Source organism: Hypomesus nipponensis, chromosome 3 (genome assembly GCF_054491055.1).
Source record: "Hypomesus nipponensis isolate SF chromosome 3, ASM5449105v1, whole genome shotgun sequence".
Lineage (NCBI taxonomy): Eukaryota > Metazoa > Chordata > Actinopteri > Osmeriformes > Osmeridae > Hypomesus > Hypomesus nipponensis.
Genome location: NC_140363.1, coordinates 12,775,577 through 12,845,000, shown reverse-complemented (window position 1 = coordinate 12,845,000; position 69,424 = coordinate 12,775,577). Strand labels below are relative to the sequence as shown.

At 47.3% G+C, this 69,424-nt stretch overlaps 3 protein-coding genes across 3 annotated transcripts; 2 read left to right on the top strand and 1 right to left on the bottom strand.

Annotated features, from left to right (window-relative positions):
• Nucleotides 1-17,530: 17,530 nt before the first annotated feature.
• cmpk2 (cytidine monophosphate (UMP-CMP) kinase 2, mitochondrial) lies at nt 17,531-21,426 on the bottom strand. The gene is made up of 5 exons (XM_084676796.1): nt 20,546-21,426; nt 20,239-20,353; nt 19,770-19,971; nt 19,261-19,494; nt 17,531-18,231 (listed from the first exon to the last, which is right to left on the bottom strand). The coding sequence occupies exons 1-5, from the start codon at nt 21,212-21,214 to the stop codon at nt 18,111-18,113; spliced, it is 1,341 nt and encodes a 446-aa protein (XP_084532922.1). The 5' UTR covers nt 21,215-21,426; the 3' UTR covers nt 17,531-18,110.
• Nucleotides 21,426-24,092, top strand: rsad2 (radical S-adenosyl methionine domain containing 2). The gene is made up of 6 exons (XM_084676806.1): nt 21,426-21,892; nt 21,985-22,146; nt 22,628-22,857; nt 23,025-23,174; nt 23,369-23,401; nt 23,527-24,092. Exons 1-6 carry the CDS (start codon nt 21,553-21,555, stop codon nt 23,689-23,691), a joined length of 1,080 nt encoding a protein of 359 aa, XP_084532932.1. The 5' UTR covers nt 21,426-21,552; the 3' UTR covers nt 23,692-24,092.
• Nucleotides 24,093-24,233: 141 nt separating this feature from the next.
• Nucleotides 24,234-50,374, top strand: rnf144aa (ring finger protein 144aa). The gene is made up of 9 exons (XM_084676786.1): nt 24,234-24,356; nt 24,622-24,898; nt 38,456-38,612; nt 39,633-39,737; nt 40,860-40,920; nt 43,098-43,338; nt 45,405-45,552; nt 46,034-46,123; nt 47,485-50,374. The coding sequence occupies exons 3-9, from the start codon at nt 38,460-38,462 to the stop codon at nt 47,614-47,616; spliced, it is 930 nt and encodes a 309-aa protein (XP_084532912.1). The 5' UTR covers nt 24,234-24,356; nt 24,622-24,898; nt 38,456-38,459; the 3' UTR covers nt 47,617-50,374.
• The last annotated feature ends 19,050 nt before the right edge of the window (nt 50,375-69,424 follow it).

The following is a 69,424-nucleotide window of genomic DNA, read 5'->3' as shown; positions in this document are numbered from 1 at the left end:
ATAGACTTTTAATATACTGTACAATGAAATCACTTGTATCTATCACTATTTGTTAATCTTTTTTAATATTCCCATCATGTGACTTTGTGTGTCATTCAGTGTGTATTTGGGGTGTGTGTGTGCTAATGAAGCTTGGTGAAGACCCTAAGGCCAGCAGCATGACAGTGTGTCTGGGCCTCACTGCACAGCTCTCCTATTCATCCTGAAACAATGAGCTGTGCTCAGAAGAGAATACATAATCAGTTTACTGAGAGTGCCAGATGCTGGAAGCCGGCTGGCTGGCTGGCTGGTCTAACTAAATGGCTGGCTGACTGGCTGGTGTGGCTAGATGGCTGACTGACGGACTGGTGTATCTAGATTGCTGGCTGAATGGCTATTTTGTGTAGTTTGTTGTCTTGTCTACGTGGCTGGCTGGCTGAGCATCTTTCTGGCTAAATAACTTGTGTGGCTGGCTAGCTGGCTTACAAGAGGCTTTCGTTTCTCTGCTTAACAGCAACTCCTCCCAATGTCTCAACAACAACAGGAAGTGGACACAGATTAGAGAAATCAGTTGCCAGTTTTTGATACTTATTCTGCGTGGTGGTTGTCCTATGTTGACATGTTTTTGGTGGAAGCTTCAAATATAACCGTATTCTGTTTGGATTTTTTTCTAGAAGATTTGTAATAAAAAAAAAAAAAAAATACGTCTACACATTCATTTCAGGCCATTTAAAACATTAAAGGCTGTAAAATGCCACACACATTTGGAACATCATTTGAAGAATTCGTAGCGGCAAGAGTTTTGTAATTGGCTAGATTAATAATATTTACAGCGAGCGATGCAAATCTGCTTTCGCGGGGCTCTATGAATAATTGAGAGCGAGCAATCACTTTGAATAATTTATTTCTAAATATTCTTCAGTGCCTTTTCTTTATGACCACAGGGCAGGCAGAGTTGTGCGACAGCAGAGGGGAGCAGAGCAGTGGTAATTACGAGTCGCGTCTGCGCCCTGGCTTAATTGCTGGGAGAAGTTCCTCAACGCCGCCAGCTTTCTGTTTCTAGAGAGAGAGAGAGAAGGAGAGAGAGAGAGAGAGAGAGAGAGAGAGGAGAGAGAGAGAGAGAGAGAGAGAGAGAGAGAGAGAGAGAGAGAGAGAGAGAGTAGAAGGAGAGAGGAAGATAACATTAGCACTGAGGACAGATGACCCGCAGCTCTCTCTCTCCTCTACTACAACTGTCCTCTCTCTCTCATTTAGTACTCTCTCCACTCCATCTCCAGTCGGATTTCCTGTACCAGCTCTCTCTCTCTCCCCGTGTTGACAACTCATGAGCAGAATATTGATGATGAACGAATTAATTACTTGTTTTCTGTAGGTCCGTAAAGGCTCGGGACTGCAGAGGGGGGGGGAGGGAGGAGAGATGGAGGGAAAGTAGGGGGAGGAGGGGTGGAGGGGAGGGAGGGGGAGGAGAGGTGGAATGGTGGAGGGGAGGGAGGGGGAGGGGCGGAGGAGGGTTGGGGTGGGTGCGCTGGGGAGTCGGGCCAGACTTTGACGGAGGTGTGAAATGAGAAAGCGGGGCTTTAAGAGATAAGTTGATGCGTGCATTGGGCCCCAGCCTCAGCCCAGCCCTCCAGGACAGGGGAATAGTTGTGATTAAAATCACAGTAACTATTAAAGCAGCCGTGCTCCAAAAGGTTTTAATTGAGGGTCTTTAAACAGACCGGAGTGACTTGACTACTAAACTAAACTTGAAAAGCTGAAAGTGTTGATTGCGCTGTGAATGTGTTTCATCTGGATGCAGCTATACAGTTTCTCAGAAATTTCAAAGTCGCATTGAGATAGACGCATTGAGTTATCACCTCTATGGTATGTTCTGCTCACAAAAAAATATGCTTACCGTCATCTAATGTGGTTCCCTATGCAGAGCACAGTAATCCTAGGGACAGTGACTCTCCATAATGGGTCATGGAAAATAAGACGTTCATATAAACAGATTGTCAGGAATGTAGAGGAACGAAAAAGCACTGTGGAATTTCATTACGCTCTGATAAATGTTCTCATTGGTTTTAAACATAGCTCATGTTTCCATCTCCTTTTCCCAAACCCTGCTTTCTGCGGGCTGTACTCCAGCATCGCTCGTGTCGAGATTCAATGTTCCTGGTCCTAGAATATTGTACATCTCATTTAGAGTCAAGCTGTAGATGAGAAGTTTAGGGATCTTGTTTCCTAATGGGTTGATGTCTGCTTAATCAGCTCTTACAACAGTCTAGATCCTCTGAAGGGTCTTTTTCTCTCCACACCTCTGTTGTCCTCTCCTTCCCGGTTCTCTCCTCTCCCCCAGTCCTGCCTGTTCTGTCTGTCTGGTGAGGATCGATCTGATCTTGTCGTAATGATGGCTGAGAGATAGCCTGCATCAGGGAGTGATCTGGGAGCTACAGTGGGATTAAGGAAGGCATGGATTGCTATCGATTTCTATCTGATACAATCATTTCATTTGGGCTCAAATGTCCTTCCTGGTGCATGGAGGCAATCCAGAGCACAGATCTTTTAATACCCCCCCCCCCCCCCCCCAGCCTCAGTCCCCTCCCCTCCGATAGCACTAACACAGCTACACGCCACTCAGCTAACAGGGTTAAAACCTTGTGTTGTTCTGGCCAATACTACAAAACTTATTAATTAAACCAGAGCAGAAGACTAAGACTCTGATGCTCAGGGGCCTCTCACTTCCCCCTTGAGACTGCAGATGGAATGAACTCTCTGGGAACATCCGGCCCAACCGATAGCCCTGCCTGGTTGCTGGCTAGTGACAGATTTGTGAATAGCCGGGGTCATTTACTTTGATAGATTGTTTTGGCTGGAGAATGTCCCATTTTCCCCTGAAAATAAGGCCAATGTATTGAGCGCTGGTGTCTCATGGGTGAGTGTTTTTAATTTGTTGCCTGTGTTGATGAGATGTATCACTGTCACCCTGCTGTCTTTTTCACTTCAGCGCGTAAGTGGCCCATTTAATGCTCCTGCAGAGCATGAGTGCAAGCCCAACGTCTACACTATACCCCTGAATGCATGCTGGTGTTTGTGCAACAGTGGCAGTGCAGTTGACACTACATAACATGATATTAATATAATTATGTTAGGATATAATTATCTTAATTATCAGCTGCACAGTATGTAATTAGTGTAGATACTAAAGTTCAGCTGTGAGGTACGAGGGCATGTCAATTTTCCACAACACAACAAAGGGTCATTAAAGATAACCTTCCAATTATCCATTTGTATGTTGTGGGATTCACCTGGAGAGCCCTATGCTGATTGGCTAACCACTTCCTTGTTGTTGCGGTGTTCCTGGGTGTTCCCAGGGTGATGAGCTTCTCAAAGAGGTGCCACACTGACATCGGTGTGTTTTTTAGGGGCTTGTTTCCAAGCGTGCTCTTCAATTAGTCCAATTTAATGTAGCGAGGTCTGGATCCACTTTCAAAGAAGAGAAGCAAATCAGCCTGCCTGCTATTGATCTGGCTCTGCTTTTCCTGGAGCAATTGATTAGATCTGCGGCATTATCAGCTGCTGCACTGGGCAGGTGGCGTTATTGCTCTCTGACGTCGCTTGTCTGTTTCCAACAACCTCCCACACACACACACACACACACACAGACACACACAGACACACACACAGACACACACACAGACACACACATACATAGCCACAACAGTAAAACCACTAACAGCAGAAAGTGTGGATGGACCCTAGCCCCTCAATCCCCCTTCTCATCCCTGGAACAGATTTGGCCCCTAATGAAGGTCTCACCGTGGAAACGAGAGTGGCCTGTGGGTCATGGGGGTCTTGAGAACACCCCCTCGGCTGGCGGCTGGCTGCTGGCTTGGCAGGGAGCCGTTAGAGATGACACTGCCCCAACCGAGGTGTTTGACCCCCTACAATTGATTTATCCTAATCAAGTGTGGGCCAGCAGGAATTCTGGGATGTCTGTGTGAAGGGGGAAGGCACCTTGGGACCAAACAGACAATCACTACACCCACCATCAATTTCCACATGACAGGAACGGGTGAAACACCGGTGGAGGAAGAGAAGAGAGGGTGAGAGTGAGGGAGGGAGGAGGGGGGAGTGAAGGGGGGTAGGAGGAGAGAGAGAGAGGAGGGGGTGGTTCTAGGAAATGAAGAGGGTCCCTAAGGCTGAGACAGTTAATTAGCTTTGTGAGGAAACAATCAGACTAACAAGCTAAACAAAGTTATTAGGCTGCTCCCATTATCCTGGCGTGCCGCTCAGGTGCTGCCCCCCTGGCAGGTCAAGGAAGAGGGGGGATGGGGGGGTTGCAGGAGAGAGCCTCCCTAGCCAAGCTTCATACCTTCTCTCCCTCAGTCTGTCACCAGGTTGAGTTAGCTGGCTCAGGGGTGGAACTCACATCGCTCATGCAGCTAGATTACCTTTCATTTATGATGACATCATTGCTCTCCCCATTCACCATTTTTTAATGAGCTACCTCGGAAACTGCGGCGGCCATATTTGGTTTTGGACTGAAATCAACATTGGTTGTTTGATGTGAGGCAGTTATGGCGACATGACTTCACAGACATCCTCCCCTTTGTGCTCCTCCTCCAGGCCTGACTGCACTGCTAGCTTTAATGCAATTGGAGGAAACTAGGAGCTGATGATAAAAATGAGTTGAGGACATAAAACAGCATCTGCCCACACAGCCTCCAACACACTGACTGGCCAGCTTAGAGCGAACTCGGAGCTAACGCTTCACTATACGCACGCACGCACACATAAACACACACTCACACACACACACAGGCATTCGTACACACGGCCAAATAAAAGGTACACACACACAAACACAGGCTCACACAGATATCCACAGACGTAGCCATATAAAAGGAACCTAACCACAAACATTCGCACACACATCCACATGCTTACACCCACACACATACACACACACACACACACACACACACAGGCATCTACACACCCAATAAAAAGGCACACACACAAAACAGCCTTATACTTGGGAAGTAATGTCCGACATAAATTCAAAGAGATGGGAGGAAATCTCCAATTTGGAATCAAATCTAAGCAAACAATGCTGCATGAACCTCTATCTACGGGGCCATAACTCAGTCTGTAAGGTCCCTCTACAGCACACTGATGCATGTAATAAGAGCTGTACTTAGTTAACTTTAATGGCGCTACTGAAGAGAGACGGCCAGAGCTCTGTGGTAAAGCACACAACCCTCACCCTGGAAGTGAAAGGGGTGTAGGGGGGCAGGCGTGGGGCGGCATCTGTCACATCACCCTGGCGAGGCCTCGTCGAGGAGCCGGGACAGAGGCAGTCCTCCAGGGGCGTGGCTGGCACATGGCTGCTTGGCTTGGCCCTTCTCCACGCACTCCCCTGCTGCTGAGGGGCTGCAGGAGATGTCTTTAATATGGCTTTAAGTCCCATTGAACAGTGGGGAACCCAGGGATCCAATTTAATACCGGCCAGCTGCCCAGCCTGCACGCTCAGTCTGCCATATGTATGTGTTAGTGGATGCGTGTGTTTGCGTGAGTGCGCGTGTGTATGGATGTGAGTGTGTGTGTGTATGTGTGTGTTTATGAGAGAGTGAGGGTGAAAGACAGCGTGTGAGCTGGCATGTGCTGTAGGTGTCTGCCGGAGTGTGTGAACGCATGACTGCTCACCGCCGAGGTTTACACGACGATAGGAAAACTCGAATTGGACGATGGGGGAATAAAACATAAAAGATGAGGTCACTCCCCAGCTATGCCCATTTCATCCGCTGCAGTCCTCGCTGTGGTGGGTGGGGTGTACTCTGTGGGTAAAAAAAAGGGGCATTCCAGGAAATGGAGGGCCCCTCTGTGGAGCTCTGTTTCTGGGCAGGAGCCAAACCGAACTCCCCTGCCTGCCTGGGTCTCTGGAGCAAAGGCCTGTGCTGAACAGCCTGGAGAACCTCCAGGCAGCAGCAAGCCCAGCACCAACCTCAGCCTTGACCCCAGGACCCCCAGGACGGGCTGCTGAAGCCCAGTCCAGTGCATGACGTGCAGGTGGTGCAGCACACAGGAGCTGCTCCCATCCCACTGATCCAGTGGCTCACGTCTCGTAGGTTCTGACACATGGTTCTGATCCATGTTTCTGAGCCACGGTTTTTAGTGATTGTTCTCCATAAAGTCCTGGGACGGTAGGTTGAAAGTAACCAGGGATGGGTTCCAAGTGTCTCAGGGATGATGTAAAGGCAATAGTCTTCTCCCCACAAGTAAGTAAAAAAAAAAACAATTCCATTTTTCAACACTGATGCACTGCAACAATTGCCTCGATTGACTTGTGGTGTGCCAGTGCTTAAATTGTCCACATATCATTCCGGAGAGGAAATCTTCATTGGCAACTTCATCTTCCACTCAGTTATGCCATCGTTCAAGTTAGCTTTAAACCAGACTTTCCAAACTTTCTGGTTTTATATCCCTCTGATGGCTACACATACACAATATGAGGGAGAGGGATAAAAGAAAGAAAATGATTGGAGATATATGAAGTATTTTGGGTTTCCACAGACAGAGGCACGAGTGTGTGTGTGTGTGTGGGTACAGAGTAATGATGCCGGGGCGATGACAGAAGAGTCACATCGTGATGATGGATGGAGAATTAGAGAGAGATCTTTCTTTCGTCCCAGACCCAACTGTCTCCATTATTAACATGTAGATAAATGCATCACACTGAGACACAGTTTCACTCTCACTCTCCAACACCATCCCTTACACAGGCTTGGCTCTCTCCATCAATAAGGCACAGTCATCTCTCAGGATGTGTACGTCTGTCTGTGTGTCTATGGTTGTGATGGGTGTGTGTGTGTCTGTGGGGGGGGGGGGGGGGTTGTGTGTGTGTGTGTGTGTGTATGTACTCTTTCCATCAATAAAGCACTGTCATCTCAAAAAATGTGTGTGGTTGAGGTGAATGTGTATGTGTGTGGTTGGGATGTGTGTGTGTGTGTGGTTGGGATGTGTGTGTGTCTGCATGTATGTACGTGAGTTCTTGTACTCGTGAGTAAGTGTGTGTGAGATAACAACAGTGAAAGTGCATTAGCTCCTAACCCCCTGGCCTGTTCCAGTGTCATCGACCTCAGGTTTCAGGTGACAGAGACCTGTCATTCATGGCTCCTTTTCCCAGGATCAAGTCAGTAAGCACTTCTCCAGGTTGAGAACTCGATGCCAAATTCAGTGACGTAAGGGGTTGTTAAAAGAGTAAAGCTTGCATTGTGAAAAGGACGGTGATCTTGATTCACAGGTCCACCCACATGAGAGAGAATACTGTGGTCGTCCAGTGTGAGAGAATGGGTTTCTGTATCTATTATGCGTGTGTGTCTGTGTGTGTACCCAGATTGAGCATGCTTCCAAGTGTCTCTGTGTGTGTGTGTGTGTGTGTATGTGTGTGTGTGTGTGCATATGGCAGGGGGTACAATCTTTGCCAAAAGGCATTGCTTTAATTTACTACCTGGCAATATTCAGAATGTAGAGTGTGGGAAAGACGAGGTGACATAAATCTACGTAACACACAGGTTATTGCTGTTTTTATGTCGAAATTCTGCTTGCCTCCGAGTGTTACAAACAACGTTTGGTTTAACAACACAATCTGTGCTTCACAACAGCCATTTGTTTTATGGACTATATACATTTGAGAGTTATGTTCAAGAACAACACACAGACACACACGAAAGCAAGGACTAAGCACAATTAACTACCTCCTCTTCTAGAGACATCAATACCATCTTTAAGGAACAGATTATGAATTATGCAAGATGTCTGGTAATATTTCCCACCTCATATTGCTGTAGTAAATCATTAGCCCACATCATGGAGTTTTTCTGTGGAGGGATGTTTCAAATATTGGTTCTGTGCACGTGTGTGCGTGTGTGTGTGTGTCATCATTAGAGGTCTAGTCTCCGGTACATCTCTTTAATGACACTGATGTTTTCTTCGTTTTGGACGAGTGCTTGTCATTTTGGGAACCGGAGAAAGCCACACACACAGTCAGTAACCCGTGCCCTAGTCAAGTCATTAAAGTCTCTCTTTATTCAGAAAGCCTGTGACTTATCGTTTGCTTTGCAAGAATAAGCAGCCATTCCTTCTTATTAGTGTGAAATGAGCATATCTGTACAAAGATAACTGTGTCCCTTTTGTCTGAAAGTGCTCAAATGTGCAACCAAGGTCTAAGACAAATATAATGTATTCTATGTGAGGAAAACTAATATTAACAGAGTGGCAGTGACTTGAACTTCTCTTCAACCTTGTGATATTTCACCACTGAGGGGTATATCTGGGGGCCCTATCTGGAGTGCTCATGACGTGTGAGTGAAATGGGGTGACAAGTGGTTTGAACTTTAACACGGACCACGGCCGCAGTGCCTCTCATTATCAGACAGATATGTGTCAGAGGAGACAGGGAGACGTCTAGCTAATGCACACTTTGTTTTCCCTGCTCGGACCTATCAGGAAATGTCCCCACATAAATCTCAAGCTCCCTGGATTTAGTGTTGCAAGGCCACCAGAGAGGAGGCAGACCACTGTTCAGCATGCCTGTCATGTTCAATCAGCCCCCTCATATGGACAACACCCCCCTCCACCACCAACCCCCACCCCGTCCTGCCCAGCCTCAAGGGGTCCGGCACAGGTTAGGGCCAGTTTCGGTCTTTGTGTGGACAAGTTGAGGGGGGGTTTGGGGGGTTGAGAAGTGTAAGGTCAGGGTTTGAAGGAGGGTGAGGTGGAAGGAAGGGGTGAAGTGGGGGTTTGAAGGAGGGGGTGAGGTGGGGCTTGAAGGAGGGGGTGAGGTGGGGCTTGAAGGAGGGGGTGAGGTGGGGTTTGAAGGAGGGGGTGAAGTGGGAGGTGGAAAGAGGGCTGAGACAGTAATGGGGTCAGCTTCAGAGGTGAGGTCTGTAATCCATCAGTACCTCCTGTCTGCCTCCCACACACACACACACACACACATACAACCACACACACACACCATCACCATTTGAGAAAACCCAGAATGTCCATCCCAATCCCAAATCCCCCTTTAACTCTACAAAGGCATGGGCATTATGAGCCAAACTGTATCTTCTGTTGACAATATTTAATGCCAGAGCTTATCCTCCAGGTTCACCCATGATTTTAGACCCTGGCTGTCTCGGTAAGGGTTTACACAACCTTTTGATGGATACCTCTGATTCTATTAGCCAGCTGTGTGGGCCTCTCTAGACTTGTGTATCCCTTTTCAGGGCTCCTTAGTCTACACATCACAGCTACGCTGCATTATCTAACTGTACAAGTTGGCCTGGGAAAGGCTGGAATGTTCCAGAAGAGCTGCGTGTCATCTCCGTTGCTTCCTGCTAAGCCAAGAACCTGAGGCGGTTGATGTGAAGGCGGTTCTGTGGTGTTACTGCGAACATGCTGCTGCCTTCCCCAAGATAACTCAGATATATCAGTCCTCAACACTCCTGCTTGTGCTGAACTCTTCTTAAGAACAAGAACTGAGGTAATCCATGCTCGTTTGTTAACGGATGAGACAAAATACTTAAACAACTACAAGGCATTTTGCAGCAATAGTTCCTCCAACACTGTCCACCCATGGCGAGGGGGAATTTGGCAATTGTCAGTTTGCCAGGAGGGAGGGAGGGAAGGAGGGAGAGGAGGATGGAGGGATGGATGGCGGGATGGATGGAGGACATGTTTTTTCTCCAGAGCAAGAATGAAAGCTTTGGACCGGCGTCCAGGTTCAGTCTGGTCTGGGCCAGGGAGCCTCAGTCTGCCTGCATTTTTTATGAGAACAGCTGCTCCTCTGGTGCTCTGGAGGAGGCAGCCTTGCTCAATCACACCACTGATCCCTCCAGTCCCTTCGACAAGGACAAGGACAGGCAGGGGAATCCGCTACCTGCTCTGAGAGGAGCACTTCGCACAGGAACACTTTTGATAAAAATTTAAAAAGGAACGAGAGAGAGAGAATGAGAGAGAGAGAGAGAGAGAGAGAGAGAGAGAGAGAGAGAGAGAGATAAAGAGAAGGAGAGAGCAAAAGAAAGAAAGAAAAACATTTGAAAAATAACCATGTGTCCCTGGGCTGGGGGGGCGGAGAGGAGGGTCAGACATGGTTTTGCTCCTTGTCCAGCATGGAGAGATGTCACCCAGGTCCTCAGAGAAGAGAGAGGCCCTTGACACCACCCCCATCCCCTTAAAATGAGACTTAACCACCACAGCGGATTCGAGTCTTGTAAGATGATGCTCATGAGTTACACAGCAATGTGTTATGAATATGATGCATTTCACAAAAAATAATATACCATTTCAATTAATCTCCTTGCTCATTATGTTATTGTTTTTTTAAAACAAATTTCTTCTTGTGCAACTCAACAATTACTATCCAGAAACCCATTGTGAAATAGCGCCCAGATCCCAGATTAATGAAACAGTCAAATTAAAAAGCGTGTTGCATAACACAATCAAGCAATTAGAGAGTGACGTATGACAACAAACTGGGCAATCTTCCTACAGCAACAACACATTATACTAGCATTTTGTCTGAAAATGAACAGAATGCGTGAGTGTGTTTGTATTTACAGTACAGCATGTGTATGTGTGCTTGTGCGGGTTTGTGTGTGCATGTGTGGTACTGAATGTGTGCTTGAGTGTCTGTAGGGTGGGGGGGTGTATGTATCTGTGTTTGTGTATCTGTGTGTGTGTGTGTGTGTGAGAGAGAGAGAGAGAGAGAGAGAGAGAGAGAGAGAGAGAGAGAGAGAGAGAGAGAGAGAGAGAGAGAGAGAGAGAGAGAGAGACCAGGTGACAGGCAACAGGCAGGCCCCCTCAGCAGACTGCAGTGAAATATGAGCTGTTGAAATGTGCGTGGCGGCTGGCCCCGGGGTGAACCTGCACAGAGGCCCACCTCCCAGCCAATCAAATGCTTCTGATAATGCAGGCTGAATGATGCCCTGAGCCTGGCAGCTTTATAAACATCCTCCATATCTGCACATTAAGGTCCAGGTTCTAGTGCTCACCCACGACTGAGAGATCCCACCGAGCGGAGATCATGTACAGTCCTCACAGTGTGCACAGGCATCCTCTCTCAAGCATACACCCTCGTGTGTGTACACAAGAACTGTGTAAACACACATACACACACACACATTCACACATTCACCCATCTCTGTCTCCCATTCAGCCAGCGTCGCATCCTGCGCTGAGCCCGTCTCACTCCTTGGTACATGATCTTATCTGATTACTATGAGCGGCCCTGTGCAGACTGGCTGGAGACACTGCAGTGTAAAATAACATGGCTTGTGGTTGCCACTTGAGCCTTGCCACCACACACACCACAGTCGCTGGTAACATCAAACCTGCCCGTCTGACAGTTTCATTGTTTTGTTCCGTACAGAGTGACTTCTGCACAGCCATATCAGTGCTGTGACTCCGTGCGGTGCTGCAAAGGCCATAACTCACGAGCAGGCAGTCGCTGTGGTGCGTCAGTCATCCTGAAGGACTGACTTCAAACTGCATTGGAATGAGGTATTGTCACCATATTTGCGTAGGAACACAGAGACAAAGATTAGTGTTGTGATGGATGGTGTTTATGATATGGTGGAGCGGAGTGTATATCCATCCGCACAGTAGTCCCTATATCACGGCATATCTGCCTTTTCAGATGTTTCGATTTCTCGCTTTCCCAGTTCTCATTTACTGCGCCTATGTAACTCAAGTTGCCTGTATGTGCAAAGCCATAAACCCCACTGTGTTTTCAACAGCCAGTGGGGATGTGGGCTAAAACGGTATAAATATTAGACACATGCCTATCAAGCTCCCATAGTCCCTCCGGTATGGTTTTACACCATGTGAACAGGTGGTGTCTCAGTCCAACTTCTCCATAACAACACCCAACGTAACCAGAGAACCACTGCAGGAATGGTATTCAGCTCCCGGCGCTAAAGCACACAGAGGTGCATCCAAAAAAACTATAGCTCCACACCAGTCTGCCACATTATCTCCTGAACTTCCCCCGTCCATGTAGGTGGGTGAACTGGGATAACCTAACCACTTAGGTCCACTATTCATCCTTCAGTTGGGGAAAGCTCATCTGATGGAGGGGAATGGTCAGAGGTACAGGTGGTCAGGTGGTCAAACTGGCATGTGGTGTGTCGGCTGTGCTATTTACACCTCCCAGGTGACTCCCTGAGCGGTGAGGGAAGAGGGGATTTCACAGAGAAGACCACTCAGCGAAGGGGTCGGACAAGACAGGTCCACTGACAAGGGCAGAGGAAGAGAGAGGGGAGGGCTGATAGAGAAAGAAAGAGAGTCAGACACACACACACTGACACACTCTCGCACTTACATAAACACACACACACACACACTGTCAGTGCCTCAGTGTGTTCTGGGTGCAGCAGTGTCAGGCTCGGAGAGAAAAGAGCAGCCTTGTCCCCGAACAGTCAGGACTGCAGCAGAGTCAGTCAATAGAGCAGGCCACCGCCGGGATACTGGAGCTGACTTCTCACATTATAATGTTGCTCCGTACATATTAATCACTCCGACTCAGACAGCTAGTCCACTCCAGGGTGGCTGGAGTTCTCCAGGCTTGTTTTCAGTGTTCTGTTATTCCTTCTCAGGGCCCAGAATGCTTTGGGGGTCACAGACAGCATGTCTCAAAGCATGACCATTATGAATGAGTCACGAAGGGCCAATCAAGCCGTAAAAAACACTGTCTGTTCTCCAAAGTGTGACTCCGAAAACACATTTCAGTTTGATATTGATCCTCCCCTTTGAAGAAACCTTTACAGCACAATGAACATCCTGATCCGAGCAACATGATGCAACTCCATCTGACTAATAGTAGTCATTAGGGCAACACTGTGCCCACCACAGCCTGGAGACATGAAGAGACATCAGTAGCCCATCCCTCCCTGTCTGCCTGTCTGCCTGTGGGGAGACTCCCAAGAGAGACCAAGGAAGGTGAAAGCAGAGACTGGCCTCTGGTAGAGTAACTCTCTCTGGAGTCCATATTGATTACACCTGCCACCGGCAGCTGCTGCTGGAGCTCTGTGCTCTGACAGCATGGCTGCAAGTGGAGAAGAGATGGATGGCTGCTAGCTAGTTAGCTAGCTAGCTGACAACCTAGAGCACCGATAGTAGAGGGTGTTTGGAAGACAAGTTGTTGTTTGGAAATGTCTATGGTGAGGTTATTGGACCACTCTATAGGTTATAATGTCACAAGATAGAGTGATAAATAATAAAATGTGTTTCAAATATTGCAATCGCTGTACAAAGTATCTGTTGGTGATTTCAATACAATACATAAAAAGAAACGCTTGCTTGATGGACAGCAGAGGCAGTGAAGCCGAATGAGAGAGTTGTGGAAGTATATGAACCACCACAGCCCCCAAGGACAGATCCCATAACTGTAACTGGAGAGGAACTACTGACTTGTGGCAAGCGTAGTGGGGTAAAGCCAGTGGGAAGCCTACTCTACTGTTAGCCAGCTCCCCAGTCCTGCTGGCTGGCGTGCACATATCCTGTTGATTATTGAGATGAACAGCTATCAACTCAATATTTTCAGAGAAGTAGTGAGAGGACTGCAAAGTAGGCAAACGCCTGCACAGGAGAGCTGTGGAGTGAGAAAGCTAAATGGGTGTAGGGGGATTCGCGTGGCTTAGTTAGGATAAGGAACTGGGATCCGGTGCTGTATTTTCTTTTTCTCTCTCTCCACAACCCTGGGGCTTTTTTTCTCCTGCAGTTTTCACCGCCTGTGACAAAGGCAGGGAGAGGCAGTGATGGAAATGTGATCCAAGCCAAATCCCTGGTCATTTGGATCGAGAAATTGTACTCATGAAAAATGTACGTGTATCTCAGTACCTCAGCAAGTGTTGTACACAGGGAGTTATAGAGTAATAATTAAGAAATGGTTTGATATATGAGGTTGGGTTTTATACGAGATGGCAATACGTTAGTCTAGTAAAACATTTGCTTGGCCTGATGATTCATATTCTGCAGTATTTTTACAGTTCTTTGCCAAGTCTGTGCATTGTAATTTCTCCTCTTCTCCCCTTGAGAGAGATTTCATGCCAACCCCCATCCCAACAACGACTATCTCTCTTTGGTGGTGTTCATCAAAGCTCAGTGCCTCCCCTGACACTGAACCGGAATCTAGGATCAAGTTGCTCTACTTTTATTTATGTGTAGCCGTGTATGTTTTAATAGTGTTGCTATCTGAGAGCTTAGCTGGTTTTGACCTCGCAGTTCTGTGACAGGGCCCATGGAAAACAGAACCAGACTGTCTCAGGAGAGAGATGGACAAAGAGAGAGAGAGAGAGAGAGAGAGAGAGAGAGAGAGAGAGAGAGAGAGAGAGAGAGAGAGAGAGAGAGAGAGAAACTAGCTTCTTTGCTTTCTATTGACGGTTGATTGTGATAAAGTTGGAGAGATGCCAGAGCATTAATGGAAGTGAAACAAAAATAAACCGTTTTCAAAAATAAAAAGAGACACGCGCAGCTGTGGAGTAGTCTGCACTGTTGTCTTTGATTTATTCCTCTGGGGAAAGCAGGACGGTATGTGTGTAAAAAAACACTCCACAGCACACAACCAACATTCCAACTTCACCACAGGAAATCAATTTATTTGAGAGGGCAGCCTGGCTAAAAATAGGGAGCCCCTAACAATGTGCAGAATTAATTGCCCAGATTTTGTGAGGAGGCAGAAGACTCCAGAGAGCCAAAGTTTGTACTCCATCGTGTTTTTCCGTGTGTGTTATGGAAATATTAGTCTAGTCTGGTTGTCATATTGTTTTGTTTTGGTTTATTTCTGCTTGTCTGCAGCTGTTGGAGCTCAGCTGAATCTCAATCACACCCAGATACGATGGTGAAGGCTGTCTTATGTGACAGGAAATTAGAATTTATCATGAGTTCTGGAGAGTAAATAGACAATAACTGTTTTGTCACACTTGGCTGAGCTGTAGCTATCTTCCACCAGAGTGTATGAGAGAGGCTTTAAGTGGGCTGATATGCAGTTTTTAATGAGATCTCACAGCATGTTCAAATATTTAACCGTTCCTGGTGTTGTATCCCCCTGTCCGGACACCAGAGAGATAGTGGGCCCTTCATCCAATCACCTCCCTCCCACCATTTCTACCCATCTCCCGACCCCCCTCTACACCTACCTACCTACTCCCTCCCTCCCTCCCTCCCTGTCTGTCTATCTATCTATCTATCTATCTATCTATCTATCTATCTATCTATCTATCTATCTATCTATCTATCTATCTGCCTACCCACAAACTACCTAGACACTGACACTGTATGACTATGTTTAGCCTGTGTTCTGCTCCTTTCTCACACCAACCGCCTCTGGAGGAGGGGATCCCTCTCTGAATTGCTCCTCCCATGGTTTCTTCAATTTTTTCTCCTGTTGGGAGTTTTTCTGGGAGTTTTTCCTTGTCTTCCTTGAGGGTTTAAATTGGTTGAGGGGCAGTTCTATGGGCGTATGTGAAGCCCTCTGTGACATGTTGCATGTAAAAAGGGCTTTACAAATACATTTGATTTGATTTAGACACTACCTACTGTATCTACAATACCTACCTATCTACCTACTGACCTACCTACCTAGTTAGTTATGGTGCTTACCGTGTCCAAAGCAACTTCAGTAGCTAGACTGGAAGACTGAAAATATCAACTACACACACATAGATAACAACACTTGCCTGGACAATAGAAACTGAAACTGTTCTTCAACAACATTCATATTTGTGTGTCTGGTACCAAGTTTGGTGTGTGTGTGTGGAGGAAGTGGGGGATTGGAGAGGAAGGTCAAAGCATGCCCACCAGCTGGAGGATTTTGAGAGAGCTAAAGCTCACAGAAGGGTTTGGATGGTCCCAAGGAATCCCTCTCTCTCTCCCTTCCAGCTCCGGTCCCTGGTCCCAGACAGCGTCCATCCCCTCCCTGCCAGCCCGCTCCGCCAACCCCCCCCCCCCTTCCACCCCTGCCCCGATCCGTGCACCACCGTGTTCCAACAAGTTCACCCGCATGCTGCTCGAGGGGTGGCAGCGGAAGTCGGGGTGGCTAACGTTGTGCATTCCAATCCATCCATTTTGTTGGACAATGTCCTACAAAATGTGGTTGGTTTCTCTGGCAGATAAAAGTGGGGAGATACTACAAGTAGTAGATGGTCCCTCGGCCCGAAACATCACACGCGCAACGCCTCCGACTGCCGCTTGATCAGGCAGCCAAGTCAGGCCCGGAGGAAAGCTGTGTGCCAGGCCACCAGCCACCCCCACCCCCCCCCCCCACGCCCTTCTGTACCACCTCCATGCCCCGCCCCTCACCACCCTTCAACCCCCTTCCCCCTCCCTCCCTCCTCCCTCCCCATACCACACTCATTATTAATGATCTGAGGGACAGCCTTCATTTGATCTATTACTTAGGCTGGAGCCAGAGCTGCTGTTGTGCTGCATCCCTGCTGGATCTTTCATTATTTCAGGGAGGCTTCTCTCCTCTCCCCCGGCCGGCTCTGTTGTGCAGATGAAATATTGAAGGGAGGAGTGTAGTGTAAAGTGGCCCCATACAGTGTGAGGTATACTTAGTGGTGCTGCGGAGTCAAGGCCTATCTACCTGTTCCTCTTGGACGGAGACAACAGATTTGGCTGGCTGGCTGGCTGGGTGGGTTTTCTTTGTGCTGGCTGAGAGTCTGTGAGCTTGACTTCTACCCTGCATCACACTGAGGTGAGAATGTGAATGTGGTGGTGAATAAAAGCAGGAGTAAAACTCAACTTGAATTGTGAAGTGAAGGTATAAATCACAGTTCCTCTGTCAGGGATACCTAAAGAGTCCATTGCCTTCAGACATTACAATTCCAGAAATTGCCGAATGAACCTAGACTGTTCCATCCCTTTATGATTGCAGGTGACGCTTTGGCTCAAAAGCCCCACACACCTCTTCATCCTCTAAACACAGGGACGGAGGCTTGTGCAGGAGACCTGGCCCTTGTGTGTGTGGGAGCGCAGGGTGACATTGATATACAGTGGACCATTAATTGCCATATGAATGTGGTCTGCAGTGGTGAGTTCTGTGCTGATGTGCCTTGCCAGAAGAGATGGGTCACTCTGTCTTGTGCAGCCTGCAGGCTTGCCAAGCTCATAATTACTAAAACCTCCAATTAATCTTGCCATCACAGGCCAAACATACACTTCCCCCCTATATAATAGAGTTACGGTATGTAGCCTGCTTAAGTGTTGTGTGTGTGTGCATTTGTGTCTTTCTTTAAGTACATCCTGTACTTTTTCATTTCTATACATCAGTGAAATCCTTTCAGTCAAACAGCATTTGCCTCAAGGCCAAGATGTGTTTTGTCCAAAGCAGACTTACAGCCGTACAGTTAAGCGTCCCCTACAAAGCAGCTGTATCCAGTAGAGTCTATGTCCAAGTCCCACCAAGTGAAAGGTAAACAGCCTTGACACAGTACAGTATAGTGTAAGGCATACACTAACTGTGCAGCCAAAATGGATGATTTTCCCAGTTCAGAAAATAAGCCACAACCAGACTTGTCTTTAATTCACGTTTCCTTTAATTTGAAACCGTAATCCAACAAATAAGCAGTGTTATTCTTATGTGTAATGGATCACAGGTTAGTGTGTGTTTTAAACCCTGGAAGGAATCTCCACCAGTTACTTCAAAAGGAAAGCAGAAAGTTGGTCTTGGACTTGGGCGGTGGGCCGTGTATAAATGAAACCAAAGTGATTGATGAATATACAAACCCTCCCTTTCATTTCCTGGAGTTCAGGCCTAATAAAGCTGGTTGTCATAGTGAGCCCTTAGACTGTATCCATAAATATGACTACTGACAGATCACTATAGCATTCACAATAACACTCCCATCATCTCACCCATGCCATTCACGCAGAATAGGACATGTTGTGACATGCCCTGGCTGGGCTTTTAGTGTTAGTGTGTAAGTGTGTGTGCTGTAGCTGTATGTGTAGTCTGGCCCCTTGCCATAAGCCATTGTGAATATAATCTTTTCACCAACTCTCCCTTCCTCTGGTTGGGGCATTTCAACAACACTTTACTGCCATCTAATGTTGTCAATTGGTACAGCAGCCACCTGGTGCAGGGTTGTCAGAGGAGGAGCTGTTTACAAGTGGCATTTGTCCCTAATTAAAAGTAACACTTGTTGGAGCACTTGGTCCTGAGAGGGACTAGCATCCACGGTGACACAGGGTGGGCCCTCAATCCTGTGGTAAGCCTCCTCAACTCTGTGGGCGAGATGAGGAGCAGAGTTTTCATGTCACACACACACTCTCACTAACTGGGTCATCCAGAGACATTATACACTATGCTACATAACAAGTGATTTATATGCTAATGTTACAATCAAGGATACACTTTTAGTATTCAAAGGTCAGTTCTGGACCGATCTGTGATCTGTTCCACTACGCCACAAGGACATGGAACACTGGGACATTCTGTACAAATATGGTGAGTATGATCACATATTAAAGGTCAGATTGAGATGATAAACAAGCCTGAAAGCATGAAGGTGATATCTTTTCCAATCCAGCCAGGCAAAGTCAAGACAGCTAGCCCATGTGGCAGAGAAGCCATGATGTCATTGTCCAGTATAAATGAAGGTAGCCATCGACCAGTCTCTGTCTGACTGACTGACTAGCACCAGTGAGTTTAGACCAGCTTAATGGACCACGCCAGCTCCCAGAGTAATCACTGGGCTTCTCATCAGCTGGTGCCCCTTGGGAGGGCAATTGATTGTTAAGTGTTTGAAGGCTCAGACTAAGACTGAACTGACCCAACTCAATAAGGTACAGTAGAGAGATAGTGTGTGTGTGTGTGTGTGTGTGTGTGCATCTCAGTAAATCTGTCCGTTGATGCAGTGTCTTGTCAATACGCCACAGTAAAGTGTGTGTGCCATTTATCTATGCAATTCAATCCCAACACTGGCATGATCGAGCATGTTTTCACGTCTGTTCAATTGAACCAGGCATGCAGTGCAGCGCTTCAACCCTGCAGTGAGGTAATGAGTGTTTTAAAAAGTTGCCTCATTTCAATGGTTACATGCAACATGTCTATAGAGACGTTTTACCTGCCTACCGCCACCATATTTAGTATATATATATATATATATACTAAATATGGTGGCGGTAGGCAGGTAAAAAGGAACAAATAAAGAAATGCAAATGGAGACCTAGTAAAAATTGAGAATATCCCAATACACATCCAGCACATACACACCCACTTGCACTTCTAAATGTCCACATTCTGTGTCTTACTTCAGCCTAAACAGGTGGTCAGCCTCCAGCTCCTCCTCTTCCTGGGTCTTGTCCTGCCCCCTTCCCCGGAGTCTCCTCCTCCTCTCCTGGGGGTCGAGGGTCAGCAGGATGACCAGGCTGGGCTGGAGCAGGTCGCCAGGCCAGCGGTACACCTCAGAACCCCCCTCTGGCAGGTTGCTCACCTTGCCCCCCACGGCCGTGGCGATGGCATAGGCTGCCGTGCTGTGCCAGTACCTGAGCAGAGGGGCCAGAGCAACAAAGACAGCACTGTGTTGGATGCGTAGATATGGGTGTTGAATACTGTGTTTATTAGTTAACTAACACTGATGTCCAACCATCTTATTCTATTCTAGATTTTCCTGTGGATGGTTCTATTGTTTTCTCTTCTTTCTTTTTTTTTTTCCTTTTCTTTTTCTTTCCTGAGTTGTTCTACGCTCTTCACAGATATCCTTTCAGAGACAATGAACCATTTCACTGTTTCCCTGTGGGGATCTCTCAGTAGTCCTCACCTGTCCACGATGACAGGTGTGTGGGTGGCCTCCTGGCCTATCTGTCCAGCGGTGATGTAGTTACCCAGGGCGTAGAAAGCCCTGCGGAGGAGGGGGGGCTCCTGGTCAAAGAGGCCCCTCCAGGGGGCCAGGCACTGGGGAGGGGACCTCAACAGACTGGCCCCCAGAGCCTCTCTGAGAGACTGGGTCAGGGTGGTCTTACCTGGAGAGAGAAAGGGGAGTGGGAGATGGAAGATGGAAGGAAGGGGGTAGGAAGAGAGGAGGTAGGGGAGACAGGAAGTGAAACGTTAGCACTGGAACTATGGTGTGCCTCAGTTGGCTGAGCATGTTGCACTCATGACCAAAGCAGTACGCCTAATTCCCAAAAAGACAAGGCATTCCCGTTCATTTAATAGTTGGTAGCGATTGCGTTCAAGTTTCTTTGTATTTAAATGAAGCAGCTTTCCTAGTGAGGTAGCACAACACTAACCTGTGGCGTCTAATCCCTCGATGACAATTACAGGATGGTGTGTTTTCTCTCCAGTCTGCAGTCTTTGGTCCACAAGCTCCAGAACATCCCTGGACCCTGGGACCACATCACCACACTGCAGGGAAAGACACATGATACATGAAGGTGTACAGTGTCAGATCTGAAAGGAGCGTTTGTGTGTGTATTGCCTCCTGATGTTTTGCTAACCACCACTAGAGTGTGGCATTGTCTGTTTTGAATCAGACAAACACAGATCGCTGAACTTATGTTTATCATGGAGTACGCTACAATAACCGTGTATCCAAACCTCTTCTAGAACACTGTAGGCATCCTCAAAACTGTAGAACACATCAGAGTTGATTATGTTGAGGGTTGAGGGATGGTAGTCCGGCGCCTCTGCGGGAACCACACTGTACCTAGCCGTGACTTCCACGTTGCCGCTCTCTGTGCGGGACCACAGGTGTTGCGAGACCTGGCCGCCTCCTCCGCCGGAAACATAGGAGCACACGACCACTGGATAACCGTGGAGAAGTTCCTTCAAAATTCCTTCAGTTGCCACTGAAGACTTTGAAAAGTCTTTGAGGAAATACCCTTTACTGACATAGTCTATGACATGAGGCTGAAATGACGTCACCCTGTGAATCTGACAGTCTGAAGGCAATTCGTTCATCAATTTGTCTTTAAGGCTAGCGTAAAACTTTGCTTTCTGAATTCTGTCATTGCCGTCGACATGAAGCGAGTAGCATTTTCCATCAGAAAATACGTTTTTGAACCCCTGTAACAACTCGTTGCGTTTGCTGTCTTGCAGAGAAAAATAAATGGGATCAGACTTGTCTAATTCAACAAAGAAAACACACGACGACCAACTTCCAAACCTAGACATAATGCCTCTACTTTTTATGCTGTTGCCAAACTTGAGTGACCCAAAAGCATGGCCCAACATAGACCAAATGATCTTCCCTCTATCCATTAGCATCTGCTATTTAAGCGCACCCAGTCTGCCGAAATGGGTAGTAATTTCAGTCGAAAAAGAAACTTATCAGCGATTTGCAATGAGGGTTGTGTAGAAAGCACAACTGAATCGAAAGAAAAACCGTCTTGTCATTTCACCACGGGATCGTTTACAGTATATCACCGCCCACAAACATAAACATTGTATTTCACTTGCTATACCCAGACAACTGTTAAGTTTTGTTTTCATGCTCTCCAGAAACCGGGCGAGCCGGCCTGAAAAGCTCATCGTTTTCGTTACGTCACTGTTTGCAAGCGGTAGTATCAATATAAAGGAATGTCAAATGTTTCTGCATAATTCAGATGAAGACCGAAGTTATGAAAATGCTGCTGTCTACTAAAGTATTGTTTCTGAAGGCGCTCTTGGATCTGTGCATTAATAAACTACAGTGCATATTAGCTACCGTCCTGTCCAGGACACACTGCTTTCTTGGAGGGACAAATCGGCATTTGGGAGGCGCACCTGAAGTTCCCACCTTAGATGCGGGCGAAAAGAAGTCTGCAGTGGCACCCACCAGCGTCAATTATCATTTTACACGGCAGTGTAACTATAAATGTGGCTTTTGTTTCCACACTGCGAAAACATCTTTTGTTCTTCCCATTGAGGAGGCAAAAAGGGGTCTGAAATTACTAAAGGAAGCAGGTAGATTTTTACAATAACAAAACTAGTTTAATCTAACCTAAATAAATGTTAATTTATTCAAAAATTGACATTTGTTATTATATACATTTTAGGGTTGGAAAAGATCAACTTTTCCGGTGGAGAGCCGTTTTTGCACGACCGAGGAGATTTTTTGGGAAAATTGGTTCAGTACTGCAAACAGGACCTCCAGCTTCCCAGTGTCAGTATCGTCAGCAACGGAAGCCTGATAAAAGAGAGATGGTTCCAGAAGTATGGTAAGATATCAAATTAAAATTGTAATGGATTTGCTGTATCATTATAATAAGATTAACTAATTAATTCATTATTCATATTGTGCTACATTCATTTTAAATTTAACTCAATTACATCATACCGTTAGTGTGTGCTGGTGTAAATTCCTGTATCAAGAATGCCTCAAATTCACAATCCTGTTGACTGGCTTTATTGTCATTTCAAACATACACAGCTAAACAATACACAGTGAGACAAAACAATATTCTCCAGGACCATGGTACTACATTCAAAACACCCCACACAAATCGATATATTATTTTAAACACTAGATGGCGCCATTATTGTAATGAATTAATTAAACACAGTTAATAACTCATGTTCAAACTAATGGGGTTATTGAGGTTTTACTTTCATATTCAAAAGATCATAGGGCTAAATCCTGTTAATCAACAACAAAAAACGGTTTCAAACAAATGTCCAACTCCTACATGATCATCACAGGGGAGTATCTGGACATCTTGGCCATTTCCTGTGACAGCTTTAACGAGGAGACCAATCAGCTGATTGGCAGAGCCCAGGGCAGGAAGAGCCACCTGGATAACCTCCACAAAGTCCGTAACTGGTGCTGTAACTACAAAGTGGCATTCAAGATCAACTCTGTCATCAACACCTTCAACATGGATGAAGACATGAGCGAAAACATTACCCGGCTGGACCCTGTTCGCTGGAAGGTATAAGACTTGGACAAAAGACAGAAACCTGAACACTCTAAAGACACTTTACAGGCCAGACAGACAGACCGATAAAGGATAAAGCAGAGGAAAGCATATGGTTTTACATCCCTGTTTGTAAGTCAGCGTATTGAGTATGTGTGTGTTTGTGTGGTGTGTGCCTCTAGGTGTTTCAGTGCCTGCTGATTGGCGGCGAGAACTCAGGGGAGAACAGTCTGAGGGAGGCCGAGAGGTTTGTCATCAGCGACCAGCACTTCCAGGACTTTTTGGACAGACACAGCAGCATTTCCTGCCTGGTTCCAGAGTCCAATCAGAAGGTGCGAAACGTCTCGGGGTAGTGTCTGGTTTGCACTCCCACTCCCACTGTCACACACATCTCACGTCAGTGATGCACATCACACTGTTACATAAGCAGTGCCTCACACTTATTAACCTGCTGGGCATTTTGTGCCTTCATTGTACAAACTATGTTCATCAAGGTTTTAAGGTTTGTTTCTGTTTATCATTTTAGATGAGAGATTCCTACCTCATCCTGGATGAATATGTAAGTTGTTTATTGTTTTCTGTGATATCACAATACTGTTTGGCTGCATTGGTCCGCATTCACGCACCAATCCTGAGGTTCCTAAGCCATCAAACCCATATATGTATGGTTTTGTTGTTTCCCAGATGCGCTTCCTGGACTGCACCCAGGGGAGGAAAGACCCCTCCAAATCCATCCTGGATGTAGGGGTGGAGACGGCCATCCAGTTCAGCGGCTTTGATGAGAAGATGTTCCTCAAGAGAGGAGGCAAATATGTGTGGAGCAAAGCTGACATGAAGTTAGAGTGGTGATCAGTGTGGGTAGATGTGGGGTTTGTTTACTGCTGCACTTTAGCAATAGAATGATGGTATAAATAATAATGGTATATATTCATGTGATTGCTCTGCAATTGTGATGCACAGATTGGTGGATAATTACATTGGCTGCCTATTTTCTTTGTTGTTATATTTTAACCTGTTACAATCTGTTTTTAAGTTAATATTTGTTGTTGACTAAAATTAGCTTTAAAATATACTCAATGAAGTATGAGTGTATGTTGAGTACAGTACTAATGCATTTTAATGGAGCAATGCATGTTTGCACATCTGCACTTTGAAATATAACAGTGAATGTTCTGCCCTGTTTTACTTTCAAATGTTTCTTCTGTATATTTTGCATAATGGAAATAAATCAATCTATGAATGACATTTCACTTAATCTTGCATGTGACTGAGATAGGTATTCTTGTAAGGTGTGTATTTACTTGTGATGACAGTCTCCACAATACTGTAGCGAGACAGTGACGCAGTTTGACCAGCAAGCGTCGCTGCCGACGTGTTTGTCATCCGGAGATAAAGCGCTCTGCTTCAAACTCTCGATCTCAACATAGTCGTTCTCAGACAAATGGCGTCCTTCCAGTGCGCAGAGTGCAGCAGCTGATTCTTGCCTCTCTAGAGCTGCAGATGCCATCGTAAAGGTAAACTATATTTGTCCGACAACGTTGGCATATCTCGCTGCGTGGTTTGCGTATGGGGAATGTTTTCTTGGCAGCAATTACCATAAGACACTGAGTGGTTGAAGGAGAGTATTGTCTTTTCATGAAGATCCTGTAACTGTCTGTCGATAGACAGCTTGGCAACTGAGTCTATTTGTTCTTTTCTGTTATTTGTTTTTCTTGTATCTATGCAGGCTACACGTACTTTCACACTGATTTCTTAACAAACGTCATTGTTTCTGTCCAGCTGATCCAGTTGCCTCTATGGACAAATGTCTCCGCCCCATGGATAGACCGCCGACTGTAGGTTAGATGAGAGACATGGATACAATTAGAATGCCGTCAGTCACCACCCAGAACGATATTAGGATAGCTTCCAGTATGCTCCTGCTACTCCAGTACTGCTGACCAGTCAGCCCACTTATTCGCTAATCCAATTCAAGAGATCAACTTGGACTGCAGTCAGCTCTCATCTCTCCCGAAGACGTTATCTCAAGGAGAATCCGGCGTTATCAGACAGCCAGGTAACGATGTTTGTTTTGTGTCTTACTAGTCTACTGCTTAGTAGTAAACCACAGCGCATTCTGTCCCTTCTTTCCTACTATTGGTGTGTTGTTGATTACTACTTACTAACGTATTGTAGAGAGGCGTCTCTCATTATCTCATTGACTAACATCATCCACACATGACACGCTAGCGTCATGCAGGTACATGCAAATATCAGTAAACTATGATGTTGTGTCTCATGCCAATTTTAGACAGTCCATGTTTTAGTGGTGGTTGTGTCTATCTGTATCTCCAACTTCTAGGGTATTGTTCGATATGTTATAACTATCAATAGGAAAGTCATTGTTTTAAGATAATTCATAATGAGTTATGTTCTTTTTCCACATGTTGCTGTATTTAAAGTATTTTTTTTTTTTTTCTCAAAGCCTGTTGTCTCCACTCCCAGCAGGCATCTAGGGTGTTGGTTCTGGAAACAGATTGTGTTTATACAGCAAACACATCCTCTCTATTCAAGTGGGCCTACACCCTCCCCAACAACTAGCTGTATTAATATAATTTTCAATTCTATTATTTTCGAATGTTGGCTGTGTGTAAGAAGACCCAGATAAATAGTGTGACTTACAGAGTCCTCAGAGATCATTAGAACTGCCATAACAGACATACCATATCCGTAGCGTGTTGAGACTGATGTCACTGACAACTGAGAGGGCATATTTCCATCTCCATAGAGATATCCATGGATTCCTACTTTATGGTATGATTATGATATGAAACCCTGCTTCAAAACAGTTGGGCTGTTGCAGCACTGTTAACAAAGGTTGGGTTCATTCCAGTGGGAGGACAACAAACAGACAGCAGTAAGGCAGGCAAGTAGACACGCAGACATGTAGACAGACTGGCAAGGGCATGATTTTCAGGAATGATGCATTCCCATTTGGCAACATATAGCATGTCATGACCAGAGATTTGTTGGCTTAAAGGAAAGTGTTGTTCATTGGGAAAAACTATTGCATTGTTTTGAGTGAGAGCCCATTCTCTGGGAAAAAATCGTTAGGGTTGCCTTAAGGGAGAAAGAAGTATGTGTTTTTCAATGGCTGTGGTATGGCTAGCAGTCTCAGAACACCGTGTTCCTGAAAGTCCCTTGAGATTCTGTTCCTAGTGTGGGCACACACACACACACACGCGCGCACACACACACACGCGCGCACACACACAGACGCACACCTACACTCTCTCCCATGCCATCATAACTCTGTTCATTCAAGTGCCCACCGCATCCATTCCCAGGTGAATGCCGGCCCTGTCCTGCTGCCCATCGTCTGACACCTCGCCTCACGCAGCACAGACACTATCAGACCACTATGTTGGCCCCAGAAAACACAGGCCCTCTTTCATCCAGAAGTACTTCAGTATAGCTTGACTGTTTGTCTAAGCAATTTATGATCTCTGACCTTGCCTCAACGTGTAACGTGAACTACAGTTTTTTTTTTTTTTAAGACTGCTACTGAGTGGTTTCATGTGATGATTAGGCTGTTCTATCGCCTACAATCTTAACAGGTAGCTTTCTCTGATGATACTGTTTCACTGAGTAATGGCTTCTTGACTGACCTGCACATTGAGTTTTCGAAATTATTGAGCTATATATAAACAAGCGGCCCAATTGTTTTGTCTTGCTACAATACAATACAACCCTTGCTGGAGTTTTGGATACATGGGCCTATAGCCTCTCTGGAAATCAGAAGTGTCAGGGGCCAACTCACATACTAGTACTAGGCTGCTAGTGGGTGGAGTTCTCTCTCTCTCTCTCTCTCTCTCTCTCTCTCTCTGTCTGTCTGTCTGTCTCTTTTTCACTCTCTCTCTGTCTTTCTCATTTTATTTATTTCTGTGTCTCTGTTTGACTACCGTGCTCTTTCCTTCTCTGACACAGCACTGTGTTCTGTTTTCTTAACTCACCTGTTTAACACAGCACATTAACCAGCGCTAGTGGCTTTAGACGGCTTGTGCTGGTGGTTCATCCACGGCGCTTAGCCCAGCAATTATCGTCTAATTACTTTCAGTTCCTCATTACCATGCAAATCCCGTTAGTGTGCCTGCTCAGAGTAGGCTATGGGAGTGCACTCACAACCACACATAGAAGAACTCGGTCAGTTGTGTTAGAACTCCACAGGAATAACTGTACTCAAAATGATTTGTTTAAGTTATTTGCATCCACAGTCAGCGGGTATATTGCTATGGATTGGATGTGCCGCTTGAGTCTGGAACACAGTTGTTGAGTGTTAAATTATTCCTAAAGTGGGCTTGCCTGAGAGGAGGGCTGGTTGCTCTGTATAATGGTCCGCAGCCAGAACAACAATAACCTTTTGTTGTTTGATGAGTCTGTCATTGTTTGAAGAAGTGTGGTGTTATTTTATAAGGCTATAATGACTGCTATTGTCGACAACATCCCTCCAGAGTTCAGTCTCACTGAAAAGCTTTCCCAGCTTACCTCTTTCAACACAGGAAGCACTTACTGATTGTTGTATCATTTTAAATGATGTTATAATATCAAATAAATCAATCGTTTTGAGTAAATGCCCATTCTTCTTACACTAGTTGTCTGTCAGTTCCTCATTTGCATTTAGGAAGAGAGAGGAGTGAGAAGCTATGCAATGCATTATGGGACCTGTATGAGAGCCAGTCCACCATGGTGGACTGCTGCACCTTCAGAAAGCCATATAGTTGGACTACTCCCCTCCCTCCTACACACGCACGCGCGCGCACGCACACACACACACACACACACACTGTACTCACAGTTAATACATCCAATTGGTGCACTGACAAGGTATGTTGCACTTGTATCTGTCATCAAGCCCTTGGCCAGAATGGGAGAGTAGCATGATCAGCGATATTTCCACAGAACAAAGGCACATCTTAGTCAGTACAGTTACAGATTACAGTGTGTGCGTGTCGTATGTGGAAGAAATTTAGATTTCCTGTGTGCTTACATTATTCACTAATCAAGAGAACTAGTCATTGGATACTAGTTAGTATGTTCTCATGTAAGCTTGCTATTAATTAGAGTAGATTGTGTCTATGTGTCAGGGTTAATAGATGTTTGAGATCAGGACAAAGTACTGGCTAAATGGTCCTTGTCATGACTACAAGGAGAGCTCCAACTATGAACTCTCTAGTCTGAGTGGTCATGTGTTGGGAGCTATGAATCTCTTTCTCTGAGACTGTTGTAACGTATTTACTGCCTGACTGTCACTATCTATGTTTACAATCTTGTGCCCTATAAAAGATGGTCCTCTGTCATTCAGAGCGGAGAGAGACTTGATTGAGACCTAAGCCTGGTGTTGTGTTGTCATTTATTGTCAGGGGTCTGGTTTTCTCTCCCAATCTGCAGATTGATAAATACTTATTAAAATCCAGAACTCAACTGAACTTAGTCACTCCATTTATGAAGAGACGGACAAAACACTTTCTTCATCAAGTACTAGCCATGTGTTTGCCATGGGTTGCTTTATACCTTAGGAAGAAAGGCGTATCTTACAATCTGACTAACTGGCCTGGAGCCAGGCAAGGAGCAAGCATGGCCCACAGCATGTGATCCTATGTCATGTCATCAACACTATTGATTACTGGAGATCAATGTGAGTATGAGTCATATTCCATCTACACGGCCACCACCTTCCAATGAATCCCATCAACTGTCTCTTCCCACATGGAGACTTTGGTGAGAGACTTCTCATGTTTTAGTGGCCCTTTCCGGGAGAGTCGAGAGGGTTTTCATCCCTGCCCAAGTGTACCAAAACAACAGCAGGATGTTGGTGTGTTTCCTTCAGTTTCAACTTCCCCTTTGCACTAAGAGAGAGAGAGAGAGAGACCTCTTGTATAAGTCAGCCGCTATGATGGAGAAATAAGGCATGTAGAAGCAGAACTATGCTGGGCCAAGGCCAGGGGAGGACAGGGTGCATGGGTTGGGGGGCAGGGGGGGTGGTGGAGGGGGGGTGGGGGTGGAGGGAGGTGGTGGACAGAGACACTAAATAGATGCACAAGATGCTCTCCCCGTCTATGAAACCTCTCATGTGTTTGCTCCTCAGTGGTAGTTGATGTGGAGGTTGCAGAAAGCAGACGTGCTGCGTGAGTTGTTCTGGCAGGCAGCGGGTCTGCAGCCAAACAGGACAAGAGCAGAAAGGAAGGGGAAGTGATATCAGATCGACATTTCAGTCAGTCAAATATTTCCTGATACTCATGCGACAGACCTATGGCATACAATATCCAAGAGACATGGACAGATGACAAAACGACCTGTGCTCTGGTGCACCGGGACGGTGAGCTCCATGCAGCTCATCAGGCATAGCGACGTCTGAAACTCCCTCTACACGTGGGCCTCTTTGACCTAGAACTGTGGAGATGTGTTGGCTTGTTCTCTAGATAAGGACGGGCCACTGCCTGCCCGCCCGGCCCTGCCAGACCATCATCCAGATGGCCACATAGGCTTGGAGGATCCACACAGACAGTTACAGCTGTGTGACTCAGCAATGCCCTGAAACATGACAGTCCCGTGCCCCTAGAATGCTTAGTTGATTAGTTATTTCATTGTGCCTGGCCCTGAAACAAGGCAGACCCATGCCCTGGCCCTGAAATGGCACTGACAGACAGCAGGATTGAGACTGGGCTCCTCTGTTGCACAAGGACGATGGCAGTGTAGTTGTAGTCATTTGAACATTCCAGTGAGTAATGGTAAGAGAATTATCCCTTGAGGAGCTAACCAAGCACCGCTTCCCTCACATTAGACTCCTGGATGTGTTTCTGACTGAGTGTCCTTGTCTCAGGTCCTCTGCCCAAGTCATCTGTCCAGGTTATCCCTGCCTGGGCTCAAGTTATCCCTGACTGGGCTCAAGTTATCCCTGCCTGGGCTCAAGTTATCCCTGCCTGGGCTCAAGTTATCCCTGACTGGGCTCAAGTTATCCCTGCCTGGGCTCAAGTTATCCCTGCCTGGGCTCAAGTTATCCCTGACTGGGCTCAAGTTATCCCTGCCTGGGCTCAAGTTATCCCTGCCTGGGCTCAAGTTATCCCTGACTGGGCTCAAGTTATCCCTGCCTGGGCTCAAGTTATCCCTGACTGGGCTCAAGTTATCCCTGACTGGGCTCAAGTTATCCCTGACTGGGCTCAAGTTATCCCTGACTGGGCTCATGTCTCTCCAGTGTAGCAGAGGGAAGTTCTCAAACTCTTATCTCTCTCATCACCACGCTCCTCACAATCTTCTACTTTGCTGTCACCCCCAGCTCCCTCCCTCTCTCTCCTTGAATCTTTCTCTCACAATATCACTCTCCTTTTTGCCACCTGTGTCTGTCGGGATCTATTTATAGATTTAACTTTAGCACCTTCTAGTAGGTTATTGTGTGTGCTTAAACCCTGGTGGAACCAGTCTGATCCGGCTCTGGCTACAGCCTCGACACACAAGATAAGCAAGCGGCTGTGGTCTATTGGCTTCTCTGGACTGGATGTTAGCACCACAGCCCCAGGGAGAGGGGCTGTGTGTGTGGCAGTGTGTGTGTGGCAGTGTGTGAGAGAGGACACTGAGGAGAGTCCGGAGGCCAAAGGAAACACTACAGTACAGTAGGCCAATCACACTCTGTGCATGCTCGGCCTTGCTGAAAATCAGGGAGCATTTAAGTTTGACTCAGCATGTGAACTTGAAAGAGAGAGACACAGAGGAACAGAGCAGGAGAGAGAGAGAGATGGGGTGGGGGCAGAGAGGTAGAACCGTGTGAGCAGTCATGACCAAGACATGTGAAAACTGGTTGTGGTTGTGGGAGCGGGGAAAAGAGAGAACGAGAGAGAACATGCCAGTAGGACGAGGTGATGTCAGACGGGGCCCGGGCGAGGCCTGTGGGGGCGAGGTCCACATGGCAGGTGACTGAACCGCAACCCTGCATGTGCACTTCAGAGCTGTCAGAGCAGCATCGGCATGAAAGACAAACGATACAGGCCCGATCTCTCCTTCAAGAGAGTTTGATGTTGGTGTTTCCCCCAATGCCTCTTAATGCTCTCATGTAGTATGTCTACTGAGTATTCATTTGGTGAAGTCGTCTAGTTGGACTTAGAATCTTCCCCGAGGTTCATTAGGCACCTCTTAATTCATTCATTCTGCTACAGCAAACGGCTGGTCGGTGAGTGTCTGAAGTGGCTTGGATGCACGAGTTGAGTTAGCTGGGGAAGACAACAGATTGTAGGCACAGTCGACCCCTCACTCCGACCCTCCACGTCTGTCAATAGCAATACGCTCATCCTGGCACGCCTGTCTCTCCTGCTTAGTTCACCAGACACTAATGTGAGCCAAGAGGCTTTTTGGTAGGGGGGTGGGGGTGGTGGGGGAGAGGAGGTGAAGGGGGGGGGGGGGGGGGGGAGCTGTCACCCTCAGCGGCTTAGCACTCCCGTTTTAAAGATTGTGGCAAGACTGATTTCATTTTCTATCCACAGCTTTTTCCTGAAAAAAAAGATGACTTTCATTCTTTCATACTTTGTGGTTGAGGGGAATATTTAAGGTTTATAGCCTTCGCTACCATCCTGGACTAGGGAAGGCTTACTACATCGATCCCCCTCATCTTTGAAGTCTGTTGATCTTCTCTCTCTCTGACTACAATTATCTCAGATATCGCTCCCTGGCTGTATTTGTCCTCTAGTGAGAGTCCCCTTGCCCTCCTCTAATCCTAACAAGCCAGGTCTTTGTTGCTTGTCTTCTCTCCTACTTTTGGCTGCTTGGGGAAGTCATTTTGGACTCTCTCACAAGAACAAGCATGGGCACAGATTCAACAACATGGGAATTGTACAGTTTTGGAGCTAACGTGAAAGTACGGGGTGTGTGTATGCATGCTTGTGTGTGTGTGTGTTATTGAGTGCCAACAGGGTTAATAGGTGTTGTCAGTGGATCCTATCTGACAAGTGTGATTGTGTTCTTTCCTCCTGGTCTGTCCGACTGTGGAGGAATATCTAGAGTCCAATTAAAACGTCACATGTCTCATGAATATCCATGCTGAGTCATTAGGCCATGTCTAAACTTGAACTCGTTTGCCTAATGGCACATTTGGGAGGCTCCGGGAGGTTTGGAAACTGGACTGAAGCCCGGGGCATTTTTTTTGTATTGTTTTTCCGTGGCCTCCTTTGCTTTACTTCCTCTCCTTTTTTCCTCGTCTCCCCTTTCTCTTCCGTTCTCCCTTCCTCCTTCTCCCCCCTCTCCAACCAGACCAGATATGGCCCTGGCTGCAACATGATGGGGATGGCAACATCCTCAGTGGGCAACGAGCCTGGCTTTCTGCTAGTTACCCTGGCTTGACCGCTGCCAGGGCTATTCTGTCTGTCTGCCTATTACACTGCATCCTAGACGCACAGACACACACACAGACACTGTGGAGGGCTGTGCTGTCTAACTCCACTGGGCAAAGTGGCCCTTCTGTCACTCAGAAAGCCAGCCACCTCTCCAGTAGAGTCCTCCAGGCAGTGGAGAGGAGCCATGTGCTCCCAGCATGCACGCCGCTCACCTCAGCACACCTCTCTCCCGAGGCTGGGAGATCACAGGGCCAGCCAAAAATAACAGACCTCTCCATCTGTAGGTGATGAATGTGGGTCAGTTGGCAAGGGAACTTGGGTGGCCTCCTGGGAACATGGCGGCTTATGGGAGGGATGTATTATTGTGTGTATACCTTGGCTCTGGGAGGGACCTGTGACGTCACATCCTGTTAGCCACGGTAACTTGTTGTCCTCCTTTTTAAATGCAGAAGTGTGTGACGGGATTCGTTGAGAGATTCTCATGTACAGTTGACAGTGACCAAGAGCTAAATGGTCTTGTTAGATACCTCCACAAGTGAGTTTGTCTATCAGTACCGTTTGTCTTTTGCCAAATAGTTTGATGCCTTCAACAGTTAATGATATTACAACTCTGAGGAGGAACCTCGCTTAAAATGTACAGGAAGTTCATGACTTGGTCTATATCAAATACAACCAGTTGTGCAAGGAATGAGGTTGCCACCATTATGTTGAGTGTGTGTGTGTGTGTGTGTGTGTGTGTGTGTGTGTGTGTGTGTGTGTGTGTGTGTGTGTGTGTGTGTGTAGCAGCAGCCCTCTCCCCCTCTCTTCTCCTTCCCTGCTTGGTGTTCCTGTCTTCCTCCTCTCCCCCTCTCTTCTCCTTCCCTGCTTGGTGTTCCTGTCTTCCTCCTCTCCACCTCTCTTCTCCTTCCCTGCTTGGTGTTCCTGTCTTCCTCCTCTCCACCTCTCTTCTCCTTCCCTGCTTGGTGTTCCTGTCTTCCTCCTCTCCACCTCTCTTCTCCTTCCCTGCTTGGTGTTCCTGTCTTCCTCCTCTCCCCCTCTCTTCTCCTTCCCTGCTTGGTGTTCCTGTCTTCCTCCTCTCCACCTCTCTTCTCCTTCCCTGCTTGGTGTTCCTGTCTTCCTCCTCTCCATCTGTCTTCTCTTTCCCTGCTTGGTGTTCCTGTCTTCCTGGAGATGTGGCATTATTATTATCTGAGGATCTCCCATGGCAACGAGAAGTTAATGACAGTTAACACACAGGCATGTATTCAAGCACAGACACACACACACAAACACTCCTCCATTCTCTATCACAGGCATACACGCACACAGGCACAAATGTATCCTTATTGTTTAAACGAAAAGAAGCCTGTCTTGTGTGTGTTTGAACAGTCTCCTGACTAAGTGTCGTGTGTTCATCGTCTTCTATTGGATCCATTTCCCATATCAGTACACCAACACATCTTCTAGGCCCCACAAGGTCACTGCCTGCAGAACACTGCTGTGTCTATCATTCCTACAGTATACTGCTCTGGAGTACTGTAATGGGATTTACAGTAGGTTACTGTCTGATTGTGTTTATGTTAGAAGGATGACAGGGGATTATTGTTGTCTTTTGTAGTCCTCAACTGGGATCATCCAGGCAGGTTGCTCATGGTTAACATAGACATCCTCCCTCCCCCGGGATTAGAACATGTTTCTAATCCCCCAATCTCAGTGGGCCTACCTGGGTAGAAGCAGCTCTCTCACCTCCTGGTCCTCTGGGGTGTCTTGTATTGAAACATCACGGCTGTCTGAGTCTGGCTCAGACTGCTTGCCAGCTCATCTCGTTCTCTTTCATGATTCCAAAACAATCTCTAGCGCTCCATGCTGCAGTATTTACTGCTAAAATGAGTTTAGTATGCCTTTGTAGTTTTATTACACTTGGAGAAAAAGGACAACTTTTTGGGGGATGGAAAATTCTTCACATTCTAGCCTGGAAGTTGGCCTCAGGACACCTGGTGTTGATTACCTGAGATCCTGTCAGTGAGACCACGCCCAGCCCCGGCCCCGGCCCCAGCCCCGGGCCCAGCCCCAGCCCCGGCCCCGGCCCCAGCCCCTGTGGGAGAGAAGCATCACTATGGTGGTGCTTCCAGCCGGGTGTTTATGGGAGAACATGAAAGCCTGTGTACGTGCATTTCTTATCCCCGGGCGACTCACGTCAGGGCGACACAGCATCGCTAGCAGCCAATCCCCATGTCCGATGGGAGGGCCGGGGGGAGGGGGAGTATGGGCTATGGCTAGAGGGAGGTAGGGGTTAAGACTGAGTTAGCGTCGTCGTTAAAGAGCTCCGAGGAGTCGTGTTGACACGGCGACAGAGAAGGCTTCTCCCAATTGGCCCCGTCTGGAGCAGTGGACGCCGCAGCAGAGAGAAGGGAGCAGGGAGAGGGAATGGAAGTCTGGATAAGAGGTGGTTAGAGGGCCTGATTACACCCTAATCAGTCCCTGATCTCACCCTAACTCCCACCCCCCTACTTCCTGACACACAGCAGCTAGTGATGGCGCCATGGCTGCCACAGCTTGGTGGAATGAGAGTCTTAAAGCCAAAGTACACTCAAAAAGCATCCAGATAGCATTGCCTCTCAAAACAACTGTGTGCTTTATCTACTACCCAAGGACGTTAAAAAAAGAATTTAAGACATGCAAGTAGGGCTTCAAATGTGATCTACTGTGGATTTAGACGAGGACCTACAGTTTGTTAATGCTATATACCTGCTTATGAGTGGGACACACGGTATGTGATCTGTCTTCTCGTTTTGTGACGGTGAGTGTGTCTCATGCAACATCTTGCAAGCATCCAACGTCACTCACAGTTAGTTTTAAAGAAAGTGCTTAGTATCTGTACTGAGGCACCTTAGCCCATCACCATGGTTTCAGGAGATTCTGTCAACTAACTGAACATCTTACAACCTTGAGCTTTTTCTTTCCCTTTACCCCTTTCTCTCTCTCTCTCTCTCTCTCTCTCTCTCTCTCTCTCTCTCTCTCTCTCTCTCTCTCTCTCTCTCTCTCTCTCTCTGTCTCTGTCTCTGTCTTTAGTGTGTGTACGTATATATATATAATCATTGCAAGATTGCCTCTCTCTCTCCCCTCTCTTTCTGAGCACTAGCCATCATTTTCACATCAGAAGACAATGAGCCCTCTCGTCAAACTGACAGTGCTCCTCTCTGAATCACCCTAATCATCTTCTCCTCCAGAGGCCTCTACCAAGCCAGGAAACGAGCTCCTCAGCAGCGTCCACACGCGCACACACACACACACACACACACACACACACACACACACACACACACACTGGTTCTGACCCACTTCTCCTTTCTGTATCTCTCTTCTCTGTGTTGTATCTGAGCTTCGATCCCTCTGCAGGTTGAAGTGACCAGGAGCAGGTCATTATGCTCTCGGTTTGACAGGGCTTTTGTGTGTTTGAAGAGAGAGATTAAAAAACCCACTCCTCTATCAACGCCAGGCGTTAGTGTGTGTGTGTGTGGCTGGCTGCTTTGTAAAAGGAATCCTGTGTTGTTTCATGTGAGCATCCTCTTGCTTCAGCCAAGCTACAGTATAAATGTAGTCTTATGCAACCATCTAATGTTACATTATGTAATTAAACTGCAATCTGCGCAGCCAGGTTGAAACAGAGAGCTGTCTCTCCTCTTGACCATCTACTTTTCTCTCCTGTGTCTCTCTGCCTGCCTGCCTCTCTCTCTCTCTCTCTCTCTCTCTCTCTCTCTCTCTCCCTCCTCTCTCTCTCTCTCTCTCCCTCCTGTTTCTCTCACTGCCTTTCTTTCTCATTGCCTCTCTTTCCCCCGTCTCTGCCCCTGTCTGCCTCCATCTCTCTCTCTCTCTATCTATATATCTATATATCTATCTATCTAAGCTCAGACACAGCAGAGTGACCCTGACAGTGATATTTATGAGCTCAGACAGAAAGTGTGTTGACAGCATTGATTTAGTGCCTTTCTGGAGTACGACGGGGTGTCTGCAGTCTGGGGGAGGCGTTAGGTGACTGATGATGATACCAACCCGACTTCTCAGGTAGAGGGACGACTGCATACATGAAGTTGCTCTGTAAGTCAAGCTGGTTTTGAGATAATGTCAAAGGTTGAAGACAAGCTTGCCTGACAAGGTTGATGCGAATAGAGGTTGGTATCCTTGTGTGTGTGTGTGTGTGCACACGTGTCTTTGGTGGACACTTTGTGCCTCCTTGGTCACGATCTGACAAACTGACCAATTTCCCAGTTGGTGAATACTACAGAGGCACCAAAGCAGATGACCAGAGATCAGATATTCCACAGGAAATACTGTCTCACTGCCGTGTATAGAAGGCTCCACTACCCCCCCCTCCCCCGACCCAACCCAACACCCAGGCGTTTCTAGGTTACTATACATAACTGCTCCAGTGTGCTGTTATGGAAGACATGGCTAATGTGCAGTCATGGACGAAGGATCGTAGCGGAGCAGGGATGTGTTCTGTGGCAGTGTACAGTAGCAGGCCCTGTGGACGTCTGGCCTACTTGTGGTCTTCCTATTGATAGGAAGGGTTGTAGTGTGGTGGCCTGGGCGGCCAGATGGAGTCTTGGATTTATTTTTTCAGCCAGCAAGCACGCAGTGAGCATTGACTGTAGTGCATGCATGGTCTCATTGTTCAGACTCTGTGTGTGTGTATAGCTAGCTATTCATGCTTTTGCATGTGTCGAAAAGAGTTTGAAGTGTGCATGAAAGTGTGTGTGCGCGTGTGTCTTGCAGAGTGATAATGGACCTCCCAGTAAATAATGCAGCTGTGGTAGAGCTCCAGTTCATCTCCCTTTGTCATAAAAACAAAACCCTTTGGTTTGTTGTGGAGGAAATCCATGAAGGAGAACAGGCAAACTCGACGCAGAAAAGCCCAGCAGAAGCAAGCAGGTAGACAGGGAAGTAAGCAGTTCAGTGAGGGATCCACTCTCATCTTTCAGTTGTACATAGTTGTTGGTAGAAGTTAAAGATCAGTACTGGGTCGTTTAGTATGGCCATTGTGGTGTTCTGCATTAGAACTGGTTGAGGCAGTTCAAATACAAAAGGCGGGGGAAACTAGCAGGCCTATCATCACATGTCCTTTCTTTCTTTTTGGTTCATTTATCCGAGTCGTTTATTTGTGTTTGTCAGATCCTCCAATACTGTGCCTCTGTGTCACCTGTTGCCAGGGTGTATCCAGGAGTTTTGCCATGACATCCACCAATGGTAGGATGCTGACCTTATGGCCAGCTCTTGTGTCCAGATGCCTGCTAGACCCTGCCACAGTTCAGGTCTCCCCCAGGCAGCATGTGGACACACTGTCTGCGTCCACGTTCACCCTCATCTCCTCTCCTCCTCCCCTCCCTCCCTCCTCCTCCTCCTTTTCTCTCCCTCTTTCACCAGTCGAGGTAGTTGCTCTTTTAGACAGGGGTCGTACAGCCGAAAGCTCGGTCTGCCCCCCCCCCCATCCCCATGGTTGCCTAGCTGCAGAGGTCAGACCGTTGACGGCGTGCGCTTAGGGAGACTTCCTGCAAACACGGAGTCATCGTCAGCTGTGACGGCCAGTCCGTGCTCTCTCTGTCTCTCTCGCTGCCTCTCTTTTTCGCTCTCCATGTCTCTTTTTCTCGTTCTCTCTCTCTCTCTCTGTGAGTAACAGGAGATACTGAGGCAGAGAAAGAGAGAGAGCCCACAATAAGCCCTCCTTCATCCCCCACAAAGGAGAGGAGCGTGAGAGGAAGTGTTATCGGGGAGGTGTGTGTGTTCACGGGGGGGAAGGGGGGGAGGGGCAGGCTAGCTAGCTACAGGAGGAACTCCCCCACGGTTGGATTCATTGGCTGTCTGGCGGCATCATGAGGAGTATGAACATGAACCCTGCTGACAGAGCATTTAGACAGAGCTGGTGTCAGCCTGTGCCTGTGTGTGTGTGTGTGTGTGTGTGTGTGTGTGTGTGTGTGTGCTGGGATATGTTTGTATTTGCTGTGACATTATCAGTATTACACTGACGCACACAGACAAGCATACAGAAGCACGTAATGTCACAATACTGAAATGGTCTGGCGTCCCCAGCGTGCATCATCAGCCCTTCTTTGTTTCCAGTGTAACGACTCTGCCCCGCCCTGTGCACTGGAGCTCTCGTCAGAAACGCACCGGTTGAGCTGGATAAGCAACAGTCACAAGCTCATAGCTGACAATGTCCTGAGGAGGGAACTGGCTTCACTCACTGTGGGCTTCTGTCTCCTTGTGTGTGTGTGTTTCAGCTCCATGTCGGTGCCAGTCAGAATGAGCACGGCTCGATACCGGCCTACCTGGGACCTGGCACTGGACCCGCTGGTCTCCTGCAAACTGTGCCTTGGAGAGTTTCCTCTGGAGCAGATGACCACCATCGGACAGTGCCAATGTGTCTTCTGCACTCTGGTCAGTACTGGCTGGCCATACCTGCCCCTTGTGGATCTGGTTGTCTGTTTGTCTGAGACTGTCGATTTGTCTGTCTTTCTGTATACTTGTCTGTCTGCTTGCCACAACATTCAGGGTCATATCCCTGCCTGAGATTTCCCAAGAATGTGAAAACAGAATGGGAAATCGCTTTTAACATCAATCATGAATGTTGTAACAAATGGGTTTGTTTTGTGAACCATTGAGAAAATGAGGCCTGCAAGTCAATACCAGGGTGAGAGTTATAAATGCTGAGGTAGACGCATGTTGGAACAGTGGAGGACAGCCTGGTCTGAACTTAGGGAAGGAGCAACGGGATATAGGATCACCGAGATGGGAGCCACAACCGAACAGACTGTGTGCAGCTCTGTGCTAGTTAGTCTCACAGATATCCTTCTAAAGCCCAGTTCATCACTGTAGGGAAATTGGTTTTATCCCTCCGCATTGCAGCATTTGTTTTCAAGGCCCATCAAGGCCCTGGAACTTTCCCTCTCCTGAGCCCAAAGGTTCTAGCTCTACCCCTAGGGCTAGTCCTAGCCTTAGTCCCAGCCCTAGCCCTAAATGCAGCACTAGCCTTAGTCCCAGTTCTTGCACACCAATGGAAACGGCTATTAGGTTCTATTTAACTGTCTACTCACAAGTAACAGATAGCAGGATGCATAGTTAATGACCAGTGGAGCCTGGGGAGGGAGGGAGGGAGGGAGGGAGGGAGGGAGGGAGGGAGGGAGGGAGGGAGGGAGGGAGGGAGGGAGGGAGGGAGGGAGGGAGGGAGGGAGGGAGGGAGGGAGGGAGGGAGGGAGGGAGGGAGGGAGGGAGGGAGGGAGGGAGGGAGGGAGGGAGGGAGGGAGGGAGGGAGGGAGGGATTAAAAGAGTGGATGAGATAGAGGGGGAGATGTGTGAATAAGTTGTCCCTTTGGTCCTTCTTCCCACATGTCCTTCCTCATTGGCTAGATGGCCATCTAACTAACTGGGTTAATGTTATGGCTTGTATGTTTCCTCCAGTGCCTGAAGCAGTATGTGGAGCTACTAATCAAAGAGGGCCTCGAAACTGCAATTAGCTGTCCCGACTCTGCCTGTCCAAAACGAGGACACTTACAGGAAACTGAGGTACCTTTACTGCTATTTATGACATTAAAAAACCCATCGTTTGGTTCTCTGTTCTTTGGAGCTTTCCTAACAACTTACTAAATCACTTACTAAAGAAGACTTTCTGTACAGTACTTTCCATGCCACTTACCAAATCCCTTACTAAATCACTGACCTGTACTGTACACTATGGAGTTGGTAGCGTATAAAACACACACACACAGTATAAACATTGTAGGAGTGAGCAGTATTGTCTGGGCTTAGAAAACGAGTTCTCACGTCCTTCAAACTAGCCATCCGTCTCAGCTAGGACTTCTTCTGCCTCAGAAGGGCAGGGTTTAAATGAACTACTCCTGTAGCATCAGCACTCTTCATGATAGATGGCTGCTCTGCCCACCCCCTAGCCTGCACCCCCATCCATCTCCCTTTCCCAGCTTCTACCCAGGTCCACATCAGCCCACTGCTAACCTCTAGCCCTCCCCTGGCCCCAGGCCCTACCAGTCCCAGACCACCTTCATCCCTAGTCCCCTCTCAGCCCCCTCTCCAACCCCCTGCAGTTCTGCCTGTGTGTTTACCAAGAGTACATGATTCTTTCTGTCTGCATCTTGTCACAAGGAGAGGTCACCCAGAGGTCAGCCATGCCGGGCTGCTCCAGGCAGTTTGGTTGAGTGAATGGGCTCCCCCTCTTATTCCCTCTCTCCTTCTGTTCTCCTTATGTCTGCTATCAATCCCAGTCACGGGTCTTTAATGAGACCTGGCTTGTCATGCATGTCAGTGGACGCATCCCTCAACCGCGCACACACACGCACACACACACACATGCACACACAGTCTGACAGCTACAACTCTGTCTGGTCATGAACTGTCCCTCTGCTGCCTTCTGAATGGTCATTTCATGTTCGAGTTAATTATATCCGTTAACCTTCAGCAGTACCTGGTATGCAACCACCACACACACGCGTGCGCGCACACACACAAACATATTGAGTTCCCTGAGACAGATTCTGGGTAATAAGCTGCCTGGGGTTACGTTCAAAACTGAGACAGCTAATGTATGTGTTGGTGTACACACCTGATGGATGTCCCTTTTCTAAGCCTTTGTTTGCTTTGATATCCATGTTTATCTCTCTCTCTCTCCTTCAGATTGAGTGCATGGTGGCGTCAGAGATCATGCAGAAATATAAGAAGCTGCAGTTTGAGAGGGGTGAGTATAGTGTTTGGGTCTTTGTGTGTTTCTGTGTGTGTGGCTGTGGGAGAGAGAGAGGGAGGGAAGAAGGGGACTGGACGGGATGGGGCTGGCTGGGTAATTGGTGTGTACTCCCACCTGTCCTCAGTCCCCTGTCACACGGTGTCACTGCGACCGGGAGGATAATGACAACCTGCCTGTCTCGCCTGTCTCTGCTGTCGTCCTAAAAATAGTGTCTGCTTCCCTCCCCTAAAAACCTATTCCTCTTTACCTCAGTACGGTGGACTGCAGGCTTTTCTCGCGTTTCAGTTTCTGTTCCTCCTTTTTTTTGAGTCGCTTTGTGTGGATAACGGGGTGTCGTTTTTCCAGACAAAACTCTTGATTTTCATCAGCGATTCATTTGTTGTTTTTAGTTCACCTACTCGTGGCGGCCTGTCTGTTTGTTCAACCAATAGACCACGCTGCAGCACTGTCCTGACTTAGCCTTCGTGTCCTTATCAAAGTTTAACACCCTCCACTATTAAATAGACATGAGGGGGCGGCCTTTTAGACAGCTTTCCTACTGATTTTAATGGGATTGCGGAAGTTATTTCATAGTGACTGTCTGCCTGGGTCTGATCGGTGGTGCAGGATCATAGCTTATTTAAAGCCCTTTATCCTGCTAACTCTGTTCGGAGACTGTATATGTTCATCGTCTGGGATCGCTTGTCTGTGCATCTGGGGTTTATCTTCAGAGGAAAATGTGCCATATCATAAGTGGCTTAGAGCTCCCCATGTCTGGCTGTCGGTGTGTGCTGGCTGCTGGCACAGAGACACAGGGTTTCACCATCCCAAGCCACTCTTGTCACTCATCCTCCTTCTATGGCATGCACCTTCCAGCTCCTCCATACAACCAGTGAAACGCACGTGCACACACAGACACACACATCACACACACATCACACACACACACATCACACACACATCACACACACACACGTTCATTAACCCGTAGGCAGCGTGAGAGCACCCGTGGCTGTGTTCTGTCTGTATGAGAGAGAGAGAGAGGCGTGAGAGGGACTTGAGAGAGGCACTGAGCCTTGAGAGAGGCATCTCAGCAATGTCCGGGCCAGCCAGGCAGAAGAGCCGCTCACGCTCCACGCCTGCCCGCCCGCCCGCCTGCCAACGAGCCAAGACGCAGGCGTGCACGTTGGTGCGTGCACGTTGGTGCACGGCCCCTGTGGCATGGGATCAAGAAATGGGGGGGGGGGGGGGGGAGTGGGGTTAAGGAGTTTAGCCTGAAATTGAAAGGGGTTAAAGGAAGGCATAGCACTCACGGTAATAAGCTGTGTGTAAGTATATGCATGTGTCTGTGTGTGTGTGGGTAAAGGTTTGTGTGTGTGTGTGTGTGTGTGTTTGTGTGGAGGTTTGTGTGAAAATCAGCAGGAAAGTATTGTTGTGGCTGTTCCTCTGCAGCAAACATTTCTAAAGCCAGGCTTGTTTACTGTGCTGGAAGAATTGAGAAATAGACCATGAATAAATAAAACACATTTGTCCATTATGTTTGCAGAGAACTTTCAGGCCATCCACATACATTTCCTTACACCTCTCCATGTAGCAACAGTAGCATGCATTCATCTGAGATTTGTTTTAATTCACATTAATCCAAAGCGACATACAAACAGGGCTCACAACTAACCTTTTCCCTCACTGTCTCAGTACCGTCACAAAGTGCAAAATTAACCATCCCAAACTGAACTTGACCTGTCCCAAAATGTAAATTCGTAAAAAAAAGTTTTGAAAGGTTGAATTTATTTATTTTTTCTCAAAAAATAGGTTTGCAACATTGACTAAAATCTACTGTACTCTGTTGTACTATGGGTTGGAATAAATGTTAGCTGGTAGCTAGCTAGTTTAGTCATGATTGACGGCCATGATGGACGGCCATGATTGCGCTGCTCCCTGGTGCCCTACCACGCACCATGGAGCAGAGCATAACACGTCTAGTCTGTGGTGTCCCAGACATCTTTTCATCGTCCCTGGGACGACAGGACACCGTTTTAACGTCAGGCCCTGCATACGAGTCGTGCAAATAGAAACTACAACAGAAGATCATGGATCAGAACCACATCGTTTCAACAGGATTTTGAGGATCAAATATCGGAGCAGAGCGCTCTGTATCTGTTTGTAACTCTCGCCCTGGTGTTGTGCCACAGAGGTGCTGTTGGACCCGTGCCGGACCTGGTGCCCGTCCCAGTCATGCCAGGCCGTGTGCCAGCTGAAGGAGACGGAGGCTCCGCTTCCCCAGCTGAAGGAGACGGAGGCTCCGCTGCCCCAGCTGGTCACCTGTGCCGTCTGCACCCTGGAGTTCTGCTCTGTCTGCAAGGCCAGCTGGCACCCAGACCAGGCCTGCCAGGAGAACCAGCATATCACCTCCTTCCTACCAGGAGAGACCAGGTAGAGTGGCCCATTGTACCAGGAGAGACCAGTTCGACCACCTTCCTTCCTACACATTTACCAAGCCAATTACATTGAGAACAATTCATAACTCTTACAATCACATTCAGAACTAGAATATTACAATCGCATTCAGAAATATTCAACTGAAGAGGGGTCAGATGGCTGAGCGGTTAGGGAATCGGGCTATTAATCCAAAGATTGCCAGTTTGATTCCCGGCCGTGCAAATGACATTGTGTACTTGGGAAAGGCACTTCTTCCTACTTGCCTCAGGGAGAATGTCCCTGTACTTACTGTAAGTCACTCTGGATAAGAGTGTCTGCTATATGACTAAATGGAAATGTATGAAGCAGCTAGAAGAGACATTTGGACTTCTCACTTAGCCTTTTCTAAAACCCAATTAACCACCATGCCCCACACCAACACACACACACACAGATGTTAGTTGAGCTGTGTTTGCCTGCGGGACAAATACCCATCTGCTAGAGGGACGATGATGTTGATGAGGGAGAGGTGGACGGATGGGGGGGGGGGGGGGGGGGGGGGGGGGGCAGGGGCGGATGAACAGTCAACCCTAAAACCTAGGGAGTCAGGTGGCTGAACGGTGAGGGAGTCGGGCTAGTAATCAGAAGGTCGCCAGTTCGATTCCCGGCTGTGCCACGTGACTTTGTGTCCTTGGGCAAGGCACTTCACCCTACTTGCCTCAGGGGGAATGTCCCTGTACTTACTGTGAGTCGCTCTGGATAAGAGCGTCTGCTAAATGACTAAATGTAAATGTAAATGTAAAACCTATACTCTGTGTGAACCACCACCCAACCGCACCTTCTCTGTCTATCCCCCCCTCCCTCCCCCCTCTGTGTTCCTGTAGTCCTGACTGTCTATCCCCCCCCTCCCTCCCCCCTCTGTGTTCCTGTAGTCCTGACTGTCTATCCCCCCCTCCCTCCCCCCTCTGTGTTCCTGTAGTCCTGACTGTCTATCCCCCCCCCCCCTCCCCCCTCTGTGTTCCTGTAGTCCTGACTGTCTATCCCCCCCCTCCCTCCCCCCTCTGTGTTCCTGTAGTCCTGACTGTCTATCCCCCCCCTCCCTCCCCCCTCTGTGTTCCTGTAGTCCTGACTGTCTATCCCCCCCCTCCCTCCCCCCTCTGTGTTCCTGTAGTCCTGACTGATGTGTGCTCACAGCTCCAGGGCACCTGCCCTCTGCTCAGCTGCCTGTCTCCCTATGCATACATGTAACGGTAGCCTGTCGTGATTCATCTGGTGCATCTTTTAATAGGAGGTGGAAGGCTGGTGTTGGGAGCAAGCTGGATGGAACGTGCTGTCTGATTGGTTGGCTGGTTGACTGCCAAGCTGGTGGGCTGGCTGTGTTGGCCCAGAAGGTAGCTCAGGTTGGCTAGGGTCGGCTGTATTCGGCTGAGGTTGGCTGGGGTTGTTAATGAGTCATGTTGAGTCATATAACATGTTCTGAATGTCACCTCCTTCAAAGCAAATAGACGGTCTTTCAAACCACATAGGCTAGCTATGCTGCCATTTCTCCTGCCCTGCTGGAGGAGAGGCTGGGAGAGGAGAAGGCAGTACGAGGAAGTGTTACTTTCTGTCACAAAATGGCTGCTAGGTATCAGATGAAAGGAGAGGTGAGGGGGGAGGGAGGTCTTGATTCAGTTGGCCCTGCTGCAATCAATACACCAGCTGGAGTTGGCCTAGAAATGAATGGGCTTGTTTTCTGTGTGAGGCTGCTGTCCAGAAGGAAGGTTCCTTGCGGGCTCCGGCCCGGAGACCCCCTCAGCACCTGGCAGCCACAGCACAGAGAGAGAATACAAAGAAGAGACACGGACCTGCATTTTACTTTGAGACCGAACCGACGTAGAAGCTTCAAGATCTTGGCCCGCTTTTCAAGTTCTCAGGAACCCAACCATGCCCTTCTGGTTTTTTAGGGGGTGTATTGGAGTTCTCACGGTTGAGAATCCCTGTGCTGGTATCAAGGAGCTGTGGAGGGATATTGAATCCCATCTGTGTTCAGGTGTTTGAAGATCCTCTGACCGTGTCTCTGTTCTCCTCCCTCCCGGCAGCTCCCTCTATAAGAACGAGGAGGACGACGCCCCCATCAAGCGCTGTCCCAAGTGTAAGGTGTACATCGAGAGGGATGAGGGATGCGCCCAGATGATGTGCAAGAACTGTAAACACGCCTTTTGCTGGTACTGCCTGGAGTCTCTCGACGTGAGTGGAACTTTGGCCCAAACTGGCCACCATACCTGGAAGAATTAATATAACAATTACATAATATATGATATCATTTAACAATATTATTGATAAACAGAAAACACATTTGTGTACAATGTTTGAGACCCCAGGTAAAATAGTGACTTTTACATGTGAATTAATACATAATCAATACATGATGCAGCCATTTTTGTAAATGTTATAATTTAAAAAAAAGATAATGGAACACATTATTATACTGTCTGCTCCAAGTCATCTAACAGCAACATCTACTAAGCCTCAGAAGCCAGCAGGAGTGGGCATGTGTGGCAGGTTTTTTGGCAGTGTCCTAGCTAATCCTAATTGGACTCTACAGGCTATTAGAACACACCGGTCTTTTAAAAGCAATTTTCTTTGAGTGGTGACCCATACCTTTCAGACCAGCTGATGGCCAATTATTTGGTGTGTTTGTGTGTGTGCGCGCGTGTGTGTGTGACAGGATGACTTTCTCCTGATCCACTATGACAAAGGGCCTTGTCGTAACAAACTGGGCCACTCCAGGGCTTCTGTCATCTGGCACAGAACACAGGTGAGTGCCTATCTCTCGCTCTCTTTCCCTTTTTTTCTCTGCTCTCTCCCTCCCTTTCTCCCTCCATCTCTGTGTCTCCCTCTCTTTCTCTCCTTTCTTCACCCTCACACACGTGCACAGGCAGGACATCCGCACTGCAGTTACCCACACACACACACACACAGAAACGTGCTCTCACGCTTGCTTGGCCACAGTCAAAAATACAAAAATAAAAGTGTCCGAAAAAAGACTAGACTAACCATAGCAAGCTTTTGCTATGACAGCCTGCTCAGAAATGAAAAAAAGATCCACAGTTATCATACAGCGAATACCATTCCCTCCCTGCATGACATCATCTACAGTACACTGCCAGTCATGACAAGACACAGGTAGCTACATTTCGCAAGTGCTTTGTTTTACACAATACCAACTTACTCAGCAGCGTGTCTGCGGTGGATTCAGCTGGCCTGCCTTTTCCCTATTCTGTCTGCAGTAGACACTTCCTTGTTAAACAGACTGTTGTTGACGCTAGCATACACACTGACATCTGTTGCCCAGTGGGGCAGACTGAGTCATGAACAGAGCAAGCAAGCTAGCTAGCTAGCTGCCCGACAGCATATCTCTCCTCCCAAGACCTTAGAATGCCTGCTTTACATTCGGATGCCTCATAAATACTTAACGACTCAGTTGTGTGAGGACAAGCCTGCCTTTGTGAAAGCCCTGCCTCTTCTTAATGCCCTACCCCCAACACACACACAAACACATACACACACACACTTCATGATCGAAATCAGATAAAGGCTTTAGTTAGAGGGGGCTTGGGGGTTTATGCTATTTACTATGGAGGCTTGTTGAAAGAGGATATAGGAAAGAGAGCGAATGAGAGACATAAAGTAGGAAGGCAAATCCTCTCTCGTTAATGTAGTTGGACGCATCAGTCTCATCTATTCTGTAGCGCTGTCAGGGCTGATTCACTTGATGACAGTTGTGCGTCCATGGAACTGCTACTTGACACAGGATGTACTCTCCAGCCTGGTAAAAGGACAGTTGGAAGGGGTTCTTTTTAGAGGAGTGCCTCCAGACAGCAGAGTGAGTCTCCCCGTCCTCCTTGGACCTGCCCCAGAGGAATCCTCAGATGACTCCCCGACTCTGAATTTGGCGGAAGTGCATTACGTTATTCACCAAGTCACTGTTTAAATGCCATGCTCCGACGGGCAAGATGATGTGTTGGTTTTTGCTACCACCATGTGGTAAATTAAATGAACTGCACAACCAAGATGGATAGGAGAAAAAAAATCTGAACCAAAATGTGTTTATTGAACGGACTGTCTTTCTCCTTCTATCGCTCTCTATCTTCCCTTCTCTCTCCACCCCTTTTGCAGGTGGTGGGGATCTTTGCAGGATTTGGCCTTCTCCTATTGGTGGCCTCACCCTTCCTCCTCCTGGCCACACCCTTCGTCCTGTGCTGCAAGTGCAAATGTAGCAAGGGTGACGACGACCCCCTCCCCACCTAGCCCGCGACCCCAGCGACCGGGGCCGAGCGGCGCCCCATTGGGCCATACCTTTTCCTTTTCCCTCCCTGCTTTCTTTTCCGCCCTCCTGCTTCCAGCGCTTCATTTTGGGGCTGGGCGTGGCGAGTGCCGGCCGGGACGCCATCCTGATCCATCTGGGAGAGGGGTGACCCCTGACCCCCGGACAACACATGACCTGCAGTAGAGCTCCGGGGGGTTCAAGGTGTGTGGAGGTCAGACGCGTTGCGAAGGGCAGGAGCAGGATCACAATGCCCTGGCGTATGTGATGATGATGATGATGATGATGATGATGGGGTGGTGGTGGGGGATGGTAGTGTGTGTAGCAGAGGTCCTGAACAGGCCAGAACAGACAGACACTGGGTAGACTGTTGGTCAGGAAGCGACTGGGGTGATGACAAGCCGAGGAGGGGGAACGAGCGGATCCCAGAATCCTTCATGAAAGGAGACTTTCTCATGTCGGAGCCACGATTTGAAAGACTTTTTCACTTTAGTCTTGGTTCCTCTGTTCTTGATTTGTGGCACTACTGTGTACTGAAGCTTTCCTCCCCCTCCACTCTCTCTGTGTCGTTCTACATGTTCCGTTTTTAGCGCGAGAGATGCACTGCACACGTTTGGTGTTTGTTTATGTTCGCACAGGAGTCTTCTCTTTCTGTTGGGGTGACCGGTGGGCCACACAGGGGCCAATCTCTCTCTCTCTCTCTATATATATATATATATATACAGCACGTTCTGTTGGTGGTGTCTTTGTCTCTGGGCCTGTTGCTTCAAATGTGTGTGTGTGTGTGTGTACCTCTGACTGTTTCCAACACTCTTGACTGACCCAGAAGTAACAGACAGTCAAACTTGTGTTGAGATGGATGTCCAGAGACCATCTCATTGACAAGATAGATTACGCTAAAACGTCACTCAAAATACTGAGCCAAAAATAATGGATGGTCTTAAATTGCCAGTAGCCAAATAAGTCGATACCCTAGTATCTAGAAGAACAAAAAAAAAAATCCACATTTTGTGGATTAAGTTTGACTTTATGAAAGCACATTTTCCAGTACATCAAAATCAGCCATAATTGTGTGTCGTGTTTTCTTCATCCATATCACGTTATTGTAGACTAGATAACTGTAAGAAACTAGAATCAAACTTGTATATGGTCTAGTGGGAATCTTAAGTTTTGGTAGATAGCCCTACAGCAACTGCAGCTCATGCTGATTGCCAACATACAATACAGGCCCTGACAGTGACTGTTCTGTTTCAGAAGCATTCTAAACTGCACTCTATCATTCTGTCTATGCAAGTTTGTATATTTAAGACCTCAACCTCGGGTTTTTGTGGTCATATCCAGTGGAACTGTATGTCCTATTCAAAAGACACAGTTTACCTTGGCATAAACTGATCTGTTGCAAAAGGTTTACTCATTAGAGGTGTCAAATATATCTTGGATTGGGTTTAATCTTTCCGGAAACAAACTTTTTTTTTTTTTTTACGCATCTCCATGATTTCAATAACTCCAGTATTTTATCATGGTTTAGGATTTGAAAATAATCTCCAGCTATCATTTCTGTCTAAAAAGGAACAGGCATGAAGACAGTAGACATGTAGTTTTGTGTTTGTTACCTTAGATAGACCAGCTGTCCATTTCTATATTGCCTAAGCTCCTCTCTCAGCTCATTACTTCAACCTACCACAATCTGGAGGGCCTTAAACACCTAGACTGCTATGAGCTCCGAGCTGTCACACGCTGCTCTGCATGACAGTTGTCTGGAGCACTGTGCTGCTGGGAGAGGCCTGCAAGTCTTCATGTAGCATCAGAGGGGGATCTTATACGGCTCAACACCAAGCATGAGAGAAGCGCTGTCATTAGCCTGTAGCTTCTACCTTCTGGTGCTCTACCAAAACACACATGACTACTTTTGGCTACATTAGGCCTTTTTAGTTGACGAAACCTTCCTCTGAAGGTAGGAGAGAGATGAGGACTGTGTAGGAAACCCCTTCAAGTATATTTTTCTTTTAAATGACAATCGTGCCAAGCAGTAGTCGATGTACAGGCTTTATGATACATGTTTATATGGCTTCTTCCATTTCTATACAGTTCTAGGAACACGACAGTACGTACAGTAGGTTTTCATAATGTTAGCTCTCTTTGTAGCTGCAACATATGTGTCACATGACATGACATTTTCCAATCAAGCAGCAAGGGCTGAGCCCAGAGGCCTTGTGTGTTCTGGTTTTGGCCACCAGGGGGCCACATACAGCCTCCACCATGCCTTTCACAGCTCTTAATTAAAGCTTGAATCTTACTGTTGCTCTGTATCCACACTAGACATGTTTACTAAATATATCTATATTTTGTAACTGGTTATATTAGGAGATTGAGTTGCATGTTATATTATCAGGCTTAACTCTTTGTTTAAAAAATATATATTTTGGGCTGGGTAACATCTCAGAATTGGTGTTAAGTCATTTAAGTCTGAAAATTTAGGTGTTATGTGTCCAGGTTTTTGAGTTTGCCTTTTTCATTTCATAGGCTTGCTTTGTAAATTGTTCAGTTCTTTTTTTCTACTTAAATCCTGAGTAATTCATTGTTTTTGTATTTGCCTGGAAGGGCAGGATGTGTTTTGTAATCCTTGTACATTGGCATGTGTGGACAGTGTCATCTAAACACAAACTTCTACTCACACCTATGTAACTGTTCCACTAACACTGTGACAAAAGATAATAAAGGTTTTTTTTTTGTGACTGCTAATTTCCATGTATGTATCATTTTGTTTCATAAACACAATCGATTTAGAACAGTATTGTAACCACTGTAGTCATCACTAACTGGTAAGAACACAGACCATGTGCCCCCTCTACTGCGGACATTTTCATATTTCAGTCACAGGCAGTTTCTCATTCCAGTCAGTTCTGAGGTCATGGAAATGCCACAGAATCAGGGGGCTGACATGGATTTGGAATAAATGAACAAGACCCATCAATGTGTTGAATGTGTTTGTGGCAGGACCTAGCTGTTATCGTCCCCTCCCTGGTCAATCATTTAAAATAATTTGTCACATCGATTCTGTCTCGGCTCTCCTGTGTTGAATCACGGGAGACACTCTCCGAATTGCCAATGAGACAGAATACAGGAGGCAGTCCACTCCAGCTCCCTGGCATGCTGTATTTATCATTTAAGGGAGGTCTTCCATAGGAATAGCTCATTCAGACGTCACCACAGACAGTCAAGTGTGATATGTCATGTTAAGAGCATTGTAAGCTTTGTCTTGGTTTTCACTTTCTTTCTCCTTCTCGCCTTTTATTTGTATTATCTTCTCTCTCTCCATCTCTATTTTTCTCTTTCTGGCCCTCTCCCTCCTCTTTCTTTCTCTCTCTCTTTTTCATCTCCTTCCTATACCAGATGTGGATCTGGGAGTGTTGAACAGACATCCCTGAAATGAAAGTGCAAACACCAAGTAACGACCTGGTGATATATCACCCCCCAGCAGCTGTTCTCTGCTTGGAACCCTCTCAACCAATCACAGGGCCCAGCTACAGGAAGCTGCCATCTGCAGGCACCATGGCGACAGGGCTGCGGCTGGGTGCTGATGCTGGGCTATCTGGAGGAAATGAAGTGAAGACGAAAGAGGAAGAGAGCAAAGGAGAAAAGAAAATAGAGTTGGCCGATTGAGTTGAGGAAGAAGGCTGATACCTGCCTGTGTTGACCACAGGGTTCTGATATTTACATTTACATTTTACATTTAGTCATTTAGCAGACGCTCTTATCCAGAGCGACTTACAGTAAGTACAGGGACATTCCCCCCGAGGCAAGAAGGGTGAAGTGCCTTGCCTAAGGACACAAGGTCATTTGGCACAGCCGGGAATCGATCTAGCAACCTTCAGATTACTAGCCCGGTTCCCTCACCGCTCAGCCATCTGACTCCCTTGAGATGACACATGTGCTGGCTCCAGGTCTGTTCACTGCTGTGCCCAGGCCTGTCTTCACTCACCTCCCTTCCAAGTGCTCCCCTACATGCCTTCTCAGCATATTTACAAGTTGGACTAGGTTTGGATGGCCTGAGCTCAACCAAGCAAGGCTGTGCTGGATGTGTTTTAACACCAGCTTGATTAAATACTATTGTATCAATATGTCCCTGAGTAAAAAAGTGAAGACTTAGAACATTCTCTGAGGGTGTTTTATCATGCTGGAAACACACTGCCACCACACCTACAGAATATCTTGAAGAAGAACCGTATCTCTCAGAGGTGTTTGTTGTACAAGTAAGCATGTTCAACTTTTGTCATTTGCAGTTGTTTTTTTTGCATGTGGGTTAGACAGGGTTCTTCATCTACCAAGGGTTATTTTAAGCCACTTTTCAGTCCAAACTTGTGAAAGAATAATTGTATCATTAACACGTTTGTAGATACTAATTTACAACAATTAACATCTCAGGTCTACATACTACCTACACCAAAGATTACTTATAAGAAGGCAGGCAGCCTTGTGAAAAGAACAGATGCACCAGGAATAGTTGAAACCGTCATATGTGTTCTAAGGGAATATTAATGATTATTAGTTTTAACATGACCTGTGTTTTGGTATGCCTCAGGCTTCAAAATGGCTTTTGTGCCTAAATATATTTTCATTAACCACAAGAGGGAGCTAGAGTGCCATCAAAAACAACATATAGATTAACATTAACCCCCCGCCCCCCCCCCCCCCACACTCAAAGATCAAAACACACGTACACACACATGTATGTGGAGTGCCCTCCAGGTCATGACACGGCACAGTGACAGTGACAGAGGTTATTTGTTCCCCAAGCACAGATGACTGTGGTAAACACAGGTCTGCCCTGAGGGCTTGGTCTGTCCAGGGGTCAAGGGTCAATGGCCAAGGTCCAATCAGAGTGCCTCTGTATGCACGGGTAGTGGGACGTCCCTGTTGAGCAAATGACAAGATCGGACAGGGTGCCTTTGTTGATCAGATTTGTCCCAGCATGCCACAGTCCTGGTCTTTGTGTCCTCCACTCATGACACCTATTAACTCCCTGTGGGTCATCGTGTCCAGGCTGTTTCTCACAGCAAGGGAACGTTGCCTTACCACAAACCAACAATGGCTGTATTTCTTTGTGGTTCCCAGAGGGTCTGGGGGCGAGACAGTTTCCATGTGAGACACATTACAGTGTAATGACAGTGTGACACTAATAAAGGAGGTATGTCCATCAATTCCTTGGTGGGGAAGTGGGAACCAAGATGCAGTATCACTGTTCCTGTTGCACGACTTTGCTCTACAAACCCGATTTTCCTCAAACTAAATCCCTTCATTGTAAGGGGAAACTCTGACACCCAGCCGAATGATGCACCTTTTCACAACGGAGCAGAAAGAAAAGTGGGACTCTGAATCTCGACTCGTGCTAACACTGAACTGTCATCAGTCATGCAGGCATCACAGCAGTCTGTCACAGAAATGTGAAACACTGTATCTTACTTACTTTATAGCACACTCCTGGAGCCAGCTGTCGATATTGACCTAAAGCAATATGTAATGAAGTGTTTTGCAAGAGGTGTCAATAGTTTTGACAGATGGAATGTAGATTTGAGGGTGCGTGGGAAATTCTGGGATTGTTCACCTGAGCCTCTTGTTGATACCATGTCAGCTCACTGGGCCTGGCTGGGTTTACCTAGGTCTGGCTGGTCCTAGCTATTGGGGGTCAGATGGCTGAGCGGTTAGGGAGTCGGGCTATTAATCAGAAGGTTGTTGGTTCGATTCCTGGCTATGCAAAATGACGTTGTGTCCTTGGGCAAGGCACTTCACCCTACTTGCCTCGGGGGGAATGTCCCTGTACTTACTGCAAGTCGCTCTGGATAAGACTGTCTTCTAAATATGTAAATGTAACTAGGCATTACTGCATATAGTTAGTCCCAACAGGACCTGGTCAGGTTTTCTGGAGATTATTGAACATGCTGGGCCTTGCTGGTCCAAACTGGGCCTGATCCATCCTAACTGGGCCTGGCTGATCCAAAATGGATCCACCTGAGGCTGGCTGGGCCTAAATAGGAAACCAACTAAGTCAGGCTAACCAAGGTTAGCTCTGGTTGAAGGAGGCTATGGATTGCTGTCAGGGCTGGCGGAAGCTGGGGGAGGTTTATACAAAGTCTGTACATTTTTGGGTGTATAAACCACAAGTCTTTATATAGCGTAGTTTATTTATCTTTCTCATTACCCATGCTCCATCATATGTTTTTAATGTGTCTAATTGGACGTGTCAGTAATCAGAGGGGATGCAAAATATAGAGCTCCCACGTTATGCACAGGTACACACAATGCCCAGCAGTGCACCTGTTTCCTCCTGCCTGTAGTGCCTGTTCTTTAAAGCACTGGTGACAGTGACCTTCTCTGAAGAAGAAGGCTGATGGTTCTGGGGCACAGATCTGACTCAGCTTCCCAAAACCACTTTAAACATCACACTGCTTCATGTGGAAACAGAAGACAGCCACTGGAGCACCTTTGTTTCAAAGTCGCGGTGACATTGACTGGCTGTTGTCCTTTTGGGTAGGTATGCAGATTAGAGCCAAGCGAAGTAGACTTTGTCATCGTAAAAACAACGCTCGCGCACAGGAACATTTTCAGATCCAACTGTTTGTCTCTCTTTTTGAATAGATCTTCCATTGTGCCTTGTTAGGTACGTGCTCCCTCTTTGCTAACCTCAGAGTGCCATGAGCTCCTTAGCTCTGCTTGTGATGTTGGCTGAGTGTGCAGTCCTCTCTCGTTCAGGGCCCCTGTCACCAGCAAACTTTCTGAGGAGCGAGTTTAACAGGCCGTGAAAGGGCGGCACAGATGGCTACATCCTAGGTGGTAATTATCAACCACTTCCTCCAAAAAACAAGTGAAAGTGTTGCCGTCAGGTCAACTGACGCTGCTGACACGTTCGCTGGCGAGGCTCCCATCCACGCGGCCTTCTGGAGTGGAGACAGCAAGCGCCGCCGTGTCACAGGTCACATGAGCTCATAAGAGGATGATTTCTGGCTTCACTGAGTTTCACGCACAGAGGGAAGGAAGACTATATTAAGTCCCCGAACCTAATAGTCTGGAGAAAAAAAATTGTAGTGTTTCTACGTCGAGAAAGGTACGACAGCTTACAGTTAAGAGGCAAAAGGATGCAATTAGTGTGAGTGTTTGCGTAGGGATGAACCACCGCTAATAGGTGTGTTTATTCAGCCTCAGACAAGCAGAAGCTGTTTTTCAAGAGCTTAACCCTTTGTTTCCCTGCACATCTATTAAAACGGAAGGTGACAGCTCATTTGAATCTCCCTTTAATTTGGGACACATTTTAAAATCCAACAAGGTGACGAGCGGCTCTTCGTCGAACGAGCGAGCCTGCATGCAAGAACATGTAAATGAAGGGCCCATATTAGAATCTTTGTCTGCCTGTCATTCTCACATGGGGCACATCAAAGCCATATGACCTGATTCTGCACCTGCTGTTTAATCAAATTTACAAGACAGGCCCAGCCTCCGCTCCCGTTGATCTACAAATGGGCCTTTATTACCCTGGCCCTGTAATCTACGCGGCTATTGACTGCTGGGCACTAATGGAGCCTGCCAAAGTGCTCCCTCAGAAAAGATAGACAAAACCCCAAAAACACTCCTTATCACATTCCCTTCCAGAAGTCTCGTCCTAGAATGCTACAGCAACCAGGCAGGAAGACAGGCAGCTTTGCTACAACTGGACCATGACCTCCACATCCATCCTCCACGTTCACTCAAACATTAAAACGCATCCACACACAAAACATCCACAAACATAAGACAGAAATGTGAGCATTTGAAGGGCTCTCCAGGTGGTGACACGCCACAGCAACAGTGACAGAGGTTGTTTCCAATTAAATATCTGAATATTGTAGTATAATATACTCCAAGGGTCTGCCATTTTCTATTCATGACAGTATTGTCTTTCAATGTCAATCATAAGTGTGTCTTTGACAACCATGGGATTAAGAAGACTGCTGTCATTAATTAAAAGTTGTAGTCCCTGGTGCCTGATTGTGTCTAACTGGTGTTTGTGGTAAATAAAATTACTGTATCCATTTGATATTAGATGCTCTGATAGGTACCCATTGAGTCATATAATAATGATCGGTTATAATTACCAGCAGTAACCTTTATCCAACAGCCCAGAGATCAAATTATGAATTGCAGTACATTGTGAATAAAAATATGTGTTTGTGCATGGTGTGTGTGTGTGTTAGTGTGCATGGTGTGTGGGTTTGTATGTGTATGTGGCGATGTGCAGATTTGTGGTTGCATGGGACTCAGAGACATGCCCCTGGTCGCTGTGGAGTGTGCTTCTCAGCCAATCCATAATAGATGATGAAATTTGGCAAGCAGTCCAGCCTTATGGTCCATTCTTTCTCCTGCAGCTGCTTGTTTTCCCAGAACTCATCTGCGCTGCTGACCAAGTTGTGTAAGTGCATGGGTGTATGTGTGTGAGTGTGTGTTTGTGTATGTGTGTGTGTGTGTGTAAGGCCTGCTGTATGTGCGTGCATGTGTGCGCTTGTGCCCGTATGTCATTGGCTCTGCCCACAAGCACTCCACAAGCAACTTTCCATTATTCAATATGTCAGACATGAATATCGGAACGGCCAACTTTTTCAGCACTGAACCTCCATGTGCACTTTTTGTGTGTTTTGTGTGCAGATTTGTGTGTTTACTTGTTGGAGAAGAGTTGAGCTGATCGGTTCCAAAAGATGATTCATCCAGTTCATATACTGTGAAGGGTGTTAAGGGTGAATGTTGTTTTGAACGGAGTGGATGACAGTGGATGACAACAGGGAATGATTGGAGTTGACCATAGAGGCTTGTGTGACACCTGGATGTGTAATACCCCTCCACACACACACACACACTGTATCTCTCCTCCTTTTCCCCTCTGTGGTTTCGTGAGCTCAAAGCACACCTGGCCACCCCTCAGGTGAGACTAATGTTGTGACAACCACATGCTGCCAAACCACCACCGCTCCCTGGACAACAGTTCCCCTCCTGAATCACTAAACACTCACGACGGTGCCATAGTCCTCATAGCACAGTCTGAAGGAAGGCCGGGATGAGGGTGAGGCTGGCGGCTGCTGTGTGCTTGTAATTTATGATCTCTGATCAGTCTGTTTGGTGGCCTCAGGCCCTGCGTGCATCAAAGGGTTAAAGACATGAACCCTGTAAAGTTGTAAAGCTTTGGCTATTGCGCTGGGCTTCGCTCAGCCACACATTCACACAGACACACATGCGTTCACTCGCACTCAAGCACGCACACACAAGCACACCTACACAGGCACACACTCCACTGTGGTGAAAGGTGATTGATGGACTCGGTTGAGCCTGTAAGGTGAGAGGCTGTGAGCAGCCTGTACAGCAGCTGTTTTCTCCAAGCGAAAAGAGTGAAAGAGAGGGATGGGAGGGCGGGAGAGAGAGAGGGAGGGAGAGAGGGAGAGAAAGTCTTCCGCTTGCCCTTCAGGCAGACCAGGTGTCTGGAGCTCTACGCTGTGGCATCTCCAGTAGCTGGCACGGCTGCTCTCAAACAGGTCCATCTCATTGTTCCTCATCCCCAGGGCAGGGCACAATTAACACACACTGTGTGGAAAACCCAGTTCAAAAACAACGTCAACGCCCAGAGGAATAGAGAGAGAGAGAGAGAGAGAGAGAGAGAGAGAGAGACAGACAGACAGACAGACAGACAGAAAAAGATTGAGAGAGAGAGAGAGAGAGAGAGAGAGAGAGAGAGAGAGAGAGAGAGAGAGAGAGAGAGAGAGAGAGAGAGAGAGAGAGAGAGAGAGAGTGCACCAGAGAGCTTGTTTTCTAAAGGTGCAGGTGCAGGATTTGAGTGACTGCCAGGTTGCACTCTCCTTTTGGTTCCATATTAACATTGTCAGCTTTTTACCTCGTCTCTCTTCATCACCTGCCCTCCTCCTCGCAAGCACGTTCTGCTGTTTGCTCATTTTGTCTGCCCCTCAAGAATCCCACCGATCTCCGAGTTGAGAGAAAGTTTTCAGAGAAGGAAAAACAGCTGTTTAATCCAAAGTCAGGTGTATTGGATGGGATCAGAAACAGCTAGAGATGATAACAACCTTTGGAAATGTTTCACTCCAAACAAATGAGACACAGCATGAGCGCAGACGACGAGGAACAGGAAACGCATCACCCATGTCAATGTGTTGATGAATAACACTGTACATATCTGAGGGGGGTGCTGTGACATCATAAATAATTGGACACCTGTAAAGCCTGTTAAAGTGTGTGAGGAAAAACAGGAAGAGTGTGCTTCCTGCCCCGGTTCAGAGAGTCAGAGATGTATTCTGTAGATGCTGTCTTTATTGTACATGATGTCTTCACCTAGATCTTGGTCCATGCACACATCCCATTTTTCCTTTCTTTCTCTTGTTCTTTCTCTATTTCTCCCTCTCCTCCCCTCTCTCTCTCCCTTTCTCTTTCACACTCTTCTCAGTCTTTCTCACTATCTCCCTCTTTCTCCCTCTCTCTCTCTCTCTCTCTCTCTCTCTCTCTCTCTCTCTCTCTCTCTCTCTCTCTCTCTCTCTCTCTCTCTCTCTCTCTTCTCTCTCTTTTTCTAACAGAAGACCATCTGGACACACACTGTCACCTCAAACAATTCTCCAAAGTCCAATGCACCACATTGTTACAATCCTCATAGTTTAGCCTGGTGCATCTAACTCCTATCTACAGTACTTCCAAGCTCCCATCCCTGTAGGTCACCAATGGTTAGTCTGGAGTCTTCGCCCCAGAGTTCTGCCCATCTGTGCCCACAACACCAGGTCCACCTCTGTGTTCAATGCTCTCATGGCTTCATTGCTGTTATCTTGAACTCCAGTTGAACCGAACAGCAATCAAGGTCTGACTAGATTTAGAAAATATTAATTTATGTTTACAGTACACATGTATACATGGTATGTTATTTATGTCCATCCACAATCCAGGCCAAGAATGAAACAGCAGGGGTCCCCTGGCACACAGCAGGCCCAACTTCTCAAAGTTCCTCGACACCTTGGATGTGTCTCATTGGTTTGAAATTGGCACCTTGGATGGGGCCAGTTGGCGGGGGAAGGACTGACGGGCAGAGTTGAGAATGTACATACAATAAAAGGCGAGCTCTGGGATGACAGCTTAAGAGGGGCAGGGCTCGGAGAGCCATGTGACCGAGAGAAGGGGAGGACCAATGGGAGCACGGAACACCAAGCGCTGGCATGCAGCAAACACTGCTCGGAGGCAGTGGAAGAAAAATAACTTCTGTTCTGGGGAACAACAGAGGAGGAACACACGGCAGGCTCGCTAGTTTGGTCCTCATTATTCTGTGATTTCATAATCAAGAGGATGGGATCTGATCTACAAGCCATGGACAGCTGGTTCATCTCCACCGCCGGGCCTGATGGGACTTGTAGTTCTCTCTCTTCACGACATATGCAAATCCCAACTGTCCCTCCCCTTGCTCTCGATAAGTGCCTGCTTTTCCAAAACAGAAGGAGGCCCATTTGCGTGTGTGTGTGTGTGTGTGTATGTGTGAGACAAAGAGTGTGTTTTTGTGAGGGTGTAACAGTATGTTTGTGTATGGGCTTCTTGCTGTCATCAGAGTCCAGACCTCATTTCCAGTGATCAATAAAACATCTAGGAAGTGTGTGTGTGTCTGTGTGTTTGAGGGGCTGGGGCAGAGAGGGAGAGAAATGGATGGAGGGAGAGGTCGTTGAGTGAATCTGGGCCGTGGCTCCGCATAGATTCCGCGTTTCGTTTCACAGGTTCAGCCACACTGCATTGTGGGTCCCAGATTGTGTTGCCTGGGTGTCCCTCAAGTGAGATGTAAAAAGCCAGCCCCCCATCTGCTGAGCAGACCGGAGCGGAGCGCTGGAGCCAGCCCCTGATAGGCTTGGCAGTCAGGGCGGGCTGGGGCGAGCCGGACAGATGAAGCAGAACAGAGCAGAGCAACACTCAGCACCCTCCCTTCTGTCGCCAGCACACGGGCACAGCTAACTTTACTGAAGACACTCCACCAACCATCACAGAGGAAACGCCAACTTCCCTGTGCTGTGGCGTTGTCTTAGCTGGACCTGTGAACCCAACAAGGAGTACTGTCCCTTCTGAGGGCAGCTGTGTGTTTGGAGGAGCAGGAAACAGATGAGCTGATGATCCAACACAACAGCCTGTGGCAGGCTGAATTATGGTAATGCCATGCAGTCATCTGCCTGGTGGCATTTGACTTGATAAATCACTCAAACACTCCATGTATTTCAAAGTGGGAAGCCGGGTGGCCATCTTGGATGGAGCTGGTCTGTGGGATTTTTAACAGGAACACAAGGAAATGGAGAGTATCTGTGGTCGTCGTCATCGCCGTCATCGCCATCATCGTCCGAACAGTCGACAGCAGGGAGAAGATGCGACACGTAGCCTCAACATGTGGTAGTGCTGCGGACAAGGATGATGATGATGATGATTTTGATGAAGAAGCTGTGTGTGTGTGTGTGTGTGTGTGTGAGAAAGCCATGGAGACAGCGAGGTGCTATGCACAGCTGCCACAGAGCACATGTGCAGGTGCTGTGATCACACTTCTGACACCAGGCCAGGGTGAGGATGAGAAACTCTACTCTAGGCTGAATGCAGTGTCGGGAGTAAACCTTCGACACACAGACACACATACACGCGCTCACACATATACAGGCAAAAACACACGGGCATGCACATGCACACAGGCCCACGCAAACACATACCTTGACGCACCTGTTCTTGTATGGAGGTATTGTCTTAGTGCACAGGTGGAACCTGCATAAGTGAGTCCTCGAAGTGTCAGTCTGGCGATGAAAGAGGTGCTAGCTTCCAGCATGCTCTTTCAGTATGGACTCACCTACTCCTGGAGAAAAGACATGTGTTATGCTTTAATACCCTATAGTCTCACAGAATCTCATAACTACTGTAGGTGATATAGCTCAACAAATGATCAACATTAGTTTGAAATGGTGAACCTCAGAAAATGAAATGAACTTCAAAGGCGTACACAAAAACAAGTTATTTCTCTCATGCGGGCACATGTGGGGTGTGGTCATGCCTCCCCATCATGTGACTGTAGGGCTGGAGAGGTCAACCTCCCCATCATGTGACTGTAGGGCTGGAGAGGTCAACCTCCCCATCATGTGACTGTAGGGCTGGAGAGGTCAACCTCCCCATCATGTGACTGTAGGGCTGGAGACGTCAACCTCCCCATCATGTGACTGTAGGGCTGGAGAGGTCAACCTCCCCATCATGTGACTGTAGGGCTGGAGACGTCAACCTCCCCATCATGTGACTGTAGGGCTGGAGAGGTCAACCTCCCCATCATGTGACTGTAGGGCTGGAGAGGTCAACCTCCCCATCATGTGACTGTAGGGCTGGAGAGGTCAACCTCCCCATCATGTGACTGTAGGGCTGGAGAGGTCAACCTCCCCATCATGTGACTGTAGGGCTGGAGAGGTCAACCTCCCCCATCATGTGACTGTAGGGCTTGAGAGGTCAACCTCCCCATCATGTGACTAGGGCTGGAGAGGTCAACCTGTATTTGACATGCAGCCCCAATCAGACAGGCTCAGAACGGAGAAGATTGGATGTAATATGCTCTTGGGTTGATTGCATTACACTGGCAGAGGGCACAGTGAAATGGCCAGTCAATCAAATCAATGCTTTCAGGGTGAGTAAGAATCAATAGTAATATATAATCTCTATGCCTGCACTTTCTGTCTGTTCTCTCTCTTTCTCTCTCTCTCTCTCTCTCTCTCTCTCTCTCTCTCTCTCTCTCTCTCTCTCTCTCTCTCTCTCTCTCTCTCTCTCTCTCTCTCACTCTCTCTCTTTCTCTCCCTTTCTCTCTCTCTGGCTCGTTCACTAATGAATCAGGATCACTTAATAAGATCAAAACTATAAGATAACCTGCAGTTTTCTTAACCATATTACATGAGTCTATATTTGGATCCTTGACTCTATACCTTGAGCAAACCTCCTCCAGTGAACATCATATTGTCTCACTGTACATTTTGTCACATACAATTTCACATAGAGTTTATATACTGTACACATTAGATTGTGAACCTCAGAATAGACAGTATTTAGTACTGTAGCTGATGACTTGGCCATGTGGATGCCTCTAACATTGATGTTAAGAAGCAGGAAGCTATTATATTGCTTATCAAGGTGAAAGAGTAGCCCCTGGGATCATCTTACATGAGTATTGTAAATTAGATACTGCAGTGTGCTTTGAAGGGAAACAACAATGTCTTATTCAGTAGCTGTTGCTTGTTTAGGACAAGTTGTGCAAGTTGTGACTGGCTATCTTATCAGTGTTGTTTCCATATTCTCCTTCAAAGAGACAAAGATGAATAGCCGAAGCAGCAGAATGCAACATTAACCAGCACACAGCTGAAAAACCTGTCAAACAAAAAAAAGCCCTTTTTTCCATTCCTCCATATCTCCCTTTCTCGGTTCTCCTTATTGTGAGCAATAGAGAGGAGAGAAAATGGAAGCTCTGGCCCTAAATTAAACATCCTATCTGCACTGTGCAGGGTGGTGTGCTGTGCTCTAGGGGAGAGGAACACACACGTCCACAAAACCACACACACACACACATTGTGATTATTGAAAAGTAATAAAACTACAGTGTGGCAGGGGGCCTAGTGGCTATATGAGTGTCTATGTGTGTGTGTGTGTGTTTGTGCATGGGTGTGTGTGTGTGACGGCCAGGCTGCGGCTCGGAAGGGAGATAAATGTCACTTCTTGCCTGTGTGCTGGCCTGCAGCACAAACACCAAGCACAGCGTTCCTCTTATCATTAACAGCACACATACTGTAAACACACGCTGGTCTCTCTCTCCTTTTCTCTCTCTCCCTCTCTCTCTCTCTCTCTCTCTCTCTCTCTCTCTCTCTCTCTCTCTCTCTCTCTCTCTCTCTCTCTCTAGAACAATTAGCTTTATGGTGGCTCAGAGGCTGTGAAATGTCATTCTGTGGAGTAAACTGGTTATTATATCACAAAGGCTACAGCTGAGTCGATTATACAGCATGGGGGATGAGGGAGAGGGTGAGGGAGAGGGTGAGGAAGAGGGTGAGGGGTGGTGGAACCAGCTCCTGAATTCCACCAATGAAATCCAGATTTCATCAAACACACTTTGTTTTGGGTATAGGTGTTCATGGAGATGCATGGGGATGGAGAGAGAAAGGGCAAAGGGGGTTGGGGTAAAGAAGGCATGTTTAATCAAATAGGTCTTTACATGTATGCTAATATGACACTTTCATTGGTAGAAATCATGGAAGACCAAACAAACTAAATGTAGTGTTCCTGAAAGCAGTAAGGTTAAAGTTGCCTTCTGCATTTGTCATGGTTCTGATGCAATTCAAAGGGATTATTTTCATGTTTTCGGAGATAGTGGAGATATGGCTATGGATTTAGAGTGAGTGAGGGAGAGAGAGACAGAGAGACAGCAGAGAGACAGAGAGAGAGAGAGACAGAGAGAGAGAGAGAGAGAGAGAGAGAGAGAGAGAGAGAGAGACAGAGACAGAGACAGAGAGACAGCAGAGAGACAGAGAGAGAGAGAGAGAGAGAGAGAGAGAGAGAGAGAGAGAGAGAGAGAGAGAGAGAGAGAGAGAGAGAGAGAGAGAGAGAGAGAGAGAGAGAGAAAGATGCACTCATCATGAGAGAAAACCTTGTCACAGCCACTTTCTTCTCTGCACACTGACCAGATGGAGCTTTTTGCTCCGGGCAGACAAAGGTGCCCCCCAGGGCCCTACTGTCCTCCCCTCCCTTCACCCTCTCCCCCTCTTCTCACGCATCACCACCTGACCTCACCCACCAACACTCACCCCTCACCCTCCTCACCCCTGGTCTGGTGGGCCCTTGTTTCTGGGGAGGAGGACTTGAGGGGCCTCTCTCCTTCTCCTCTTTGCAGAGGACAGGACCCAAATGCCAGCAGTCCCACCTGGGCTCAGCCAAGCCTGTCCCTGCTGACAGGACTGGTGGTGATGAGGGGGGGGCAGCGGTGACACACCAAGCCCAGAGCAGTCACCCCTGACGGGAACACAATGGCCCAAGGACTGCTGCCGGCTGACTGGGCCAGGTACAGATAATATTGTTAATCGTGCAGAATGGCGAACAGCTCCCCAGAACAATGGAAACTGGCGGAGCGGTGATTGGAAAATATTCCCTTCTTTTTTTCTTTTTTCACCCCCCCCCCACCTCTTCCCCATTTAAACGATGGAAAATTCATTTGGGTCTGCTACCTTGAAGCCTGTATCTGCAAAGGTGTTTCAGCCTGATACAGAAGCAGGGAGATTTCTGCCTCATACAAAGGTGTGCAAATCGCTGGAAATCCTCCGCACTCTTTTATAATCTAAGTTTGGAAACAATAACTGCATTTGCTCTGAAACCTCAGCATTGTTTTGTCGGCCATGTGGATGGCCGACAACACAAAAATCTCGTCTGGATGTTCAAAGATATTCTAAACCAGCACTTTGTTTAAAGAAGATAACCATGTTGAACAATTCTGAAACATTTTGAATAAGCAGAGTATTCCCCTTTTGGGTATGCAACATATCATCAACTTACACCTTGTCTCAGGGTTTCTGATACAAATTTGCATACTGTCTGTGTTTTAGAATAAACATTGCAACTCAATGTAACTGTGGTGAAAACTGCAGGCATGGTACAAGCTGTCCTAACACACAGAAACAGAAGTTGTTGTGATTTCTAACTGTTACTGTACTGTGTACTGTAGAGCATTCATCTTTGTATTCATCTTAAATAAGCATGCACTACTGACCAATTGAGTTGGATACGTTTTTCAGGCATAGGAAGATTGTTCCTCTTCCCTGACTTCATTTCTCACCTCTAGCTTACATCTGCTAGCTATTGAACGCTCATTCAAACTCCTTTAAATTCCATCAAAGCAAAATGCTCCTGCCTAATCGATGCATCATTAATGTCAGTATATTGGAGTTAGCTGGTGCAGGGAGGCCCGCTGCTACAGTAGATGACTGGCCCTGCTAGTTCCTGCTAGCTCTTGGTAGCTTGCTCCTTCTTCCTCCTGCTTGCTCCTTCTTCCTCCTACTAGCTCCTTCTTCCTCCTGCTGGCTCCTTCTTCCTCCTGCTTGCTCCTTCTTCCTCCTGCTTGCTCCTTCTTCCTCCTGCTAGCTCCTTCGTTCTCCTGCTAGCTCCTTCTTCCTCCTGCTTGCTCCTTCTTCCTCATGCTAGCTCCTGCTTCCTCCTGCTAGCTCCTGCTTCCTCCTGTTAGCTCCTGCTTCCTCCTGCTTCCTCCTGCTAGCTCCTGCTACGGTCTTCTAGCTCCTGCTACTTTCTGCTTGCTCCTGCTACTTTCTGCTAGCTCCTGCTACTTTCTGCTAGCTCCTGCTACGGTCTTCTAGCTCCTGCTACTTTCTGCTAGCTCCTGCTACTTTCTGCTAGCTCCTGCTACTTTCTGCTAGCTCCTGCTACTTTCTTCCAGCTCCTGCTACTTTCTTCCAGCTCCTGCTACTTTCTTCTAGCTCTTGCTTCCTTTTGCATGTGCTGCAAGTTCCTACTAGCTCCTTTCTATCTGTTCAGATGTCTGCAGCATGAGTGACAGGCTTACCAGCGCTGGTACATCTGGGGTGTGAGGGGAATGTGTCAAAAACAGCGTCACACATCCCAGAGACCCACTCTTTCTCACCTGCTGTCATTCATATTAATGTTTGTCAGCCAGCAGCATGTGCTGACTGGCTTGGTAACACAGGCCAGCAAGCTGGACTCAGATTGGAGATACAGCACAGCAGATGATTCAGTGTAACATGGTACTGAGTAAGGGACTGAGTTGTATGAACTCTCAAGGCACTGGAAATCTAGTAATAGCGGATGATCATATTTCACAGCTGCAGTGAGATGATAATGGTAATATGATAATTGCCCAAATCTTTAGTTGACAGTGTTCAAGTGGTTTTTCATAAGCAATTTTTCCTCTGTTTCTCGAATTCTCTCTCTGTTCTAAAGCTGTACGCGTCTGGCTTTATTGTTTGCCTTTTAGATGTAATATTCGAAGATATTTTGCCTGTGATGCTGAGAGAATCCATGATTGTTTGCTGGAGGTGTGTGGGTTTATGTGTGTGTGTGTGTGTGTGTGTGTGTGTGTGTGTGTGTGTGTGTGTGTGTGTGTGTGTGAAATCCCATGGGGTCTCTTCATCCTGTTTGGCTTCTTCTCTGGTAGCCGCCAGAACCCTGCCATGCATACTGTTACATCCAGGAATGGGCCTGGAATCAAGGTCAGCTTTGGATGACAACACACACTGACACACACATACACACACACACGTATCCTCAGGTCTGGAATTTTGCAGATCTGCACTTTTGGTGTCTGTCTTCAGAGAGGGCTATTACAGCCACCCTGCCCCACCCATGCTTACTTATGCAAGTCTGGCATGGGCTTCTGGAGGGGGCAGCCACTCAGGGACTAGTTTGGAGCCTCTTGGCTCTGTGATTCTGTAGGATACATTGTTGCCTGGCACATTAGATAGGCACACTCCATCCTCCATACTTGTACAATGTAATTCAGCGGAAGTGATTTTCCTTGATGGATCTGTACACACGTTTAAACCCAACAGTCACCTGTGACCCATTCCAGACACGCGGGCATCTCCGAGGCTGGGAAATGAAAAGGTAATCAACCCTAAAAAGAGGGGAGATCCAAGGAATTAGACCCATGATGTTGTCTTTTGATCCCGGAAAGCCTCAATCAATCAAGGAAACGACACAATTAAACGACATGGATGATTGTTTTAATATCATCGTAACCGTTCCAGCCTGTAAGCATCATCACCACCCAACCCCAATACACAACTCATTGGGATGGCGCAATCCCACCAAATGGCAAGAGGGCCCTGATTCCAACTACAAAGGGATTGAAAGGGAGCCCCTCGCCACTTCTCCACTGACCTTAAAAAGAGGAGTGCGCAGCGTAACATCTGGCTCATCAGCTGGATGCTATGCATCAGCGGGCAGAGGGACACAGTGGGACAGGTTGGCGGCTGCCTTTGACAGCAACAGTTAATTTCCAACATAATCAATTTATGTGCAGCTCCATAATAACCATCTGTGTTCTGCATGAGGACATGCCTGAAGAACAGCCTGGCTGACTGGCTGGCTGGGTACAGTAGGTGGCTGGCTGGAGCTGGGTAGGTAGCTGACTGGCTGGCTGGCTTGCTGCCTGGATGGATGCTTCTCACCAGGCTTCTAGCCAAGAAGGAGGAAGAGGACCACTCCAGTCAGAGTGAAATCCACAGCTGGAGGAGACTTATAGTAGGTATAGCCTTGGTAGAGTTGAGTAAAGTTGGAAGTCTGTCGAAGGGCATTCTAGTACATACTGTACTACACTGTAAAGATGTGTGGTGAGAGATTGTCACCATTAACCTAGTAATGTGTTTCTCTCCATCTACTTGGTCTCAGTAAGTTTCTCTCACAAGGCTAGCGCCCCAGGCAGCCAGCTCCACACACATTCACCCACCTCTCTCGTCAGACCATCCCAGGGAGAGTGCCACTCACACGGTTACTAAACCAGCCCAGTGCGCCAATTACAAGGTGGGCTACCAGGGCCAATAGCTAGCAGCGGATCACACACTGACACCTCCACCTTGGCTGCCGAGTTCCAAAATACCAAAATAGAATCTAAGCTCTGTGACCTTTTAACCTTGATACACAGGATTTGATTTGAGCAATCAGGGTAATGTTGCTATCTACCTGCCACCTTGTATCCTAGGAGTTTGACCCTCTGTGATGGATTTCAGGGGCAAAACTCAACTTAACTGCTGTCATAGTTTGGTGTGAGTGGTGGAAGGTAATTTGCATCTCCATTTAGGCGGTATTGGTGGTAACTTGATATGACTCTGGGGCTTTGAAGTAGCTTAAGGCTTTATTATCACCCAGCACTTTCTCACTGGCTGGCTGGCTGGCTGGCTGGTCGGCTGGCTACTGCAGACGCATCATTAAACCATGGAAATCGCTTTGCTTCAGAGGAGAAGGCTGGAGGAAGAGACTGGGGAGTGAATGGCCGTCACAAAAATTTCACTCTTTCCTTATGTCGGTCTCTCTCTCTCTCTCTCTCTCTCTCTCTCTCTCTCTCTCTCTCTCTCTCTCTCTCTCTCTCTCTCTCTCTCTCTCTCTCTCTCTCTCTCTTTCTCTCTCCTACTGTGAGTGTGAGAGGGATGAAGAGGAAAGAATGTGTGTGTGTTTGTGTCTCTGTCTGTGTGTGTGTGTGTCTTCAGCTTTACATGAAATCCACCTCCTGATAGAACTGAGGTGTGTGATCCTATCAAAAATAGTCTCACATACATCAATGGCACCACTGAAACCCATCCGATCCAGTATAAAGCACAATTCACAATCCCATGCATTATTCATGTGCTACCATGGATGTCCATGTGTTCCAGTAAATAGACTGGTCCCATTTCCTCCTCATGTACTTACAGAGGGACTTGGCAGCTGGGGGGTCTCTTACTGAAGCCCCAGAATCCTTGGTCCTCAAGACCACCCGGACAAAAGAGTCCACATCTGCCTTCACAACCACCAGCAGCCATTGTTACGACCACATTCACATCTCAATGCTCTTCTCTTTACCCCCGAAAGATTGATACATCCTCCTCTCTCTTTCCAAAACACACACACGCTACTCTGTTTCCGGTCCCCAGTGGAACACACAGACCTGGAAAAATGATAAAATAGCTTCCTAACACAAAAGGACTGCAGTTTCCTGCATGGGGACGGTTGTGCATTTCCATGGGAAAGACATATGCTATGGCTTAGATGGTATCTATGGCTCTTTGATGTGAACAGCAAGGCCCTGGTGTGTAGCTGAGGGATAAATGGTTGGTGACATGTTGTTTCAGATATGGGGGATCTGCTTTACTGCGATGTGATGTGTACTCTATGTACTGTAAGAGATCTGCTTTGTAGTACAGAGGAGTGGCAACATGTCATTCCTTTTAAAGCATGGATGCTGTATGATATAAAGGCCTCTGTCAAACACACGCACATAAGTATTTCTCGCTCTCTCACAGACACACACACACACACACTCTTTCTCTTTATCGTTTTCGCTCCATCTCTGAAGTGTTCTTTGTTCACGGTGCATTCGTAACCCACACGTTTTTTTCCCGCCACCTCATCTCCAATTCTCACATTCCATTTTTCCCTCCGCTCCGTTCCTTCTCCTATCAAAACCCTTTGATTCCGTCCTGCTTCTCAATCCTTCACGCAACTCTGGCATTTCAAAGAGCCCCCCACCCGCCCACCCCCCTTCCCTGGCGGAGCACCGGCCAAGTGTAGGAGTGAGACTGCCCATTGGAGGTTACCCTGCTATCAGCAGGGGGTTGCTTGTCTCAAATTCAGGTCATCCTCGGCTGCAGAGGGGGACTTTAAAGGAAGCCATGGAGCCCCTGTGATCCAAGTAAGCATGCTTGTTAGTGGAATAGATAAGGGGAGCGTACACCTGGGCCCTCGGTAGTTGGCATGGCATTTGAAAGAGGGGAAGAGGAGCCAGGGCACCGGGTACGCACATGCACGCGTACTAAACAAGGAATGGAACAGGGGGGGAAAAAAGGTCTTTTGGCACATATATAGACAGAATACACTGCAGAGCTCTGTTAAGCATCTGTATTTGTGTTTGTGTATGATTTTAAATGATTAATCAGCATATAAATAACTCCGCTCATTCTCTAAACACAATTCAATGCATTCTTGTTCAGTCATTCCTTATTGAATTCATGAGAACTGGCAAACTTTTATCAGCAAATA

What these genes read in the sequence shown, in the direction of transcription:
- cmpk2 (XM_084676796.1), bottom strand. Translation starts at nt 21,214, where the DNA reads ATGCTAATGGATAGAGGGAAGATCATTTGGTCTATGTTGGGCCATGCT. An exon ending in ACACCTGTCATCGTGGACAG is followed by an intron (nt 19,495 to 19,769) that starts GTGAGGACTACT and finishes CCCTCTGCTCAG; the next exon opens with GTACTGGCACAGCACGGCAG. An exon ending in GACCACCTGTTTAGGCTGAA is followed by an intron (nt 18,232 to 19,260) that starts GTAAGACACAGA and finishes TCTCGCCCACAG; the next exon opens with AGTTGAGGAGGCTTACCACA.
- rsad2 (XM_084676806.1), top strand. Translation starts at nt 21,553, where the DNA reads ATGAAGACCGAAGTTATGAAAATGCTGCTGTCTACTAAAGTATTGTTT. An exon ending in TTCCAGAGTCCAATCAGAAG is followed by an intron (nt 23,175 to 23,368) that starts GTGCGAAACGTC and finishes TTATCATTTTAG; the next exon opens with ATGAGAGATTCCTACCTCAT. An exon ending in ACCTCATCCTGGATGAATAT is followed by an intron (nt 23,402 to 23,526) that starts GTAAGTTGTTTA and finishes GTTGTTTCCCAG; the next exon opens with ATGCGCTTCCTGGACTGCAC.
- rnf144aa (XM_084676786.1), top strand. Translation starts at nt 38,460, where the DNA reads ATGTCGGTGCCAGTCAGAATGAGCACGGCTCGATACCGGCCTACCTGG. An exon ending in AATGTGTCTTCTGCACTCTG is followed by an intron (nt 38,613 to 39,632) that starts GTCAGTACTGGC and finishes TGTTTCCTCCAG; the next exon opens with TGCCTGAAGCAGTATGTGGA. An exon ending in GAAGCTGCAGTTTGAGAGGG is followed by an intron (nt 40,921 to 43,097) that starts GTGAGTATAGTG and finishes GTTGTGCCACAG; the next exon opens with AGGTGCTGTTGGACCCGTGC.